This window comes from Ipomoea nil, unplaced genomic scaffold (genome assembly GCF_001879475.1).
Source record: "Ipomoea nil cultivar Tokyo-kokei standard unplaced genomic scaffold, Asagao_1.1 scaffold3084, whole genome shotgun sequence".
Classification (NCBI taxonomy): domain Eukaryota; kingdom Viridiplantae; phylum Streptophyta; class Magnoliopsida; order Solanales; family Convolvulaceae; genus Ipomoea; species Ipomoea nil.
In genome coordinates, this window is record NW_017619512.1 from 685,932 (window position 1) to 738,335 (window position 52,404).

A 52,404-nucleotide genomic window follows, 5' to 3' on the forward strand; every position below is an offset into this window, starting at 1 on the left:
CCATGCGGCTTGCGGGGGCAAGTCCGTGCATGTGGGTTGCAATAACCCACACGCCCCATCCGCTAAAACCATGCGGCTTACCGGGGGCAAGTCCGCGCATGTGGGTTGCGATAACCCACACGCCCTATCCGCCAAAAACCATGCGGCTTGCCGAGGGCAAGTCCACGCATGTGGGTTGAGATAACCCACACACCCCATCCCCCAAAAACCATGTGGCTTGCGGGGGGCAAGTCCGCGCATGTGGGTTCAATAACCCACACGCCCCATCAGCTAAAACCATGCGGCTTGCCGGGGGCAAGTCGGCGCATGTGGGTTGCGATGACCCACACGCCTCATCCGCCAAAAATCATGCGGCTTGCCGGGGGCAAGTCCGCGCATGTGGGTTGCGATAACCCACACGCCCCATTCGCTAAAAACCATGCGACTTGCCGGGGGCAAGTCCGCGCATGTGGTTTGTGATAACCCACACGCTCCATCCCCCAAAAACCATGCGTCTTGCGGGGGGCAAGTCCGTGCATGTGGGTTGCAGTAACCCACACGCCCCATCCGCTAAAACCATGCGGCTTGCCGGGGGCAAGTCCGCGCATGTGGGTTGCGATAAACCACACGCCCCATCCGCCAAAAACCATGCGGCTTGCCGAGGACACGTCCGTGCATGTGGGTTGAGATAACCCACACACCCCATCCGCCAAAAACCATGCGGCTTGCCGGGGGCAAGTCCGCGCATGTGGGTTGCGATAACCCACACGCCCCATCTGCCAAAAACCATGCGGCTTGCGGGGGACAAGTCCGCGCATGTGGTTGCGATAACCCACACGCCCCATTCGCTAAAAACCATGCGACTTGCCAGGGGCAAGTCCGCGCATGTGGTTTGTGTTAACCCACATGCCCCATCCGCCAAAAACCATGCGGCTTGCGGGGGGCAAGTCCGCGCATGTGGGTTGCAATAACCCACACGCCCCAACCGCTAAAACCATGCGGCTTGCCGGGGGCAAGTCCGCGCATGTGGGTTGCGATAACCCACACGCCCCATCTGCCAAAACCGTGCGGCTTGCCGGGGGCACGTCCGCGCATGTGGGTTGTGATAACCCACACGCCCTATCCGCCAAAACCGTGCGGCTTGTCGGGGTCAAGTCCGCGCATGTGGGTTGCGATAACCCACACGCCCCATCCGCCAAAACTATGTGGCTTGCCGAGGGCAAGTCCGCGCATATGGGTTGCGATGGCCCACACGCCCCCCCCCCCCCGCCCTGTGGTCTGTAACACTTAATGCAATATGTGAAAAGCATAGATTTTATTAACGGCATGTCTTAATGTCGTCTAATGAAGATATATAAGTCATTTACGCGACGCAACATACCCTGGTAATGCCATGGAAGTCACCTTATTCTTCCGTCTAAGCCTCCGGACGAGCGGTTGGCTCCTCTCTTAGGTTTTTGGCCGCCCTTCGAGTCGTGGCCTCTTACCACCCTCATCCTCCTCTAGATTCTTCAGGCGATTAGCCTCCTCCGCCTCGGCATACCGATCTGCTTTCATCATCAATGTCGAGTACGTCCTCGGGGTTTAATTTTGCGTCGCAGGCTCTTGAATAAGTCTCCGGCGCGGAGCAACACAATGAACATGGCTATCGCCGATCCATCATCCATATCTTCGACCTCGGCCTTTTCTTTCCTTTACCGCGAGAGGAATTCAATAAGAGTTTCATCTCTTCCCTACACTTTTTTCCCCTCATGAAATGGGTGATAAACTTAATGGCTAGGTCCTGGAATGAACTCAACGAGCCGCCTTTCAAGTTCGTAAACCATCGCTACGCCCCTCCCGATAGCGTGGAGAAAAATGCGCGATACATCAGGGCGTCCGATGACCCCATGAGCATCATAGCCGCCTGGTATGTCAAGACGTGCTCCTGGGGATCGCCTGTCCCGTCATACCTCCTAATGTTGGGGGCTTTAAAGTTGGGGGTGAAAGGCGGGTTGAGGGTAATCCTGGATACCACGGCATTAGCACCATACTCCTTCCACCGCACTAATTCATTTATCTTGGTGTTCATCGCGTCCAGCCACTCCGTCCGGGGGCGATATGTGCTTTCGCCTTCGGCTTCATCCAGACCTTCCTCGTGGGCGCCACCCCTTCGTGACTCCTGACCACGTGGCACCAGAAGCGGGCCCAACGGGGGATGCCCCGCGTGGATAACGTTGGCTCGCTCACCACTCTCCCGTCTCCCGTCTTCGGCACGAACTGAGGCGAGCGCCTCCGACACACCGCAGCCGGTGTTTCGTTCACCTCCACTGTGTGAGGGATCGGGTGGGTGCTCTCCTGACGAGCTGACCATTCCGACGTACCTCGGAATCTTGATAGGATGGTAGAGACTACAAACACGGGCTAATCGTAGCAATCCCCATAGATGGCGCCAATGATTGTTTTATTCGGACCAGGTCCACCATAAACCGGGTATAGAAATACAGAACAGTAGTAGGAAAGAGTAACTTTATTACCCGGGGCACTAGGCCCAAAATAATGCATACAAAGCCCGAGGTACATGCCGAGAATGACGGCCGAAATACAAAGAATAAGGCCAACGGGGTGCGCTATGGCTAACTATGTTACTAATATGAATCGAACCCAAGTGGCTTGGTTGAGAGTATAGACCAGACACCACTAGACCAGGGTGTTTGTCGTGTCTGAGTTACCCTTAGCCAAAGATCCAGGGCCCCTATTTATAGCAATCCCCCCTCCCCCTCTGCGTGTCCCACGTTGTTACTCCCCTGCTCCGCTTATTTGTCGCCATACACGTCACGCCGTCGCTATCCCCGCGACTGCCTCATCCACATCGCGCACCGCGTCCATCCCCCTGCCCACGGTGCACCCGCGTGCGAACTCCCACCCTCGCGTGCGGGTGCCGACCGCCGCCCCAGCGCACCAGGGCAACGCTCGGCTGCGCACCGGGCGTGCTGGGTGCGCCGTCGCCGATCAGCGGCGTTGGCCTCGCGCACGGGTGCCGACTGCGACCACCGACCCCATCGCCCCAGGGCGCTAGGGCCTTGCTCGGCCGCGCACCGGGCGCACTGGGTGTGCCGTCACCGGCCGGGGCCAGCGACCCCGTCCGCGGCCTCTCTAGCCATGGGCGCTGGCCGGCCACCGCCCTCGTGGCCTCGCATGGGGACGCTACGCTCACGCCCAGCCGCACATGGTGCGCTGGTCGCGCTAGCCGTGCCGGGCAAGGGCGCACCGCCGGTAACACCCCGAGTTACGGCCTTTAAACCCAAATTAATTATTTAATTAATCCCGTTAATAATAATTAAAAAGGATTTAATTTGGTTAGGATTCCCTTTGATTAATTAATATAGTCCACCATGGACCATGGACCCTTATCCCTAAAACAAGCCCTAAGTCCTATAAGGAATAGAATTAGTAAACCCTTACCATTCAAACCCTAATTAGGACTCCTAGATATATATATATATATATATATATATATATATATATATATATATATATATATATATATATATATATATATATATATATATATATATATATATATATATATATATATATATATGGACATAGGAGGCACCTAGAAGTCACACCACAATAGATATCACCACACAAGAATTCCCAAGGGATTCCCCACCACCAAGCCTATGGAGGTCAATCGGATGGAAATTTTAGGGAAGAACCTTAATAGCCAAGAGACGATTAATTAAGGCTAAGAGGTAACCCATGTCTCAACAAAACCTATTTTCTTTGCTATGATCTCCTTCTTTGGCTCCCTCTATATACTTGTGTCTTGATGAATTTCTTTATGATATTTGTGATATAATCTTGATTGATTGATGTGATGATTTTATGAGTGATCTTGATGATCTTGATGTTAAAAAGAGGTTCTTTATATTTATGTGATGATTCTTGATAAATCTTGATGGTTCTTGATGATGAAAATAAAAATTGATTTTGATGGCTTAGGTGGGATTAGAGCCCTAGGTTGGATTGGGAATTTGTATTGAGACGTTCTTGATTTATATTTGGGTGAGGATTCGCATGTTCGGGTATTGTTTATGTTTAGAAGTCATGTTAGGATGTGTTAAATATGATTCGTGCTTTTGATCCATTAATTGCCTACATGGTGTTGTTAATTGCGTTTTAAAGTGTCTAAGCATGATTCCGGGTTCCACGAAGAATCCCAGGACACATATTTGATAAAAGAGTGAGTGGGGGGTAGGTGGGGGTAGGGGTACCCGCCACCTACCCGCTGCCCAAAGAGAGACCGCCAGGCAGCGGGCACCCGCTGCCCGGAAGTTGTCGCCGGCGGGCAGCCGGCCGGTGGCCCTCCACCCACCAGCTACCCGCTGATTTGTCACCCACCCCGGGTCTTTGGCTTCCCTGTTGGATGTTCCCCATTCCCCGTGGTGTCCCAACGGACCCCGTTTGTCGTACTTGAGTCTAGTTTGATGTTTCGGGTACCGTTCGTAGGTTAAAAGGGTCTTAGGAATTGCATGCTAGTTGAATCGGTAACCCGTTGACCTAGGTGGAAGTCGTACGAACCCCTTAGGACTATTCTTAGTATGTGAATAATCACACGTAAGCTTATTTACGTGTCTCCCCCTCCCAATGTGCTATTGTGTGTTATGTGCTGCATGATTCCCCAATTTGGTTGCGATTAAATTGGCTATACGGGCAGTTGGATGGGTTGAGAACCATCCTAACTGTTAACCAGGCCGGTTGCGATCGGTCAGGTATATAAATATTATTTAGGGCTGCGGTCCACTGTTGGTTACTTATGAGCTGCGGTTCATCCTCCTGGCTGCAGTGAGTGATTCACTTCTTGGGCTGCGGTCCACATGGGCATCGAGTGCTATGACCTACCGACCTGGACGCGCCAGGTGGTGTGTAGGGCAAATAAGCCCGAGGAAAGTTGTAGTCCACCGACCTGAGTAATCAGGCGGTGTGTAAGGCTACGGCTGGCTGCGATCCGCCGAGTGATGGGCTAGCGGTGTGTAGGGTCGTAGTCTCCGAGGATCATCGCCCACTGACTGAGTCCCTCAGCGGTCTGTAGGGCTTGATCCGCTACGGTCCACCGACTGTGCCCGTCAACGGTGTGTAGGATCGTATGTCCCCCCTTGTAAAGTGGATCACAGTCCACCGACTGAGCGCGTCAGCTGTGTATAGGACTGTGATCCGCCGCTGAGTTCGTCAGCGGTTTATAGGGTTGGTTGCGATCAACTCCCTTCATGTTGCGGTATGAGGTAGGGTGCTACAGGGCCGTGTTAGTGCTATATGCGCTAACCCTCATGTTCGGGGCATGCGATTGGTCCCGTGGCGCCATCACAGTGTGATTGTGTGTCACGAATGATGAATGGATAATGATATGATTGATTAGAAAGTAATTCGTGACCTTAGATGCATGTTCTTTAGGATGGTTGTTTGTACTTAACTGTTATCATTGATTATTGTGCTTGCCCCTATTTGCTGAGTCTATTCCTGGTTGTAAAGCTAGAGTCTCCTAGGTATATATCTTCCTGCTTCAAAATGGTTTTCCTATATATATATATATATATATATATATATATATATATATATATATATATATATATATATATATATATATATATATACCTACACTGTATTTCAACGCGTTGGAGTGGGTTACCAGCATCATTCGCTGAACAGATATATTTGGCTTTCAGGCACAGATGAGTAGACACCGGAGCGCGCTAGAGATCCGGAGCGTAGATTAGTTAGTCTCCCTTTCGGCCTGCGTGCCATGATTATGTATTGACATTGCTTTGAAGTTGTTTAGTTTGTTTAGCCTGTGCATCTGAGTTTTCTAGCTCAGATGTGGCGTAGCACCCCGCACTCTTATGTTTGATTTTGGGATTTAATGAGAATTCACCTTTATTATATAAGCTTTAAAAGTTTCAAAATTTCGGGGTGTTACAGTTGGTATCTGAGGCTAAGTTGGACCCTAGGACAAGACTCTTAAGACAAGACTTTAGGACATTAAGCTTGAACTCTAGGTATTTAGGTACATAGGATTCAGGAAACTTAGGACGCGCGGTGAGATTGTGAGTTTATCACTTTTGACAGATCTCACATAGTTGTTCTTCATTCCACATACTTGCCCTAAAAGTTGTGACATCCTTGCATGCTTTCACCTGCTTTGTTGCTTATCACTCTTTTATTACCATACTTGTTTATTTGCTTAAACATATGATCCTAATTAATTTGTTTATAGATCGAGTCAGGAATTGCATATTGTTGCTTAAACTATTTGATCAAACATGCATTATTAGGATATTTGTTATTTGATAAAGTATTTTGGAACTTGTAATTGGTAAATAATAGCTCACTTTCCCTAAACATAATTGACCAATTACTTTGATAATGAACCTACTAATAGCTTGATAAGTACTTGCATAAGTTACATGGAGGAAAATTGTGGGGACGTAGCTTTAGTTAAGAAGGGGGAGGATGGGGTGTGTGATCCTTATGATATCTCATTGAATGTCTCCCGTGTCCCTTGTTAGTATCATTATAATGTGATTTCCTAATATTTTCCATGCATTTAAATCCCTTTTATTGTTCATATGAGCGTGAAATTGTTTGGACTTAAATATGTGCATTCTCGGGACTTTCCCGAAGTGATTCCTTCTTCACAGTCACGTTCCAGTGGGGCCTTGGCAGGAGGTCGACCACCCACCACGTGCCCACTGCCACGTTCCAGTGGGGACCTGACAGGCGGTTGACCGCCCACCTCGCGGCCACTGGTACGGTATGTTTTCTTGACTTCTCATTTTATTGATCCATTATGCGTTCGTGTGTCTTCCTTGATACTTCTTATGTGTTTAACATGTAAATAACAATCTAATGCTTGAACATAAAAGTCGAATTATCTTCCTAATTGATTTGTTTATAAGTTACATAGAAATTATAGGGACTAATTCTACTTCTAGAAATCTAAATCCTCAGGTACATTGCGTATTAAGTTTCGACCCGAAAGACAATATGAGTGAGACCGGGAGAAACCCGAGGAACCTAAACCAAGTGGTCATCTAGAAATTATCCTTGGAAAAATTATATTTCATCCCCAAACTATCTTAAAACTATCCCTCTAGACTTTGGTCCATATTGCATAAATAGACCACAAACCTCCAATGCCTTATTTAGAACTTTTGACCAATATGATAAGGACCACCTAAACAAACATTTACACATAAATAGGTATATCACTACTCGCCTAAAACCTCTATTATATATATATATATATATATATATATATATATATATATATATATATATATATATATATATATATATATATATATATATATATATATATATACCTCCTAAAGTATGAAGTAAACTCCAATTACATTTGTATGCTACACCTACACGCAAATTATTATTATTATTATTATTATTATTACTATTATTATTATTATTATTTTCATTATAATTACACTCTAACCCTAGTCACCTTGCCTAAACCTAAGTCTTCCATGATTGTGTCATATACGGTACATCCCTATATGCTTATATATTCTTTTATATATATATATATATATATATATATATATATATATATATATATATATATATATATATATATATATAGACTTGTGAACCTATAGAACATCCTCCCTTATTTTACTCACACAGATTCCTATAAATTGTTATAGTCATATTATATACAATAATATCCCTAGCCCCAAAACCATACACATGTACCCTAGCTATGATAATCTTATATGCATCTATGAGTTTGCACTTAGCATGTCCTAACCCTGAAATATCATTCCGTACAAATTACATCAGTCTTATATACACATCCTGAGATAGCCCTAATTCCACATTGCCCCTCGCATGACCTCCCTGTTACCACCCCTACCTTCCCTAAGTAATTAAAAACTTTAGCCTCAACATCAGGTCACCAATCGATTTAGGAATTAGCAATCAAGAGTCTTCAATTCTAAATTATTTAGATATTCGGGGCTTCTAAAGGTAAGATTTATGCCTACATAAAATTTATTTACCACTGAGATAAAATTAATTTTCCTAAGTAATTGTGTGATCAAATTCTGTCAAGATTTCTCAAAGATAACACCTTTAGTATCTGAGAACCTATGCTATTTTACTCATAATTATTAAAGAATATTTGTATGTTCCAATTATAGGTGGAAATTTATATTTTTGTATGTAATGCACTGTGCACATGGCTCGGACGTTTATGTCAAAACACACACTCACACGCATTCATATATATATATATATACAAAGCATGTTAAACAAAACTGTATGTTATAAGGCATCCCTCTATGCATATATGCAATATTATTAATTACAAACAATCTGCATATAATCGCCAATACTTGTTATGTGATTACCCACCATTACCCATGGTATGCAAAATAAAGATACTAATTCTATTATCTCCCCAGAATTTATTTACCACATAAGAAGCAAGAGCCTTCCTCCTAAACTACTTACAATCTTTTCCTTAAAATCTGAATTTCGCTATTTGGATAATTGTTATATGATTTATGACCTTCCTGAATTTATATGACAATTGTTTGGTTATGTCACGACGTTGAGTACATGAATTTAATTGTTAATCATGCATTAGTTTAACACGTTGAATAATACATACATGTGTTTTATGATTTCCATAGGACTAGTTATTATTTAAAGACTTGAAACATGTTCACATACCTTCATACTCCATGCCTATAGACTTAAGGAGTTGCATATTTAGCATAATTACGACCGTATACATATAGGCACGCCAACTTGCAGGTCCCACATATAACATAATAGTTGATTATCATACATGTTAGGCTTCTTACTCTGTATCTGTGGGTATTGGGTATAGCCTGTTTAGCACAATAATTAGGTAGGGATCTCTCTCTCTCTCTCTCTCTCTCTCTATATATATATATATATATATATATATATATATATATATATATATATATATATATATATGGAATTTTGGCTCACGACATGCTAGACTACATATTAAGTGTTTGCATCCATTCGTAAATGTGGTTCACCTTTGTGATATATGTGCATATGTGCTTTATAATAATTATGTGACTATCTGAAGCTGCACCCACGTGGTATTTGCCTCTTAATTAGGCACATAAATAATTATATGATCAGTGCAACTTGCGATCCTATGTGTTAAATCATTATAAATTAATTACACAAAGAACATGTCGTGTGTATGACTTCTATGTTATGTTATCAATCGTCCGTAAAATTAACATAATGTGAGTTGCATATTCATAATCTTATTATTTGATGCATTTTGCTAGAACAATAGTTAGGCTTAAACCCAAAAAATTTATATGTGTATATGTATATATATCTCCCATATAATATTTTCTTATGTACAACTATACTAATTCGAGCTCTTTACCCCAAAATGATTTCTAAGCTTCGGGGACGAAACTTCATGTAAGGGGGGTGAGAGTGTAACACACCGTGTTACGGCCTTTAATCCTGAATTAATTATTTAATTAATCCCGTTAATAATAATTAAAAAGGATTTAATTTGGTTAGGATTCCCTTTGATTAATTAATATGGTCCACCATGGACCCTTATCCCTAAAACAAGCCCTTAGTCCTATAAAGAATAGAATTAGTAAACCCATACCATTCGGACCCTAATTAGGACTCCTAGATATATATATATGGACATAGGAGGCACCTAGAAGTCACACCACAATAGATATCACCACACAAGAATTCCCAAGGGATTCCCCACCACCAAGCCTAAGGAGGTCAATCAGATGGAAATTTTAGGGAAGAACCTTAATAGCCAAGAGATGATTAATTAAGGCTAAGAGGTAACCCATGTCTCAACAAAACCTATTTTCTTTGCTATGATCTCCTTCTTTGGCTCCCTCTATATACTTGTGTCTTGATGAATTTCTTTATGATATTTGTGATATAATCTTGATTGATTGATGTGATGATTTTATGTGTGATCTTGATGATCTTGATGTTAAAAAGAGGTTCTTGATATTTATGTGATGATTTTTGATAAATCTTGATGGTTCTTGATGATGAAAATAAAAAATGATTTTGATGGCTTGGGTGGGATTAAAGCCCTAGGTTGGATTGGGAATTTGTATCGAGACGTTCTTGATTTATATTTGGGTGGGGATTCGCATGTTCGGGTATTGTTTATAATTAGAAGTCATGTTAGGATGTGTTCAATATGATTCGTGCTTTTGATCCATTAATTGCCTACGTGGTGTCGTTAATTGCGCTTTAAAGTGTCTAAGCATGATTCCGGGTTCCACGAGGAATCCCGGGACACATATTTGATAAAAGAGTCAGTGGGGGGTAGGTGGGGGTAGGGGTACCCGCCACCTACCTGCTGCCCAAAGAGAGACCGCCAGGCAGCGGGCAGCCGCCTGCCCGCCGGGCACCCGCTGCCCGGAAGTTGTCGCCGGCGGGCAGCCGGTGGGTGGCTCTCCACCCGCCGGCTACCCGCTGGTTTGTCACCCACCCAGGATCTTTGGCTTCCCTGTTGGATGTTCCCCATTCCCCGTGGTGTCCCAACAGACCCCGTTTGTCATACTTGAGTCTAGTTTGATGTTTCGGGTACCGTTCGTAGGATAAAAGAGTCTTAGGAATTGCATGCTAGTTGAATCGGTAACCCGTTGACCTAGGTGGAAGTCGTACGAACCCCTTAGGACTATTCTTAGTATGTGAATAATCACACGTAAGCTTATTTATGTGTCTCCCCCTCCCAATGTGCTATTATGTGCTATTGTGTGTTATGTGCTGCATGATTCCCCAATTTTGTTGCGATCAAATTGGCTATACGGGCAGTTGGATGGGTTGAGAACCATCCCAACTGTTAACCAGGCCGGTTGCGATCGTTCAGGTATATAAATATTATATAGGGCTGCGGTCCACTGTTGGTTACTTATGAGCTGCGGTTCATCCTCCTGGCTGCGATCAGTGATTCACTTCTTGGGCTGCGGTCTACATGGGCCTCAGGGGCTATGACCCACCAACCTGGACGCGCCAGGCGGTGTGTAGGGCCAATAAGCCCGAGGAAGGCTGTAGTCCACCGACCTAAGCAATCAGGCGGTGTGTAGGGCTACGGCTGGCTGCGATCCACCAAGTGATGGGCCAGCGGTGTGTAGGATCGTAGTCTCCGAGGATCATCGCCCACCGACTGAGTCCCTCAACGGTGTGTAGGGCCTGATCCGCTACGGTCCACTGACTGTGCCCGTCAACGGTGTGTAGGATCGTATGTCCCCCCTTGTAAAGTGGATCACAGTCCACCGACTGAGCGCGTCAGCGGTGTGTAGGGTTACGGCTGGCTGCAATCCACCGAGTGATGGGCCAGCGGTGTGTAGGGTCGTAGTCTCCGAGGATCATCACCCACCGACTGAGTCCCTCAGCGGTGTGTAGGGTCTGATCCGCTACGGTCCACCGACTATGCCCGTCAACGGTGTGTAAGATCGTATGTCCCCCTTGTAAAGTGGATCACAGTCCACCGACTGAGCGCGTCAGCGGTGTGTAGGACTGTGATCCGCCACTTAGTTCGTCAGCGGTCTATAGGGTTGGTTGCGATCAACTCCCTTCATGCTTTGGTATGAGGTAGGGTGCTGCGGGGCTGTGTTAGTGCTATATGCGCTAACCCTCATGTTCGGGGCATGCGATTGGTCCCGTGGTGCCATCATAGTGTGATTGTGTGTCACAAATGATGATTGGATAATGATATGATTGATCTGAAAGTAATCCGTGACCTTAGATGCATGTTCTTTATGATGGTTGTTTGTACTTAACTGTTATCATTGATTATTGTGCTTGCCCCTATTTGCTGAGTCTATTCCTGGTTTAAAAGCTAGAGTCTCCTAAGTATATATCTTCCTGCTTCAAAATGGTTTTCCTATATATATATATATATATATATATATATATATATATATATATACCTATACTGTATTTCAACGCGTTGGAGTGGGTTACCAGCATCATTCGCTGAACAGATATATTTGGCTTTCAGGCACAGATGAGTAGACACCGGAGCGCGCTAGAGATCCGGAGCGTAGATTAGTTAGTCTCCCTTTCGGCCTGCGTGCTATGATTATGTATTGACATTGCTTTGAGGTTGTTTAGTTAGTTTAGCCTGTGCATCTGAGTTTTCCAGCTCAGATGTGGCATAGCACCCCGCACTCTTATGTTTGATTTTGGGATTTAATGAGAATTCACCTTTATTATATAAGCTTTAAAAGTTTCAAAATTTCGGGGTGTTACACCGCCCGTCGCCGGCGACACCCCAAACCACCTCCCGTTCACCAGCTTCCCCTTCCAGTCCATGCTCTTCACCCTGGCCCACCATGCATGCTTGTCTTCCTAGCCCAACAAGACTTGGGCCAACCTCTTTCTTTCACCACCCCCACTTGGCCCTTAGTAGTATTAATTAAGAACAAATTGAAGGAAGCTAAAGATTACATGCACCGTAGTTCTCGTACCTCATCCTCACGCCAAAGTGCCAAATTACTTTAATTTCACGCCGACAATAACATACGCACGAATCTTCGCGGAGAAATTCGAACACAATATATGATAGTTTGGCAGAGAGTTCGTGGCAGTTGTTCAATGTCAAATGTTCAACGAGGTAGTCGTGACCTTCATATTCAATGTCAAATTTGTAGATATTTCGGTCACACGGGAGCCAATTGTTTATGGCGCTATGATGAACCGTGTCAAATTTCTAAAGGTTTCGGCCACACGGGAGCCAATTGTTTTTGGCGCTATGATGATCCGTGTCAAATTTGTAAACGTTTTGGTCACACGGGAGCCAATTGTTTTTGGCGCTATGATGATCCGTGTCAAATTTATAAACGTTTCAGTCACACGGGAGTCAATTGTTTTCAGCGTTATTCAGGGGCTCCGGGTTCTCAAGCTAATTTGGTGTTTCAAAATGGTTTAGGTGCTAAAACCTCGTCAAAGTCTCATACATGGGTTCCGGACACTGGAGCCACAAATCATGCAACTCCAAACATAGCTGCCCTTTTTACCTCGGAGAAGTACACTGGTAATGACACTTTACGTGTCGGTGACGGTATGGGTTTATCTATTAGTCATGTTGGTCATGCCTCTTTTAATACCCCTTCTAGATCATTTACATTGTCTGATATACTTCACGTTCCACGTTTGTCTAATTCTTTATTATCTGTTCAGAAGTTTGTATTCGATAATAAAGTCTTTTTTGAGTTTCACACCTCTTTTTTTGTTGTGAAGGATATCAATACCAAGGAAATACTTCTTCAGGGCAATAGTTCAGGGGGACTATATACACTTTCATTACCTAGTTCGTCTCCGTCAGCGTTTCTTTCCGCTCGTGCCTCGGCTTCCACTTGGCACAATCGTCTAGGTCATCCTCATAACCGTATTCTTAGCCATATACTTCGATCTTGTTTAGTTAGTGGGTCTCGTGATAATATTCGTTGCAATAACTCTTTATGCAATGCGTGTCAATTAGGCGAATTTGCCCGTTTTCCCCTCCCTTGTGTTGCTTCCACTAGTTCTCAAGTACTAGATCTTATTTACACAGACATTTGGGGTCCTGCGCCCACTTTATCTACTTCTGGCTTCCGTTACTTTGTGATCTTTGTGGATGACTATTCCCGTTATACATGGTTCTTCCCTATGAAATTAAAGTCTGACCATTATGTCATCTTTGATAAATTTCGTACTCTTGTTGAACGGTCCTTTAATTGCAAAATAAAACCATTCAGTCTGATTAGGTGCTGAGTACAAAAAGTTGCATTCTTCGTTTGTTCAATTAGGAATTCAACATAGACAATCCTGTGCCTATACACATGAACAGAATCGTCGTGTTGAACGAAAACATCGTCACATTCTTGAAACTGGTCTGGCTCTTCTAGCTCATGCCTCTGTTCCTTTGAAATTTTGGGATTTTGCCTTTGAGACTGCTGTCTATTTAATTAACAGAATGTCATCTTCTGTATTAAATAACTCCACTCCTCATCTCTTGCTACATAAATCCCCTCCTTCCTATCTTTTTCTTCGTGTCTTTGGGAGTTTATACTACCCTCATCTTCGACCATATAATCGTCATAAGATGTCATACAGGTCTTCTCCATGTGTCTTCCTAGGTTATCCTGAATCCTTTAGGGGGTACAGATGCATGGACTTACATACTAATAAGATTTACACATGCAGGCATGTCAGATTTGATGAAGAAGTTTTCCCCTTTGCTACTAAAACTTCTTTGCAAGATCTATCTACTCCGTTTTCTGGACCTTGGGTGGAATCTATTCTCAGTCACAGCACACCTATTCTTGCAGTGTCCAATGATGAGCCGCCAGAACCGCCGCTACCAGCTTCATTCGAACCAACCGTGGATCCCAAACAGGCTGCCTTGTCGGGTGATCCGGTGGAGCCCGTTGCTCGCCAACGAGGCCGTCCACGTGGGCGGTCCACCAGGCCCAATGTCCGTACTCACCCTATGGCCACTCGCAGCAACGCAGATGCTCCTCTTTTTGCTCTAGCAGCTCAGGTGCATCCCACGGAACCCACATGTCACTCTCAAGCTGTCAAATATCCTGAATGGCGTGAAGCCATGGACCAAGAATTCAATGCTCTCATGCATAACCACACATGGTCTCTAGTTTCACCCAATGCGGGTATGAATATTATTGGCTATAAATGGGTGTTTCGTACGAAGAGAAAGGCTGATGGTGCTATTGAAAGGCATAAAGCCAGGCTGGTTGCGAAAGGTTTTAATCAGGTTCCAGGCCAGGACTTCTTTGACACATTTAGTCCAGTGGTAAAGCCTACAACTGTAAGACTCCTTCTATCTCTAGCTTTATCATCTGGGTGGTCTATCAAACAGCTAGATGTTCATAATGCTTTTCTGAATGGTAATCTGGCTGAAACAGTTTATATGAAGCAACCCCCTGGTTATATTGATGCTAACTTCCTGAATCATGTTTGTTTGTTAAAAAGATCTTTGTATGGGTTAAAACAAGCTCCCAGAGCCTGGTTTAATCGACTACATATGTTCTTACTATCAGTTGGCTTTCAAGCATCCAAGACATATGTGTCTCTGTTCTATTACTCTAAAGACTCTGCTTTGGTTTATCTCTTGGTGTACGTGGATGACATTCCTGTAATGGGAAGTGATCAGGGTATTATGTCTCAGCTCTTGTCCAAACTGTCTACTACATTCAAAATCAGAGATCTTGGTGAACCAAATTTCTTTCTGGGTATTGAAACAGTTAAGAGTGACAATGAGATTATTTTATCTCAACAACGGTATATGAATGATATTTTAAAACGGGCTGAAATGTCTGAATGCAAACCCCTTTCTACACCTATCTCTGTCTCGAAAACTGTCCCCTTCAATTCAGATCTATATGATGATCCCACACAGTACAGGAGTCTAGCTGGAGCACTGCAATATCTCACTGTCACACGACCTGACCTATCCTTTGCATTTAATCAGTTATGCCAACATATGCATACTCCCACCATGTCACACTGGGAGCAGCTCAAACGGGTACTCAGGTATGTTAAGGGAACAGTTGATCATGGTTACACATACGACGGTGCTCATCTAGAGACATTTATGCCTTCTCTGATTTTGATTGGGCTGGTTGTCCTGATGATTGAAAGTCCACGAGTGGTTTTGCTGTTTTCTTGTGGAGTAATCTTATATCCTTGGTTTTCAAGAAACAGAGAAATGTTGCCAGGTCATCCACTAAGGCTGAATACAAAGCTCTTGCAGATGTTTGTGCTGAAGTTCTATGGATTATGTCATTACTGCGTGAGATACAGATTCCGGGTATTTCCATTCCAAAATTATAGTGTGATAATCCAGGAGCTACATATATGAGTGTCAACCCAATCTTTCATGCGCACACCAAGCATGTGGAGATTGATTAACATTTTGTTCGTGATCGAGTAGCTTCGGGCGATATCCAAGTCATTTTCATCTCCACAAAGGATCAACTTGCTGATATCTTCACCAAAGCTCTGCCTGGACCTAGATTTTCTTCCCTAAGGGACAAGCTACAGGTTACTAGTATACACTGTGCTTGAGGGGGAGTATTAGGACTCTATGTATCTGAGTCTATTTAGAACTTCTTATTCTTGTCACACTTTGACTCTCTACTTCTTATCCTTGTCACACTGTGACTCTCTATTGTATATTTTTACATCATCTAATCTCATTGTAATTAAGTTCAATTCATACAATTCTATCAGTTCTCATCATGTATACTTTGATTATACATTTGGTATTTAGATGGATTAAGTGTTTTGATTAGGAATTAAGTTCTTCAATGAATTACGTAATTTGACAAATTAAGTATTTGATCGATTAATTAAGTATATATATTGATTGATTATGACTTATATAATTTGATGAATTAGATTGAATTTGATGATCGTATAAAATTTTATGAATTAGGTATACTTTGATTATACATTAGGTATTTTGATTACGAATTAGGTAATTTGGTTTCAATTCAAATCACCTAATATCGTTTATAAATGCGTCTATCATGCATCCATCATTTGTATCCATTCTTCATAGTACTTAGAGTAGCATTTTATTGCGTACATCATTGTGATTGTAAAAATTTGAGAAGATATTGTAGAACTATTTTGGTATATTAATTTCGATCAGTACATAGAATTAATTTCTTAATTATAATAATATTATACCTTATTTAATAAGACAATTATATTGAGTAATTATGTTAATAAATAATTATTATTATGGTACATTAATTTCAACTAATTACTATATAGAATCAGGGATGCAAAACTCGGCCGCCTAGTCGCCTAGGCGCTAGGCGGCACAAAGCCTTGCAGTTTTGGCCTAAAGGCGGCCAAAACTCGACCGGCCGAGTAGGCGGCGGCCTGGGAGGCCTACTCGGCCAAGTTTGGCCCAATCGGCCGAGTTAATTCAATTTTTTTAATTGGGTTTTTCACTCAAAACGACGTCGTTTTGAGCGAAAAACCCAATTAAAAAAAATTAAATTTTAATTTTGATTTCAGTAACCCAATTAAAATCCTAACTTCTAATTTCTTCTCCCAACCGAGAGACTGCGAGACGGGAGACTGCCGACTGCGAGCCAAGAGCCCATCGAACTCATCGAAGCCGTCTGGTGGTGGACCTCCAACGAAGCCACGTCGCCATCGAGCTCCAGTCGTCCGTCGAAGCTCCAGCTCCAACCGTCCGCCCGTCCGTTGCCGTCACCTCTGTAAGTACTCTGCCTCTGTAATTTTCGTTTTCCATTACTGAAATTTCAAATACATAAAATTGTGTTTTACTTTGTTTTCATTCCAAATACATAAAATATTAGCATTTTAAATTCCATCCTCTTGTCATCTTGCTGTTCTTAATGCTCATCAAAATCACTATTTCTGCTTATTATGTTCTTAATCGCATATAATTAAAAAGGGATATATAACTTTGTTAAAATCCCTTTAAAAAAATATTTTTCTATCCTAAATTATTTGTAAGCACAAATTATAGTTGAAAAAACATCAGATAATTGTATAGCCGTATAGGCCATAATGGAAATTCTGTAAATGATACATGCTGCTATAGAAAAGGTGTGTACAGGTGTAATTTGTCTAATCCTGGGAAGCTCTTTAATGATGTTCCTATTTGGACATTATGTATTTGAGCCTCAAATTTTGTTCTACCAAAAATTGTTTTCATTTTACTTCAATACTCCAACTCTTTGTTACACAACCATGGAAGGTATTCCCTGAATAGCATTAATACTTGTTTATAGATTTAAAACAAAGAGAAAGAATGTCATACATTAAAAACTTTTTGAACATGGTGAATTTTAGATTATAAACTTGTTTATTGTATATGTGAAATGGTGAATTGAATTATACATTTATTGTGTATGATTTTTAGTTATAATGGCTTCATCAAGTGCTTCGGTTACACAAAGTGTTGGATATTCTGAAGCATCCACACTTAAAAGGAGATCAAATGATGTAGGGTGGGAATATGGTAATTTAGTTGATGGAAAAAATTTGGATAAAGTAAAATGCTTGTTGTGCGAGAAAATTTTATCCGGTGGAGTGCATCGAATAAAAGAGCATATTGCTCATATACAAGGAAATGTTGCTCCATGTTCTAAAGCTACTAAAGATGATCAACTTAAGTGTAGAACTGCACTCAATGAAGCCAAGATGAGAAGGAAAAATAAAAAAACTAATGAAGATAATTTAAGAGCCGAGGTGAATATTGATGGTAGAAGTGAGTCAATTGATGTTGAGGACTTGCAAGGGTCTCTTGAATCTATGAAGCCACCACGTTTACTTGGCCCAATAGAAAAGTTTGCAAGTGGCATCAATCCCGAACCTTTCATGAATTTAGGAAAGACAGTGCAACAACAAGATGGTGCAATATGGAAGGAAAGGTCAAATAAAGTGAAAGGATATATATGTAGATGGGCATATGAGGCCGCTATTCCTTTTCATGCATTTGAAAAAGATAGCTTTAAGATGATGTTAGAAGCAGCTGCACAATTTGGTCCCGGAGTTGAATCACCAAGTAGATATGAGATGAGTGAAACATTCTTGAAAAAAGAAGTTGATAAAGTGAAAGAGTCTTTGAAGATACACAAAGAGGAGTGGAAGCAAAATGGATGCTCAATCATGACGGATGCTTGGACCGATAGAAAGAGAAGAAGTGTAATGAATTTGTGTGTGAATTCAACTTTAGGCACCGTTTTCCTTTCTTTTAAAGAATGTTCACTTGATTCACACACAAGTGAATATATTTATGAGTTTGTTGAGCATGGCATTGAACAAGTTGGAGTTGAAAATGTTGTTCAAGTTGTCACAAATAATGCCTCAAACAACATGGGAGCTTCAAAGTTGTTGAAAGAGAAGAGGCCAACCATCTTTTGGACTTCTTGTGCCACCCACACGATAAATCTAATGCTTCAAAGCATTGGAAATCTCCCAAGGTACAAGAAAGTCCTTGATCAAGCAAAGGCTTTAACGATCTTTATTTATGCTCATCACAAGACTTTGGCAATGATGAGAACTTTCACAAACAAGAGAGATATAGTGAGGCCCGGTGTGACTAGATTTGCATCTTCATTCCTTACTTTGCAAAGTTTAGCCGAGAAGAAGATTGAATTAAGTGCAATGTTTTCTAGCAATGAATGGGAGGCATGTAAATTTTCCAAGATAGCTAAAGGGAAGGTAGCACACACAACCGTAACAAGTTTGGAATTTTGGCAAGGTGTAACGGCATGTTTGAAGGTTTTTGCACCATTGGTGAGAGTACTTCGACTTGTTGATTGTGATAGCAAGCCATCAATGGGGTTTGTATATGGTGAGCTTATGAGATCAAAAGAGGAAATCAAACATGCTTTGTCCGATGTCCCAATGAACTATAAATCGATTATTGACATTATTGAAGAAAAAATGAAAGATAGGCTTGACTCTCCTCTTCATTTGATGGCATATTTTTTGAATCCTTATTACCATTATAAGGATCCACAACTTCATTTGAACGAAGTTGTAGCTGTTGGAGTTGTTGATTTTTGTGATATTCTATTTGTCAATGATTTTGAAATGCAAAATAAGATTTTAAGTGAAGAATTGCCAAAATATAAGAAGAAGGAGGGGATGTTTGGAAGAAGTATCACAATCAAAGCATGTGAGGTGAATGATGACAACTTTAATCCCGGTAAGTCATTCTTTATTCTTTAATATTTTATTGTTTACTTAATTTATTATTTATTTATATTTATTAATTATTATGAACTTTGTTTTGTAGCAAATTGGTGGTCAAATTTTGGTACCTCAGCCCCTTTATTGAGAAGAATAGCCATGAAGATTCTTTCTTTAACATCTAGTTCTTCGGGGTGTGAAAGAAATTGGAGCACGTTTGAAGGGGTTAGTAACTTAATATGATATAAATATTAGTTTGTTATCAAATTGGTATGTTAATATAAATATGAATTATGATAGTTAATACTTTATTATTCATTATTTAAACTTTTGAATATTGTTATTACTTGAATTGTAGATACATACAAAGAAGAAAAATAGATTTGAATCAAATCGTGTCAACAATTTAGTTTTTGTCCAATTTAATGCTACTCTGATGAACAAGAGCAAGCAAGATAAAAATATTGAAAAGTTGGTTGGTAGTGATGCAAGTTTAGTACAAGATTGGATTGTGGAAAATCTTGAGAATGATGAGACTGAGCCGGGATTGGATTGCAACAATAATGCTATGGAAGTGGATGAAGTATTACAACCCCGTAGAAGTGCTAGATTGAGGGATCTTGATGAAGATAACTTTGAATCGGAAGGGGAAAGTGAGGAGGAAATAAATGAAGTGGAGTTTGAAGATGATGGGCAACGTGTTATTGAGCAATATGGACAAGATGAAGAAATTGACAATGATCCTATTCAATCATGATTCATGAATCACTTTGGATTTCAAAACTTTAAAATTTGGACTTGAATGTTGAATTTTTGTTGAATGTTAATTATGTTGTAACTCGTAAGTTTAAACTTTAAACAATGATACTTGGATGTTGTTTCACTTGTTTCATTAGTTGGATGATTAAATGTGGTATTGTTGTTAAATGTGGTAGTGTTGTTCGAGTAATTAAATGTTGGACTTGTTTAGTTGTTTGAAGGAAATCAATGAATGTATGATAGTTTTATTATTTGGACGTGCTATCTGATTGGATGTTGAAAACAGCTTCATTAAATTTGTCAAACTGCAAGTCTGCTATTGTTTTTTAATTATTTTTTTTTAGAGCTCGCCTAGATTTTTTAATTTTTTTTTAGAGCCCGCCTAGCGTCGCCTAGATTCCGCCTTTAGGCGCTGCCCGGTCGCCCGAGTAACGCCTACTGCAACCTTGTATAGAATTAATTTCTTAATAATAATAATAATAATAATAATAATAATAATAATAATAATAATAATTAATTATTATTTTAGTATATTAATTTTGGCTAATTAGAACCTAGAATTAATTCCTTAATTATAATAATATTATACCTTAGCAAAAATGTACTCCGTATCATTTAAAAATTAGAACACATTAATCTATTGTTGGACATGATACTTCGCACAAAACAACTCGTAATAATAACAACTTAACAAAGTCCAATATTTAATTTAACAAAACTAATTAATAATAAGAGAAAATATAAATTTGACAAAATACTGCCTCATAATTAAAGTTTATATAAAATAACAGCACAAATAATGCCACTCAGAATAAGACCCTTCATGGAAGCAAACATCTCCTCATCTCAGCTAGTATCATCAGAGCTGGAATCACTAAAACTATATTTCTTATTAACTTCTTAATGGATGCACTCTTTCCTTTAGGAGCAAAAACCCTTCTTGGCAGCAGGCATCTCCTCATCTGAGCTACTATCATCAGAGCTAGAATCACTAGAACTAGCTTCCATACTCTAAAAACACAACCCACAATATTAAAATAAATAAATAAATAAATAAAATTAAAAAAAATAAAGTTGAATGGAACAAATAATCCATAGTCTAAAAACAAAAAATATAAGAACACTGGTTTTTCTAAGAATCCATTACAAGAAATCAAATCTAGGTCAATAAAAGCATACAACATTAAATGGTACTAGTTCAAATTTCATAAACTTGCAAGCATGCACATACAGAGATATTTTTATCTACTGACCTTCAATTCTTCCTCAAAATCAGAAGAAGTAATCTTCATCACTGCTTTCCACCTTACTCAGAATCAGAAGAAGTATTTTCTCCATAGCTTGTTTTAAAGCTAAATCCTTTTTCTGCTTTTTTGCACTTGCCTTCTCAACCGCAGCTTCCGCTTCCCTCCTACCTACAAAGTCACCAAAAAAGAGTGAACTCGTTTTCAAATAACAAATTTTAAAAAGAAAACAAGAATTAAAAACTGTGGACGATCAATTAAAAAAAATAATAATAAAACTAACCTTTCTGCATCGGCTTAATCGGAGCAACTACAGTTGGATTGGCAACAACCTCGACAAATTCATAATAAATAATGTAAACCGAAAAAATAACAACTTTTGCATAAATATAGAAATCGCTAGACGAGAAATTTTACCTTTAGATTTGATTTGTTAGAAGATTTGCCGACTGTGATGGAAGATGAGAAGGTGGGGAGAGGAGCTGCAATATATATAATAAACCCAAAAGATTATTAGAACTGTATTCTAGACATAGTTGAATTCATTCTCCATCTTCCTTGTATTGTTGAGAATATATCATTTACCATTTCTATCGGACTATTTGTATCCTTATAGATACTACATATCTTCATGTACTTAAATACGATAGATTGATCAATAATAAGATCATTCTCATAAGTATTGCTAGAACAATAAATAGCATACTAATTTACAACTATATTCACAAGAGCAAAGAGAGATTCATTTTTTCCTGCAAGAAGATTTAAATGCTCATGCCTACTAATTTACAACTATATTCATCAAGAGTAAGCAATTGTCTTAAAGGGTATAAAGAAGGCAGCACTCAAGTTACAGATATGAAAATTTTCTTGATTGTTTGTTGGCAGAGTAAACTTAAAAGTTAAAATATCCAATGCATGACCTTCCCCTCCCACATAATTAATAATAACAATGACTGGCCCGCATGGGTAGCTCAACTGGTCATAGAGGTGAAACTTTGGAAGAATGATCAGGGATCAAGTCTCACCAGCGGCAGTGTGGGGGCAACTTCTCAAAGTGAGGGGGGTTCCTTGTGCGCAGTGAGCATCGGTTTAGCCTCTATAGTTCATGTTCAGTTAAGTCACCCTTGCTAGCCTCTATGGTTCATGTTCGACTCACCCTTAGGGTTGATTTTGTCCACTCTCATCCAACAATTTCTCACAAGCAGCATCATCATACTTTTTACAGCAAGCATTCATTACCTTTTAATAGTAGATTCAAGAACTTTCACTATCACGAACTCATAGAAACGAAGATCAACAAGTATGACTTTGTTCCTATCAGCAAGTGTTATGAAATCCTAGTTAATATCGTATCACAGTCCTATTGTGCCACGTGTTCTCATATAATTAGTTTCACAAGCAGCAACGGGAATCGCAGTGTAGAAAAGTAATTACACAGACAGTTAGAGTAAACAAAATAGTACAAAGACAATTATATTCAGGGGAAAGGACAAAAAGAAAAAAGTAACTGCAGACGAAATGCCATAATAACAGGCGGGGGGAACACACACACAGATGAACAAAGCATGGAGTCACAGGGCCGAGATGGGGAGGCAAGAATCATCTCCCTCTGTGAGACAAGAGGCATACCAACCATCTCTCCGTGTGGCACAAGGAGACCTACTTCTATACAACAAAAAAGAGGGGAAAATGCAAAACAAAGAATAAAAACAAACACATACTTGAACAAGCGTACCCTAAGTAAAATAAGTACATAACACAGAAATTAAATGAAAAATAAACCTTAGTTATACAGGGATGATATAGCAGCACAGCACTTGGAGAATACCCTTTTTCACTGTATACTTGGAATTGATTTCATTCACAACAGCCAAGCTAAATTGTACAACAGACAAGCTAAATTGTGCATATCTACTCCACCCATCATATGGCAGGGTAGCTGAATCTACCACGTCCAAGTACATAGACAATCAATACACATTGTTTCCTATAGGAAATATAAGCACCCGCCTGTCAGGACCAATGGTCAGCAAAACCAACCCAAAACTCTATAGCATAACAAAAAACCCAAAGAAAGTCATAGCCCCTTACCATTTGTAACCACCAACAACAAAAACCTCAGAATATAGCTTCTTCACATTCAACCTAGAGAAATTTCCATTGGTCCATGTAAAACGTGAAGCCTGTGGCTCATCCACGGCTTGATTTTCAGCTGCATTAGCATTCTCTGCTGGTATCACTATAAATAAAAGCAACCAATAGAAATATCCCAAAAAAAAAAAAAAATCAGTAAAATATGAACATATAAGTGACAGAGTGTATAGATGTGCTTTTCTGTTAAAAGCTAGAAAGGGTTCTTGTATTATGTCTAACTTCAAGTTACAAGTCTATATATAGGTCTACAAAAGTAAACAATAATAAATAAAGAAACTACTCATCTCCCCAAAGCTTTAATTACTGAGGCTTGTGAGCTGCCCATTTAATTACTAAGGCTAGTGAGCTGCCCAAGACTTTTAATATTCCAACACTCCCCCTCAAGCTGGAGCGTATAAATCAAAAGCTCCCAGCTTGCTACAAATGTATTCAATCCTAGGTCCACGGAGAGATTTGGTGAGAACATCAGCAAGTTGATCATTTGACCCAACAAATGTGGTAACAATGTCTCCGGATGCGACCTTCTCTTGTATAAAGTGACAATCAATCTCAATATGTTTAGTCCTTTCATGGTAGACAGGATTAGACGCAATGTGGAGCGATCCTAGGTCCACGGAGAGATTTGGTGAGAACATCAGCAAGTTGATCATTTGACCCAACAAATGTGGTAACAATGTCTCCGGATGCGACCTTTTCTTGTATAAAGTGGCAATCAATCTCAATATGTTTAGTCCTTTCATGGTAGACAGGATTAGACGCAATGTGGAGCGCTGCTTGATTATCACAAATTAATTTCGTAGGACCATGTTTATAGAAATTGAGTTCTGTAAGAAGTTGTTTAACCCAAATTAGCTCACATATTCCAAGTGCCATTGCTTAGTATTCAGCTTCTGCGCTTGAGCGTGCAACCACATCTTGTTTCTTACTTTTCCAAGAGACAAGATTACCTCCAAATAGAATACAATATCCTGATGTTGATCTCCTATCCCAAGGACATCCAGCCCAATCTACATCTGTATAGCCAACAATTTCTGTATGTCCATGATCTTTATAGAGCAACCCTGTACCTGGAGGCCTTTTCACATATCTCAATATTCTGACGGCTGCATCCCAATGACTTTGACATGGCTCTTGCAAAAATTGGCTAACTACACTTACAGCAAAGGAGGTGTCTGGTCGAGTGATAGTTAAGTACAATAGCTTGCCAACTATTCTCCGATACTTACTTGAATTGAATAGGAGATCCCCCTGTCTTGGAAGAAGTTTGACATTTGGATCCATGGGTGTGTTGGTTTGCAATTTGTCATTCCTGTTTCTTCAAGAATATCCAAAATATATTTTCGTTGAGACACTAGATACCTTGTTTGGATTGAGCAACTTCAATACCAAGAAAATATTTCAATTTTCCAAGATCCTTTGTCTCAAAATGTTGAAACAAATGTTTCTTAAGCTGATTTATTCCTTCACTATCATTCCCTGTAATGACAATATCATCAACATAAACCACAAAATATATACTTTTTCCAAGTAGGTGTTTATAGAAAACAGAATGGTCAGCCTTACTTTGAATCATGCCAAATTGTTGGATCACATCTCTAAATCTCTCAAACCAGGCACGTGGAGATTGCTTCAACCCATAGAGAGAGCGCTTAAGACGACAAACAAGATTAGCTCCTGTCTTAGCCACAAATCCAGGTGGCTGCTCCATATACACTTCCTCATTCAGATCCCCATGTAAGAAGACATTCTTTATATCCAACTGATACAATGGCCAGTGATGGTTGGCTGCCATTGAGAGTAAGAGGCGGATAGAAGTGATCTTGGCCACCGGTGAGAAGGTATCCGTGTAGTCAATGCCAAAAACCTGTGTGTATCCTTTAGCCACAAGTCGAGCTTTGAGTCTATCAACTTGTCCATCTGGACGAACCTTCACATTATACACCCATCTACAACCAACCACAGTTTTACCAGGAGGTAAAGGTACTAACTCCCAAGTCCCGGAAAAATGTAGTGCATTCATTTCGTCAACCATTGCTTGAGTCCACCCTGGATTAGTTAATGTCTCCTTGACATTGTTTGGAACAAAAGCAGTTGACAAACTAGCAATGAAGGCACAATATGATGGAGACAGACGTTTTTGTGAAAGGAAATTATAGATAGGGTAAGGATTTTGAGTGGATCTTTTACCTACCCGACTGGCAATGGGAGAGTCTGTCGTGGTGTTTTGGGTAGCATCATTGGGTAACAATGATGTAGAACATGACTCAACTGGATGTCTATCCTCTTGGGAATCTTGACGATTGCGTCGTTGGTAGGTGTACAACAACGGTGGAATATGTCCTTCCTCTTGAATGGTTGGAGTTGGAATAGTTCTTTCAGGAATAGGTATGGTCCTTTCAGGAACAGTGGGAGATATAGGTTCTGAGAAAGTAGGAACAGGGAGAATTTCTGTGATTTCAATGGGTTCCCCTAGGAAATTAGACTCAACGGAGGTGGAAGAGAAAAAAGGTGTTGTTTCAAAAAAGGTAACATCGGAAGAGGTATAAAACCCGTGTGTTCTAGGACAGTAACACTTAAAGCCTTTTTGGAGGTGAGAATACCCAAGGAAAACACATTTTATTGCCTTGGCATCAAGTTTATCACGCCCTGGAGAAGTATTATGAACAAAGCAAGTACACCCAAAGATTCGCAATGGAAGCTTGTGGAGAGGTTCCTGTGGACGTAAGATATGAAGAGGAATTTTTCCTTGCAAAACAGAGGAAGGCATACGATTTATGAGATAGCAAGAGTGAAGTATAGCATGACCCCAAAAATTCTTAGGTACCTTGTTATGAATAAGCAAAGTACGAGCTGTTTCAACAAGATGACAAATTTTTCGTTCAGCAACTCCATTCTGTTGAGGAGTTCTAGCACATGATGATTCATGAAGTATTCCATTTGAGGAAAAGAAAGAAGTGAAAGGGTCAGAAAAATATTCTCTTCCATTATCACTGCGTAAGATTTTGAGAGATGCCCCAAATTGATTCACAATTTCATTGTAGAATTTTTGAAACACATCAAATAATTCAAAACGGTTCTTCATTAGAAAAACCCAAGTGCATCGAGAGAAATCATCAATGAAGACAACAAAATATGAGAAACCCAAAGTGGATGAAACTCGACACGGTCCCCAAACATCAGAGTGAACTAAAGAAAATGGGGTATTGGCCCTCTTATTCACTCTACTAGGATATGAAGCCCATGAGTGCTTCCCAAGCTGACATGATTCACACTCTATGGTTTTTAAATTCGACAATCCAGGAACCAGTTGTTTTAATTTATTGAGGTTAGGATGTCCTAAACGACAATGGTTAAGAAGGGGTGAAATAGAAGCCGAGCAAGCTGTTTTGGTATTGGCAGAACATGAAAGATGGTATAGACCTCGTGATTCATATCCTACACCAATTGTCCCTTTTGTTTGACGGTTCTGAATAACCACCGAATCAGAAGAAAAGGTGACAAGGCAATTAAGTGAATGAGTAAGTTGATTAACTGAAATCAAATTGAAATGGCAACCAGGAATGTAAAGGACATTGGATAAAGACAAAGAATGAATGATAACTTTTCCAATTCCTATAGCTTTTCCTTTTGATCCATCACCAAATGTGACATCGGGAAGAGAATCTGAGAACTCAATATTAGAGAAAAATGAGAGATTACCAGAAATGTGATCAGTGGCTCCAGAATCAAGAATCCAAGATGAATCAGATTTTAATGCAAGAGCAGTATGAGACAAGTTGGTCCTTGCAACTTTCAGCATGCTGTTTAAACTCTCATGTTTTGCCATAGCTTTCAGAAAAATATGAGAAAATCACCATATAATCGCAGAAAAGGGACAAACTGAGTTGGAAAATTTTGTCGGAAAAGGGATGATGAACAATCACCACTGTTCATCGGCTGTAGGTGTTTGAGAGAAATTTCAGGCCCCAAAAAAGAGGCTCTGATACCATGTTAAAAGCTAGAAAGGGTTCTTGTATTATGTCTAACTTCAAGTTACAAGTCTATATATAGGTCTACAAAAGTAAACAATAATAAATAAAGAAACTACTCATCTCCCCAAGGCTTTAATTACTGAGGCTTGTGAGCTGCCCATTTAATTACTAAGGCTAGTGAGCTGCCCAAGACTTTTAATATTCCAACATCCAATCTCAAAGTGTAAATTATGGAATCTATACAGACCCATGTGTACAAGTGTCTGTCTAGGCACAAAATTTTCAAACACTAATAGAACAAACCTTCCATAGGCTGAGGACCTTTTATACTAGAGTTGGGGGCCCTTCCACTAAATCAGAGTGAGGCACAAGCATCTCCTCTCCCTCCTGCTGTTGAAATTTTCAAAATAAGCAAAATTTAGTAAAGATAAAAACTTCAAGCAGACGCAAAGAGTGTGATCCATTAAACCCTAGACCTAACCCCCTATATCAAAACCCCACCTGCGGCACTGAAATCTAGACAACACTAAATCCACATCAGGAACCGAACAACCAGCTCCCTCTCCCTAACCCTAGTCGACATGATCAACGCCCCCATTTCACTCACTGTGGATACACCCCACGAGTAAGAATGTATACGTATCTTCCCCAAATGAGGCTAATTATCAATCTATGAAAAAATACAGAGTAAATAAATACGCAGAACGCAAATGAACGAAAATTGAAGTATTGGCGTGTAGAGGAGCGACTCACATCTAATGGTTGAGGATTCAACATGGTCATGGTTAGAGATATATTGACGGTCCGATCAACAACTGAACGGGAAAGATAGGGAAAAGCTCTCCGGCAGTACGGCCAGGAGATGGAGAGAGGGGAGGAGTGAGAAGAAGGGCAAATTATGTTATAGAAATGTGCAAGAGCATCTCCAAGGGGCACTAAATCTGCAAATTCTAACACCATATCGCCATTTTTACAAAAGTTTGGATCTCCAATGCGAGTCTCCAAATCACCAATCCATTTACAGTGATGCGCCAAATTTGGCGCGGCACTGTTCATTCACGAAAAATGGAAAAAGAGAGAAAAAATTAACTCTTTTGTTCTTTTTTTTTTTTTTAATTACAAATGTATCTTTTATTTGTTTTATATGTAATTTTTTATTTTGTTAAATACTTATATTTAAATTTTATATAATTAAATAAAATTTATACCATTTTAAAGATCTCATTAACACGATCGAAACAAAACTAATATTGAATATATATTAATTAAAATTTTAAATACATCAAACATAGCTATATTATATTTCAAGAATTTCCTTTCAAAAAAAAATATTTCAAGAATTATTTCTAATTTTTTAAAAAAATTATTTTCGCTTGTCGTTAACTGTGTTTTTCTCTTCGCAATCGCATTATTTCGTCTTTATTATAAATCTATAGTGTAGTAATTATGAATCTACAGTATTACGTTTGTGAACATGTGATAGAACTATATGTTCATAATTTTATAAATATATGTTCATAATTATAAAGTTATATGTTCATAACTTTCGATATTCCCAATTGTTGAACTCTGTATTTACAAATTACAGAACTATATGTCCATAATTTGATAACTATATAGTTTAGAAATTATGAATTTACAGTACAGATATTATGAATCTATAGTATAGAAATTATGAATATACTGTATAGAAATTATAAATCTATTGTATTTAAATTATGAATCTACGGTATAGAAATTATGAATCTACAATTTAAAAATGATAAATCTACAGTATAAAAATTATGAATATGAAATCGTGCACACCTTGTAAGGTGTACACGATTCCATAGCATAACATTCTTATACACGATTCCATAGCATAACATTCCAAGAAGAAGAGAATTGGTCAATTGGGAAGAGAGAAAGAGTGAGCTTATGTTTTTTATTTTTTAATTATTCAATTTTAATTCTCTGTTTTACTTTTTTTTTTCTATTTAGAAAACATGTTTACTAATATTTATTTTTAAAATTTATTTTTAGATTAATATTATAAAATTAATATAATATAATTTTAATTGTGAGTGAATTTTATGGTAATTTATATCGTGGATTAGAGTCCACAGTGCACTGCAATATACAACATTTGACTTTATAAGGTACAGAATTCATGTTCATAATACACGTACACTTAAACACGATAAAATGAACATAAATTCGGTGCATTATGTTAAGTGTTTATGTGTCATCAGCTATATAATACACAGAATTCATGTTTATAATGCATAGAATTAATTTTCATAATACAAAGAATTCATGTTCATTATATCGTGTTTATGTGTATGTATATTATGAACATGAATTCTGTGTATTGAACTAGGGCTCACGATATAATGATTAGATTTTTATACCTTATATTTTGAGAACAAAATATAAGGTATAAAAATCCAATCGTTATACCTTATATTTAAAACTAGTTTTTCATGCGCACTGCGCAAATAGATAATGTCCAACGTTTATTTTTAAATAAGTAATTCAAAGTATATCAATGCAATATTATATAGGAGATGTTCATACATAGGTAATTGAATGTTGAATTTGTTTATTTAAATCGGTAATTCAAAGTATTTAAATGCAAGATAATATAGGAGAGATTGATTATAATTGTCATTAAAATAAATGTTTGCAAGTTTGTAAAAATGTTAGTCTAAATACTTAGTCTGAAAACGATATGGTAGTCTAGATAAATATTACTTTTGGTTTGAATTTCTCTAAGTCTTCGTAATTCTCTTTTGGATAGCATTGTCATTGTCTTCATCTTCAATACATGTCCTTTTCGTTTTTATTGGTAGTGTGTCATGTGCAATTAGGTTACCAGTGGTAGCATGGAGGGCAACGCCATGCAGTGAGATTATGGTGCAGAAAGATGTGGATTTGTCTTGTTGTGTATATGAATGTGATCTTAGTTGTACTATGAACTCTTGATGTTGCAAGAGTCTGTTGATATTACAGTGATAGTTTTTTCCCCTACATTCTTCACGTGTTGTGGGATATGTGTCGTAGATTCTCATGGGAAAGTATTGAACCAATATTAATATTTATTATATTTGTATAAGGTTAATGAGTAATTGAGTACGTAGTACCTCTTGTTCTAGTTCCATAACTTGTATACTTGATAGTAATAGCAATGACTCTATAAGTAGCTAGTCCGAATACTGATGCCGCAATGTGTCCAGTTTCATCAATAATTTTCACATCTATTTTGCACATGTTTACTTTGAAGTTCATATTTTTGAAATTAGTATGAATGAGTGTAGTACTTGAATTTTTGTGTGTGTTTTTTTAATTTATTTTTTTTTTTTGGTTGAATTGATACTAACCTTGGAGTATATACTGCTACCTTTTCACCACAATGCATGCAGTTAAATAGTTTGTCACTTTGTGCATAAACCATTTTAAAACAATGGTTACATCTTATATACTAAGTGTTTTTGCTGTCAAAGTTGATGCTTCTTTTGCCTTTAATCCAAGCATGTTGAGTCTGGAAAATAAAATGAATTGTAAATTTATATTAGTTTTAATATATTTAAAGGATGCACAATAAGTATTTTACATACATGATCAATGAATGCTGCAATGGTAATTATTTTTTTAATTTCTTCATTTTCTAGATTTGCAAGATTGATTGCAACATTGTTGTAGTTTCGACATCTTTTTAATGTGTCAAGTGTATCACGATGTTCTATTGCCCTACATTGACATTTTAATAATGAGTTTTTAATATAGTTACATAAGATACCATTTACATATTATTATCAGCATAAAAGCATATCAATTCTTTAGGTATTATGCTCGTGGTACTTTTGATTCAACCATTATTGTTTAATGAGTTCATGTGGATAGGGAAGTTTCTAGTTTATTTAAGGAATTAGATTAGATAAGGTAGTAAAATTATATATATTTTAAATTATCTTAATAAAAAATATGATTTAACTTTAAAGTGAACAAATGTGATGTAGTCCAGATATATTACGGGGAAGTTTCTCACTTCAATTGATTGGGCTATTTGAATATTCTCTTTGTCAACAAATCATCCCCAAGTATTTCATATTATTGACATGAAATTATTTTTATTTTTTTATGATATTAATAAAATACTTGGTAAATAAATATATAGCATTATTTTGTATTATAATTTTGATATTTAATTACAAGATAGTGTAAAAAGAAAACAATGACAATCTAGTTAATTCTAAATTTATATTATTACATAATTTGTACCTTATGCTATAAATGTTGTACTACATAATTATTTGGACAAAAATATCCCTGCCGTTATAACTTCTGTTATCTTTCACATTATAATTATTATGCACATGCATACACAATATCTCTTTCTTACATTCTTCAATTGATAAGTTTGATTTTATTTAGATTTTAATTAAATGTTACCATAATTATATTTAGTAATATATCATTTTTATAATTCTTACTTCATTAATATTAATATGAATTCTATATATATATATATATATATATATATATATATATATATATATATATATATATATATATATATATATTTTTTTTTTTTTGAAACCAAAAACCGAACAGAACTTCATTGAAAAAGTAAACCCGCAATATAAGTAGGTGGGATAACAGCCCACGACCCGGAGACAGGCGAAGAACTAGTTGCCCGAGCAAGAGCATGAGCTATATGGTTCGCTGATCTCTTGACGTGGTGGATTTTAACGTCCCCTATGTCTCTAGCAAGCGATAAACATTGCTTTACAACCAAACCTACATAGGAAAGATCTAAAGTGCGAGAATTAAACGAATTACAAAAAGTTAAGCAATCAGATTCTAAAATAAAATGACTATGTTGCATCCCGGTTAACCATTTGAGAGCTTCGAACGCAGCTAGAGCTTCGGCCAAAAGCGGCTCCCTGTTACAAGTAAGACGACCGCTACGAGCCGCAACGAAATTGCCCAAGTGATCACGAACCACCGCTCCGAAGCCCGCTCCATCATCGAACATGGCCGCGTCCACATTACACTTGAGGACGTTAGACAGAGGCGGTAATCAATGACCTTCTATGATTTGTTCGTGTGACCGAGTCATCGAACTGCCGAGAGCATTCTTCCACAGTACGAGTTGCCGATCAACCTGCATTTTGAGACTCTCTATCACAAGCGTAGAACCTCTCCATACCACATCATTACGTGCCTGCCACAGTGTCCATATGATAGCTGCTAGGAAGATCGCTTTCTCCACTGCCGAACTCCCCAGAACCGTGTCCATGAAAGTTGGCAGGCTCTGACCTTGAAGAACGTCATCAACACCCCATAACCCTCTTGCCCAGTGGCATTCGCAGAAGATATGCTCAGCTGATTCGGATGGGTGCCCACAGAACGGACAACCTCCCCCCTAGCCATACCCTCTTTGCTTTCAAGTTTTCGCGGACCGGCAACACTCCACAGGCGCACCTCCAAAGAAGATTCTTCACTTTGGGTGGCACTGGGATAGACCACAAACGATTCCACGAACGAAACGAATTATCCGAAGATACAATTGCTTGAAAATTGTTAAGTAACCGATATCCATGTTTCACCGTATAGCAACCGCGTATATCACCAACCCATCTCCAGGAATCCTTCATATCCATGTTGATTGGAGTTGCTAGGATTCTTCGTACATCCTCCTCCCGAAACATATCCGAACCACATCTTCATCCCATTCCCCTTGTTCGGTCAACAACCTACACACTCTCGCTTCCTTATGCTCCTCAATGCATGGCGTGACTAGAGCTGCATCCATGGTAGTAGAAAGCCAACCCCAACCCCAACCCCAGATTTTAGTGTCCATACCATTGCCAATTCTTCGCGCAAGTCCCCGACTTAAGACATCCTGCGCTGCCAAGACACTACGCCAAAAATAACTCGGGTTGCCACCCAAACGTGCTTCCATGAAATCGCACTTGGGAAAATATTTGGCTTTCAGAAGCCTACACACCAGTGACTCCGGATGAATTAACAGTCGCCAGCCTTGCTTTGCCAACAACGCCAGATTGAATTTGTGCAAACGTTTGAATCCCAAACCCCCTCTACACTTTGGTTCGAACAAACGCCCCCAACTCAGCCAATGGATTCCCCTCCCTGTACCACCACTGCCCCACCAAAAACGATTAAACATTTTTTCCAAAGTGTCGCAGCTCCGGATTGGCAGCAAAAAAATTGACATAGTAAAGATAGGTAGAGCTTGAGCTATACTTTTAAGTAAAACCTCCTTACCAGCCCTAGATAACAATCTGTGTTGCCATGCTCCAATACGATCAAGAATTCTCTCCTCAATGTATCTAAAAGTAGCGACCTTGCTTATCCCGATGACCGACGGAAAACCCAAGTAACGCTCCAGATTTTGAGCTTCCCGAACCCCGAAATACTCCGAAATCATTTGCTTAACCGCCACAGTAGTATTAGCGCTAAACACAGCACTGGACTTGAAGAAATTGATTAACTGACCCGACGCCTTACAGTACCTGTCAAGACACTCTTTGATTTTAGAAGCTTCCTGATATGTCGCCCTGAAAAATAGTAGGCTGTCGTCAGCGAAGAACAGATGGGTGATAGAAGGTGCACCCCGGGCCACTCTCACCCCGTGTATGTCGCCTCTCGCTTCCGCCTGTTGGAAAAGAACAGACAGCGCCTCGGCGCACATGATAAATAAATAAGGGGACAATGGGTCCCCTTGACGGATACCCCGAGTGGGACAGACTGTACCCACTGGTTCTCTATTCACGAAAACTGAATAGGCGACCGAAGACACACATAACATCAAAACATTCACCCAGCGCTGATTAAAACCCAGTGCTAACATAACTCCCTCCAGAAAACCCCACTCCATTCTTTCATATGCTTTAGCCATGTCTAGCTTCAGCGCTACCCAACCCATTACCCCGCACACCTTCCTACGGAGGAAATGACCCACCTCCCCAGCAATGATAATATTATCGGTGAGCAATCTCTCGGGGACAAAGGCGCTTTGAGATTGCGACACGACATGACATAACAAATATTTAAGTCTATTGGCCAACATTTTAGCCAGGACTTTGTATACAACATTACAAAGAGCGATCGGTCGCAAATCGGCCACCAATTCCGGGACTTTTTTCTTAGGCAATAAAACAATATTAGACATATTCAGGCCCTGCGGGAAACTGCAGGTGTCAATAAGCTTATGACAAACATTGACAAATCATGGCTGAGGACCGGCCAGAAATGTTGATAGAAAGCTAGAGATATGCCGTCTGGGCCCGGAGCTTTCTCCGGGGCCATGGAGAACAAGGCCGATTTCACATCCGTAATTGTGAGCGGCTGCAACAGTGCAGCGTTTATCTCATCGGATACACACCAGCTCATCTGCGAGAACACATCCGACACACCCCCCTCAGAGCAAAAAATAAGATTATAATACCTCATCACTTCTGCATGCATTGCCGACCCCTCCCTCCACATCCCAGTTTGATCCTTGACTCGTAGGAGGTGATTTCGTCTCCTGCGTGCCGAGGAGGCCTTGTGGAAGAACTTTGTGTTTGAATCCCCATACTTCAACCAAAGTTCTTTTGAACGTTGTCGCCAAAACAGTTCTTCCTGCTTCAACAAGATCTCGAGCTCGGCTTCTGCCTTCATAAAATCATGAATTGCCTGTGCCATTCTATCTTCTTCCAAAGATGTCAGTCTCCGCTGCAACTTATTAATACGTTTGTCGAATTGTCTAGCATGATCCCCACCCCACTTTTGCAATTGATGACTGCAAATTTCTATACGCTATTGGAAGCCCATACCTGCCGATTGTCTCCATGCCATTTCTACCACTTTCGCGCAACCCGAGTCGAGAAGCCAGGCGGATTCAAATTTGAAAGCGTACCTTGCTGCACGAACCGGGCGTGTCTCTAAGTCAATAAGAATTGCGCTATGATCAGATTCAACAGTAAAAAATTTTCGCACTACTGCGTCCTCATGTAGTTCCACCCAACCAATCGTCGCCACCGCCCTATCTAGCCTCTCCTCCACCCAATCCTCTGTACCATGCCCTTTTTCCCACGTGAACCGGCCCCCTATCATACCCAAATCAAGTAACTCGCAATCTTCTAAAGTATCATTGAAACCTTCAATGAGGCCTTCCGGATGTGAATGAGTACCCCGTTTCTCAGATAAATAGGAGATATCGTTAAAATCCCCTGCGACAACCCAAGGAAGCGATGATTGCACCTTGAGTTGCCAAAGGAGATCCCACGTGGATTGCCTTTGTGAACGGTCAGGATTACCGTAAAACCCCGTCAGTCTCCATTTCGGCCTGTCTGGAAGAGTGATTTCCATATCAATATGATTGCCTGACATACTTAGAAGCGATGCCGCCTCCGCATCCCTCCACAGTAACGCTAGTCCACCTCCCATACCCTCACGGTCCACACACAATGCCCCTTCAAACCCCAATTTCACTCTCACTTGCTCCACTTTCTCACAAAACGCTTTCGTCTCCGATAAGAAGACAAAAAAGGGTCGCTCTTTGGACACTATGTCCAATAACTCTCGAACTGTCCGGGCGCCACCCAAACCCCGGCAGTTCCAACTGAGAACACTTATTGGGCTGGGCGAGTCTGGCCCTCCAGACCCGCCGACAATAAAATTTTTGAACTCTCGGACATCAACACATCCTCCCCAGCCACACCAGTGACCTGTTTAGTTGATTCTCTCCTTCTCTTCAATTCCCCCTAAACTCCAGTGCTCTCCTGTATCGTCACCAGCTCCAGAGGCGAAGGCCCAGGCAGAGATGATGGCAGAATTGACGTAGCATCCTTCGGTAATAGCCATTTTGCACCGACTGGTTTGGCTTGCCTGCTTGGTCCAGCACGCATCCAACTACCGAATGGAAACGATTCAGGTGAGATACCATTTTCATAAGCCTTCCTACAGAATTTCTCGATGTGACCCAAAATTCCACAGCAGAAGCAAAATGCGTTGAGTCTTTCGTATCGGAAATTAATCCACTACGTGGAACCATCCTTGCGCATGAGCCTCATACGCCTTTTTAACGGTATCCCCACCTGCATCCTTGCCCTAACGTGATAGAAACCTTTCCACGATCCCCCGAAATTATTGGGGTCGATCGCGACAAAGGAGCCTAAGTAATCACCGATTCGGGTCAGGAAATCTGGTGATGCATACATCGCCGGTAGCCCGTGGATCTGTACCCAAAATGTCACTGTGTCGAGATCGACATCTTCGGGTCTCGATTCTGGAGGTACACGCTCGCACACCAGAGTGTGATTTTCAAACGACCAAGGCCCATCGTCGATGACTCTCTGCAGATCCTTAGGGTGCGGGAATCGAAACAGGAACAGCTCCTCCGTTAACGCCTCCACCTGCATGCCCATCACCGGCCGCCATACGGACGCCAGGACTTGTTGCATATGGTCGAAATTGATCGGACGATCGGTGAGAAACCGCCCAACCAATCTATGATGGATCGGCGCATCGCTCGAGGGTGGTGGATCAGGCGCCTCTAGACCAGACACCTCCTCCTCCGTAATTGACAGACTAGCACAATGATCCTCGATTTGGCGGATATCCATGATGATCAAGAAAATCCACACCACGAGAGAAGAGTATAAATATGACTTCATTGTAACGAAAAAATGTAGCAAATATAAGCCCTAGAACACTAGGGAGAAACCTCTCTTGCGCACGAACAAGAGAGAGGGCCACTCAATCGGCGGGCACGATCGGAAAAAGCACGATCGACGTTCACGATCTGGATTTGCGAAAGTTACGGAGCATTTGCATCTATGAACTTTATAATTCCTATATATATATATATATATATATATATATATATATATATATATATATATATATATATATATATATATATATATATATATATATATATAACTAAATTTTAATATTAAGTATTAATATTGGGCATATATTTTTGCGCATCACGCATATGAAATACTAGTTACTTAATAAATTTGAATATAAGGAATCTTTGCCTTGTAGAAAATAAGAACAATATAACTAATAAAATTATATATTTTTTTAAAAAAAAATTGATAATGAATAATTTTTTTTTTTTTGAATAAAGGCATTGTAGACATTTAATTCTAAATTAAATAAATGAATATGTATTATTTTTTGTTATAGCTACTAATTTATTTAATTTAATAAGAGTAATATAATAAAGTGAGATATATACTTTTTATCCACAACAATGAAGTCATTGATTTTTTTTTTTAATTTCTCTTCGTTGTTGAGACAAATTATTTTGGGGTTTATCAATGACAATTGTTACAATTACTTGTCAATAGAGGATAAAGATAAATAATTCGAAATATATTGTTATAATAGATATTGTTATAATGATATATTAAATTAAAAAAACGTAACCTAAATTTTTAAAAAAAAATACAAGAAAATGATTTTCGGGGTTCCTTATTTGTAATTTTGATGTCCAACTTTGAATGCTTTGTATTTAGTCGAGCTAATTATTTGACCAAATTTCATGTTAAATTTTATATTAAAATTTTTAATACACTCTAACATATTCATAGTATGTGGTCAACAATTATGCAAACTCTGATTGGGATGATGTTCGAACCTATGACCTTTAATTTCTTATAGAAATCAATGAGAAAAGTTAAGATTAATAAATAGTTAACGAAATATTCCATTACAAAATTTTATACTAATGGAATGCAGGAGTATTTAAGAAAAGAAAATTATATAATAGAGGGTAAAGTATGAAAATTAAAGAAAAAAACTAAAATCTTGAACCATTAATTTCATCAAACAATTACACCAACATTGTTTACACAAACATTTTTGTAGTTCCCATTAGGGACCTAACTTTATTGGCTCTTATTAAGTTTGTAGATATTTACTATATCATCTATCTACTACACTAATCTACTATAGTATAATAATACTAATAAGAGCCAATAAAGTTAGGCCTATAATGGGTAATAAAAACTGTCCGTCAAATTATTAAATGAAATGAATAGTTCAGATTGTTCAGATTTTAATTTTTCTTTGAGATTTCCAAATTCATTCATTATAAGATTTTCTTCCCTTAAATACCCACACCTTAACTTTTCCGTTAAAAATTATAGAGTAAATTTCAATTTTGGTCCACTAACTATTGAAATTGTGTTAATTGCAACACTTGACTTTCAAAAATGTTAATTTAGTACCTTGACTATGCAATTTTTATCAATTTTGGTCACGCCGGCCAAATTACCAGCCAATTGTCACCGAAAAATCTTAAGTCAACATTTGACCTGAATTAGAATGGGCAAACTCGTCTTTTCTTGTTTATTCCAATTTGGGAAAGCGATTTGTTGACCAAAATAAAACCCAGCCTTTCTCTAATCTGCCCTAAATGGTGGATGAACCCAGCGAAGAATGAAGCCAAGCAAAAAAACAAAAAAAAAAAATTAAGAAGAGAAAACACAGCGTAGAATAGAAGAACGAAGACGAAGCTTTCAACGCCATTCTTCTTACATGGGTATGAGTAGTGTCTATTCTTCTTCTTCCAATAATGGTAACGGGTACGTACTATGAATTTGGGGATAGGTTCCCAATTGTCCATTGTAGATGTGGTCACCAACTGAAGATTCGAACTTCATGGACTAATGAGAATCCAGGTCAGAGATTTTGGCATTACTCCGGTGGTATCGTCGGCGGTATTGTAAGTAATTTTTTTTTTATTTTTTTGTTGTATAAGATTAAAGTTGCTAGAGATTTTATTTTTTTTTCACATTAATTTTGTTTTTGTTTGGTTTATGAAATTTGTTTAAAATAGAGTCTAAGGCAGGTTGGGTGTGGATTTGTTTGGTATGATCCTCCAATGTGCTATCGTTCGAAGCGAATAATTTCGGAATTGCTTAAACGCATTAATAGACAAGAAGAGATAAGAACACTCAATATGAAGATTCAAGGTGATAAGAAGGAGGCTGGAAAAGTGTTGAACAAGATTGTAGGAATAATGATTTTAATTTTTGTAGGTTTTGTTGGCAATAAGTATTGTGCCAGTCATCTTTGAATTGTGTAAAGTATGAAATGGCCTTTGAATTGTGTAATGTATGAAATGGCAATCTCTTAGTAGGTTTTGTAATGTATGAATTTATCCTTTTGGTAATGAATTGGTCCTTTTGCTAATGAATTGATCCTTTTGGTAATGAATTTGGTACAATTTCTCAAAGTGTTGATCCTTTTCACTATAATGCACAGAATGTGGTAATAACAATTTGCAATGTTATCATTTTCATTCATTAAGTGACCAAACTGTCAAGTTATCATCATTTGCAAAGTCATCATTTTGCATTCAACTATCAAGACAATATTACAATCAAAAACTGAGTTGTGTTAAGTAATGCACAATCACCAAAACCTACTGTCAAGACAACTTTGTCAAAGCATGCCAATAACCAAAAAGTGACTCCATTACAACACAACTATTGAGATTCAAAAACCAAAAAGTCTAAGCTTCATTCAGTCAATATTGATAGGGTCATCATTGTTTTTAAGAATTTGGACTTCAAGGTGGTCTTGCTCCTTGTATAGTAGGCTTCTTACGATTGGATTGCCTTGTCTTCGCCTCCCTGATCACTTGCCTCCTCCTGATGCTGCCTAGGAACTGGAACTTGCCTCCTGCTGATGCTGCTGCCTAGGAACATTTGTAGTGATGTTGATGGGGATTTGATTAGTGGAATAAATTACCCTTTTCTTTGGCTTCAAGTGAAACAATAAAATTATGTAAGTTAAAGTTTAAAAACAAAACTATAAATTATGCCATAAATGATTTATTACCTTTGTTTTGGTTTTGGATTAGATGAACACTTCCTTGAATTATGTCCAGTTTTCTTGCAAAGGATGCAATGCAATTGGATATGCTTTCTAGACACAGAAAATCCATCTTCACTCAACTTTGGCTCAACCTCACCAACAAATCTTAGTCTAAGCTTTTTAGGCCTGCCAACCTTGGTAGAATAGATAGGTGGCAGTGGGGGATCTTTGGTAGTCAGAGGCTATTCATCAGGTCCTGCCATGGGGTTAATTGAGCAACTATATATCTTCAAATATGTTTCCTTTGAATAACAGGATGGACAAAATCATAGAGTGCTCCTTTCCGATATTTTTTTCCTAATTGAACATACTGCATGCTTACAAGGAATCCCAGACAAATCCCATTTCCTACAGGAACAAGTTTTCCTTTCCAGATCCACCCGTTGTTGGTCCCCATATAACTATCTTTGATCAAATAATTTACTCATAAGCATTTTCCTTATAGTCTCTAGGCAGTCTATGATTGATTTGTCCCTAACCCCAAGTAATGTTGCATTGAATGACTCACATATGTTGTTTACCAACATATCATAGTGACTGTGTGTTGAGAAGTGAGACCTACACCACTCTGTTGGAGACTTATCACTTAACCATTGATAAGCTTCTTCATCTAATGCCTTAAGTTGGTGTAGAGCACTAGTGTAGGAATTCACAGTTGTTGCCCTAGCACAAGCCCAAAGAGCATCCTTCAGTGCATTCCCTTGAAACCCTGCCACTTTCATGTTTGAGTGAAGGTGCCTCACACAAAACCTATGCTCTACACCAGGTATGACTTCCACAAATGCTGGGATAAAACCTGTCTGCTTATCACTTATAAAACAGAATTCTTGCTCAACATTTTCTGTTATCTCCAAGTCTTCCACCAGTAATTGTAGAAACCAAGACGAAGGCTCCTTTTTCTCCCCTTCAACAATAGCATATGCATGTGGGAAAATACTATCATTAGCATCAACAACCACTGTAGTCAGCATCATCCCACCCGATCCACTTCTCAAGTGACATCCATCCACACCTATTAGGGGTCTGCAATGTTTGAAACCTTGTTTGCAAGCATCCTAATAAATGTACATTCTTAAAAATCTAGGTTACCCACTTTCATCTTACAAGTCACTAAGCTTCACAACACAAGAACTCCTAGGGTTTGTCCTAGAAATTTCAGCACAGTAGCTCCATATCTTCTTGAAGTTGTCTTCAGCATCACCAATTCTTTGTTTCTTGGCCTTCCAAATAGCCCTATAGGCTTGTTAATCTCTTAAATAGAACTCATCTTCACTACACACTGTATCCCTGAAATTTTTTCATCATCCATTCTGGGTTGTTTTTTAATTCCTTGGCCCACCTCTTTGCAACCACACTAGCTTTTTCAAAACCCAAGAACAACCTTCATGCACATCAACCATGCTTTGAATCCTCCAAGAATGTGAGTGAAGCACTTTCCTCAATCCTATTCTCCAAGGACAACCATCCTGTGAACACTCAACTATAACCCTTAAAGCATCATTTCTAATAGTTCGAATATCTTTCCCATTTTTGAAACCATAGTTCTGCACTGTTTCTCTAAACTGTTTCTTAGAGGCAAAGGTCATGCCTAATGTAAACTTGGGATCATTCATGTCAGTAGCAACTCTAAAAACAGACCATTTACTATCCCCATCACTATCAGAATCAACTACAGAAGCATCACTAGAAATGTTTATCTCATCCCAATCATATGAGAGTATTTCACATTGTTCTTTCTTTAAGTTCATGTCTGCCTTTCATTCAGTTTTGACCACAGCACCACTTTCCCATTCACCCTCACATTCAACTACATTAACTTTTGCTTCAATAAAATCATTTGCATCCATAATTTCTACCCATATCTCCAACATTTTACCGTCATCCTGCGCAGTTCTAAGACACTTTGCAACATCATTTATCTGTTTGAAGTAACTTACACCTACCATTTCCACCCTGATAAATGTATGTTCCTACTGAAGAATACCCTAGATCTTCTAGCTTATCCTTGAAGAATTGTAGACACAGTTCCTTAGCTTGCACACTGTCATATATTTCTATATCATCCCCCATGTATTTAATTCCACCTCGCCTATTAATTACACCATTATGGAAAATAAACACATGAAAAAGGCCAATATCATCTCTTGTAAATCACCCAAATAGTAAAATAACAATATAAAAGAACATGTCAGTACTCCTAAGTCCAATATATGCACAAGACACATCAACCAAAAGATAAACATAGTGGTCCCACATAGCTCAGCATATACACAGAACACAACACTATTATAAACAAATTGGTCACCACAAAGGTTAATGTCTTGCTTTAGTCTAACATATCAACAAAAACATACAAATATTGGCCCCCACAAGATTCCACAAATAATCCTATCAGCATATATCTTTGCTCTAAAATTGGTCCCCACATGTCATTTTCTGAGCATATATAAAGCACACTATAACACATTCTCATAACACTGCTATTTTACTTCATAATGTACAAAAACATGACATTCTCTCTAACACGAAACAATGCCAGTATGACTATCAAAGATGCAAATTTCACACAATTTTAACCACACAAATTAAGTAATCTCAGAGTATTACCACTAAGAGAAGACAAAATAGTCATTCAAATGGCTACTTCAGCGCGAGTAAATGGAGACTGGTTCACTTCAGTGCTTTCTTCCTTCATTGATTTTCTCTTCCTTCGCGGATTCGCATCTCCTGCCCTGTCGCGATTTTCTCTTCCCCTTGTTCTTCGTCAATTTGGAGTCAATTAGGTTTCAAGGAGTTAAGGGCAGATTAGAGAAAGGCTTGGTTTTATTTTGGTCAACAAATCACTTTCCCAAATTAGAATGAATAAGAAAAGACGATTTTGCCCCTTTCAATTCAGGTCAAATGTTGACTTAAGATTTTCCGGTGACAATTGGCTGGTAATTTGGCCGGCGTGACCAAAATTGATAAAAATTGCATAGTCAAGGTACTAAATTAACATTTTTGAAAGTCAAGTGTTGCAATTAACACAACTCCAATAGTCAGTGGACTAAAATTGAAATTTACTCAAAATATATTCTGCGTTAGTAGTTCTAATTCTATTGTCAGTGACAATCAAATAACTAATAAGGAATTAATTCGAAATAGAATTGTGTAAAGGCTATTGATTAATAAAAATGATGAAATTTCTTTTCACTTGCTAGGTAATTAGGGCTCACTTAAATTAGATAAAATTTCTTAGTTGACTAAATAACAATCTCTTTGTTCCATGTCAAGAGAAAAAATTATACTATAGAAAGTACTAGATTTGTGAGTTTATTTTCCGTGGTAACTAGTGAGGCTATATATATATACATACACAAGACTTATGGTGGATATTTCATATTTGGAAAATTTATCATGGACTTTAATTAATTTAATTTGTTATGTTTCGTTGCTGAGTTTTTTATTTTCTTTCACAGTGTGGAATTGAAAAGTACTCCTTAATTGTTTTGGTGGCAAATCACAAGTTAAGGGATGATTGTAATGTTGGGTAATAAAGTGGAAAAATCTCAAAATAATAATCCTAAGGAAAGATTATTATTATATGGGAAAACAGAAAAAATCTTGAAAGGAAAAGGTGGAAAATTTGGGTAGAGGTTAGCACGAGTTTGAACACAAAGTTCTTTTCCTTAAAACCTTATTTGCTACCTCCCACAAATGCTAGGAGCGTTGTAGCCTAGGTTTCCAAGGATAAAACGTGCTACGATTCTTTGTTTAAGCACCCAAACAAAGAACCCGGCAAACAAAGCAAAGCAAGAACACTTGTTGGCTAAAGAAGAGAGTCGAAGCATAGTTTTGAGAAGCTAAACGTACTGGAATTCCTTTGTTTCTTGTTCTGTGTAAAATGTTACTGCTCTACCTCTTTTTATATAGGGTTGTTGGAGCGATAGCATTCAACATGGCCATTAAATTGGTATTAAAACCAATTGTGTAACACTCGTAACAGCCACCCACTAACTAGGATTAAACTCAGATTTAAAATTGGAATTAAAACAATATTAATTCTGTAACAGATGAGTTTAATCTTCACAACAGGCTGAACTTTCGGGTTTCAGACCGTTGGGGTGCAGGTTCGCTGTTCAGGACACGAGGACCTGCAACACGAGAGTGCACCTCACCGTTGCATGAGAGTTGTGCTCTCCGTGCACCACCGCCTCTGGTGCTCTCGGTTTCGGCCACTTAGCCCGCAAGGCCAGCCAATTTCCAGACGGCATTCGGTCATTCGTGCTCGCAGGTGCCGCAGGCTGAACTTTCGAGTTTCAGACCGTTGGGTGCAGGTTCGCTGCTCACGAAAGTGCACCTCACCGTTGCACGAGAGTTGTGGGCTCCTCTGGTGCTCTCGGTTTCGGCCACTTAGCCCGCAAGGTGCCGGCGAGCTCGGGCTTTTCGATCTCGTTTCTAGTTGGAATTTGATTTGCACTCCCCCCCCCCCCCCCCCCCCGCGCGAGTGAGCCTCTATGCTATACAATTCTACAAGCTCCAAAAGAGCTCTTGTATAAAAGGGGGGCAAATCTTCTTTCCAAATCAATGTGGGACAAAGATCACTTTTCCCTTCATTTTCCAACTAAAATGGGTTTACTTTGAGAATCAATATCTCATTCACCCATTATCCGTTTTGAGCGTACAATATATCAATCTCTTGGTCTCATTACGAAGAACCCGAATCAACTTTGACCTGACCCAAATTGAAAGTGGACCCCACTGATAATTGTACCACAAAATAGTCCCTTAATATGCCATTTTATGCCGTTATAAGCTATTTTTTTCAACATGTAATCCTAGTGAGTCAGTCACCTTACTTTTATATTTTAAAAAGAAATAAGGGTAAAATATGTCTTCGAACTACATACGAAAATGTAATTAGGTCATTAAATTAAAAATATATATATAATTAAGTCCCTAAATAACGAAAAATGATGTAATTAAACTAAAAATGACCAATTTATCTATTAGTTTATTAACGTGAAGGTTACCATATTAAAAATAATAATTATTTTATTTATTTTAATAATTTACACAAGCGTACACCTACTATGAGATATGTGCGTGAGTCACATGTTAAAAAGATGGGAATGGTTCAAGATGCTCCATATGAGATCTTGAATGTGCTCGAATTCAACCGGTTAGAAGAAATTGGATGAGGTGCACAACCAATGGTCACTGACATAAGAATAGATCACACTTGGTGGCTTTAAAGTTTAAACTGATCAGAATTATTTCCTATGCTACACTGATCACTGGGATAACACTCTCCTCTATGTTATCACCAGTAATCTAATTAGATATGACAAACTACTAATATAAAAGAAGAGTATAAGTACTAAAGATGAAGACATCTAATGACAATGCTACCCAAAAGAGAATTAAGAAGACTTTGAGAAAATTCAAACCAAAAGTAATATTTATTTAGACTATCGTTTTTAGACTAAGTATTTAGACTAACGTTTTTACAAAGTTGCAAACAATAATTTTAGTGACAATTATAATCAAGCTCGACTATATTATCTTGCATTCATATACTTAGAATTACCTATTTAAATAAACAAATTCAACATTCAATAATCCATGCATGAACATCTCCTATATAATCTTGCATTGATATACATTGAAGTACTTATTTAAAAATAAACATTTGACATTATCTCATTCGCGCAATACACGTGAAAAACTAGTTTTAAGATATGTTTAATTTTGGTTTAAATATGATGGGGTTATTGGAGTTTGGTACAGTTATTTATTTAATTTTAATAGGACTGGAGTGAGGCCCAAGAGAGAGAGGGGGTGTGGAGGCCCAAGAGGAAAGGGGTGCAGGATGGTGGCCGGCATTGCTTGCCGTGGGGGCGTCAGCGAGGGCACGGCGGCGCGCCCCGGTGGCATGGTGCCGCGCCCTGGCGGCTTCCAGCTCAGACAGGCGCTTGGGACGCTAGGCGTGCACGCCCTGTCTTGGGCGTGCTATTGCTAGGCGCGCCTGTCCTTCGCGGACGGCCTGTCGCGAGGGACTCGGGCATGGTGCCTCATGGCATCTGGCGATTGGAGGAGGTAGTTGATGGGGTTGACGACATGGCATGCCTCCCAAATTCTACTCCCTATGACATGACATGTCTTGACTGCTTAATTTAGTAGGGGGTTATGCTGTTTATCTATTCATTTTTTTCTTCTTCCAATTAAATTTGAATACAAATAGGAATAAAAGTTGAGAGCATGTTTTTAGAAGTACACCGAAGTATTTTTGTTTTAATTAACTCGAAAGGGGCGTAGTAATATGTGGGGGAAGCCGTACAACATTAATAACACTCGTTATATCGTAGATCGCGGTTCACATGCACTGTGGTAAAAAACGGCGTCGTTTCTTTAAGTAAAGAAACGGCCCGCAGTTATCATTAACGGAGTCCGCATATTTGGTGTATTAAACACCAATTGACACTACAGTATATATAAACCGACACTGCCTCACGATAAATGAAACTGCAGTTATATCAAAATGATACTGTAGTTGTTGTGAAGTGAAACTGCATTGTATATAAAATGAAATTGAATAACATTTCACATATTTGAATGTATATTGTACAATGAAGCTGTAATTATATCAAAATGATCATGTAGTTGTATTTTAATAAAACTATAGTGTATATAAAATAAAGTTAAATAACATTTTCACATATTTGAGTCTATACATATCGAATGAAACTGTAGTCATATCGACGTGAAACTGTAGTTGTATTGAACTAACAGTGTAATGTATACAAAATGAAACTGAATAACAGAGTTACTTTTTGCGGAAGTGTGCGGATCAGAACGACGGGAAACGGTTTCATTAAACAAAACAACATCGTTTTGATGCACGGTGTATGATCAATCATGCACCGTGGTACACGATATAATTTGCGCATTAATAATTGTTGTCGTTATGGATGTATACGATGAGACGATTAGTTATGACCGTTTATGCGACGCGTATAATAACATGATGATGTTGTTGATTGTAAATAAACAAACAATTAAATAAAATGTCAGCATTTTAAGGTTTAGATAATAAAATATAATGCTGACTTGACTTTATGCTAATTATATATTTGTTTTGTGGAAAGGATTAAATAGTATAGTAATTTTTATGGCGAATAGGATTAAGGATTAAATAATACATTTTTTTATGATGTGAATAGTAGTATTAGATATAACTAAGTATGAAATATTTGATTGTATATGATAATATATTGATATTGTTTTGAATGTCACAACTAAATATTAGCAATACGTACTTAATAATGGCGATGATTTTAAATTTTTTTAAAAAAAAAGGAAAAAAAAAATAAATCTCTTTGTTTAGGAGTAAACGTATAGAGATGCACTCTGGTGAGAGCGGGAGTTCATGAGAGAACTAAGAGTCAATCGCAGTCGTTCACGTGACCAGATTCAACAAATCAAATGTAATTTTGAAAAAATAATGCGGTGCAAGTGAAATGTGTTAAAAATACAAGTAACTGGTACAAGTTGGCAAGTAAAAAGTGCAAGTAAATCACTTACAAGTGCAACTATTTTTACTAAATAGTGCAAGTAATTTACCCTATTAACCTTCGTGCACCTAATGATAAAGTCTTTCACATAAGTGCACTTAATGATAATATTTGGTGCAATTAATGATAACGTTTGGTGCACTTAATATTGATGCTCAGTGTATATTATTTTTTGCACTTGTAATACATTTTACTTGCACTTAGGCGCACTATATAAAATTGTTACCTGCACTTATAACACAATTTACTTGCACTTTGATGTTCAATTATTTATCAAAATGCCACTGCATTTTTATAAAAATCAGTGTTTTTGATCCGTTAGATCTGGACATGTGGACGTCTGTGAGTGGTTCTTAGTTCTCTCCTGGCAACCCGTTCTCACCTGAATGGCTTCTTTTGTGTGTGTGTGTGTGTGTGTGTGTGTGTATTTTTGTGTGTGATTATATTCAAATACAAACAGACCTTAAAATACAAACGTGTGGATTGATTAGGATCGTTAGATTTTGGAATTGAATGGATATGATTTATTTAATTAGTTTTGCATATTTTAATTGACCAAGCGCCTGTTTTTAGGTTAGGGAAGATAATTTTGAGGTTTGACTATTGTTTTAATTGCATTAAATTATAGGAATTCAATCAGGATTAGAAACTTTATCTCACCCAATCTCCCTCCCTCCCCCTCCCCCCCCCCCCCCCCTCTCTCTCTCTCTCTCTCTCTCTCTCTCTCTCTCTCTCTCTTCACCGTGGTTGTCTAAGAAGTGCCTCCCACACCATTAGACTCAGATTCTTCATCAACGGTGGAAGATGGTCGTCGGTGGGGGCCAAAGTAGAGCCAAGCGATGGGGACCACCAAATCGGAGTGTAGGTCGAGGTATTTTTTTTGTACGCTTTTGTCGTTTTCGATTGTTTTGGCTGTTTGTATCCAATTTTTTTCATTCGTTTGTTGTTGTCTGTTGGAGGCGATTTTTGTGTCTGCGTGTGTGTGTGGAGGGAGGGGGGCTGGGGACGGTGGTGCATTGCTCGACAGCGGGATTTAGTTGATTTAGGGTGTTTTATTTATTTATTTTTACTTTTTTTGATCAATTTTGGGTTTGAGTAGGTGTGTGTGGCCTGGGTGCAAGGGTGGCTCGCTGGTAGGGGTGGTGTGATGTCTGGGTCTGGTAGGGGGGTTGGGATGGCGTGGATTGGCAGTTTCTTGCTGTGCAAAGCTGGGGAGGGGTTTGGGGGTAGGGGCTGTTGGCCGGTTTCTTTATTTTTTTTTTCTTATTAATTTTTTTCAATGGTAATATGTTTTATAATTACTAACGAGACATTTGGTTGACTGGTTCAAAGAATACAAATAAATGAATAAAATTCCAATAAGAATGGAATAAGAAACGGATAGAATATGAATACTATTCTATTGTTTAGTTCATAATAAGGGAAATAAACATAGGATTATATGAGTAAATCATATTCTTGCGTTGAGTCAAATTTGTGTGACACTGGTACATGAATCTTAATCCGTGAGACATGTCAAATTTAGGATGGTTGCTTGGTACTTATGATAACACTCATAATTCTTATTACAAAAAATATAATAAACATTACTTAGAAATAAATGTTACTTATAATAAATATTGTAATATTTATATTTGAAATTATGATACTATTTAGGGTAAAATGGTCGTTACTAATGATAAATATTGTAATGTTTATAATTGAAATTGTGATACTTACAAAGTGTAATTCTAATATAAATATTGCACTACCTCTGTTATATTTTATCTGTCATATTTAATATTCATTAATCAAACAAACTATTTTTTCTTATTTTCTTTAGTATTTTTTTTTTAATTTTTAAATCTAATATTTTGTGTGTTTAATAGTACTTTTAATATTGTTTCTAATTATATAAATTTTATATACTAATACTAAATTTAATATCTCACAAAATTGAATAAAAAATTTTTAGTTCAATTTTTGATAATGCTAAATTTTGTATTTGTGTGTGTGTATATATATATATATATATAAATAATTTATATATTTAAAAACTATATTAAAATACTATTAAACACCCACAAATATTAAATTTAAAAATAATTAAGAAATGCTAAAGAAAATAAATAAGGAATATAGTTGATTTGACTAATAAATATTAAAAGAATAAGGTTTAAATTAGCCATTGAATAACACCAAAGTGCAATCAAGCCATTCAACCGAAAAAACATGCAATTGACCCCCTAAACTTATAAGATATGTGTAATTAGATCAAAATTGACCTGCTATCCAAGTTAAATGCTGACATGGCGGTTAAAATTTAATAAATTATTTTATTTATTTATTTATTTTAAATATGAAAACAAAACCAACCACTAGTCCACCACTCCTCCGTCGTCGCCGCCACAAAGTGCAAACTGGATTCAATGGTCAAACAAATAACGGAAGCCTGTAGCGAATATGGATTTTTCCAACTTAATTTACTAATTTGCAGCAGGCCATTTCATTTTGGGCTGACAATTTCACTTTTAAGGTGATAAATCCTGGGTAGCAAAGAAAATCAATCGTTATTGTATGGACCATGGTCCACACAAGTTGTGTGGATCATATTTTGTCTATTGTAAAATAATGTACATTTAATACAAAAATAATGTACATTCAGTACAAAAATAATATACATTATATTCAAGGGATGTACATTATTTTTGTTCTGAGTGTACATTATATTTTATAATGTATATTCAGTACAAAAATAATGTACATTTAGTATATTAAAAATGTACATTTTATTATGGTTCACAAAACATTGTGTGGACCATGTTCCATACAATAATTTGCCAAAGAAAATGACAGAAGACATGTTAACAGTAGCCCAATAATTTTTTCAGTTGCCCAATCAACGACCCTGAGGCTATCCACCAGCTTCAATGTGAAAAAAGAGACTGTTCATAACGGGAGAGACTACCACAGACTTCTTTCAGGTCAGTCTTGCGTACTTTGTCTCCTGCGGCGGCGTCATCGACGGCGTGCAGAGAGTCGCTCTGGAGATCGGCGTTGGTCTAAAGGTCGTCCTCACCACGGGTTCGTTGTTTATATTTACCGATTCATTGCATAGCTAGAGATTTTTTTCCTATTATCAATCTGATTTCTGATGTATTTGTAATCTTTATTTTATGGTTATTATATGTTAACCAAGGGGTGGTAGTTGGGGTTTTTTTTTTTTTTTTAAATATTTAGAATCAATAAAATGAAAAATAAAATGATTTATTAAAGATTAACTGTCACGTTAGCGGTTAACCTAGAGGACAGGTCAATTTTAACCTAATTACACATTTTTTACAAGTTTAGGGGGTTAATTGTATTTTTTTTAGTTGAATGACACAATTGCACTTTTAGGTGTGGTTTGGTGGCTAATTTGAATTTTATTTTAATATTAAATATGACAGGTAAAATGTTATAGAGAGGGTAAAAATTAAGTGGAATAGTGGGAGAGTATTATTTTGTAATAATTCAATTAATTTAAACTCTTCATTGGATTTCTTATGTATCAAAATACTGAAGACTTTTCCTCCCTTCCTTGTAGTTACCCAGATAATATTTTCTGACCCGATCTTATTTTCTTCAACTACCATACCAACACTCCAAGACCATATTTTCTGACCAGTTCTTATTTACTTCCTATATGTCCTTTACTTTACCCCTATAAATACCCATAATACTTCATTCTCTCATTCATAACTTCAATTTCCGATCCACTCCGCCATTAATTATAATATGTATCCATCAGTTTCAAGCGATTATAATAAATCTCCGCCGCCTTCTGCTCCGCCGCTCCCCAAAGAGCCTCCGGTTGGCATCCCGGTAGGTGGTCCACCGCCGATTCAAGCTCCCGCCGTTTGGTCTTCCGGTCTCTGTGACTGCTGTGATGATGTCTCAAATTGTACGTATATATGCTTCACTGTTTACTTTATTCGATATATGTATGGTATAATCTTTGTTTCTCTCTTTCTTTCTCTATATATACTGTATCTGCGCGCATGCACCCCGTTCTTTTTTTGTTTTTTTTTTTTGTTTTTTTTGTTTTTTTTAAAACATTTCATTTAGTATTAGATTTTTGCAGGTTGCATAACATGCTGG

At 38.4% G+C, this 52,404-nt stretch overlaps 5 protein-coding genes and 1 long non-coding RNA gene across 6 annotated transcripts in view; 2 read left to right on the forward strand and 4 right to left on the reverse strand.

The window, feature by feature from the left end:
* Nucleotides 1-17,156: 17,156 nt before the first annotated feature.
* Nucleotides 17,157-20,599, forward strand: LOC109166000. The gene is made up of 5 exons (XM_019314886.1): nt 17,157-17,267; nt 17,939-18,329; nt 18,456-19,732; nt 19,823-19,941; nt 20,075-20,599. The coding sequence occupies exons 2-5, from the start codon at nt 17,944-17,946 to the stop codon at nt 20,471-20,473; spliced, it is 2,181 nt and encodes a 726-aa protein (XP_019170431.1). The 5' UTR covers nt 17,157-17,267; nt 17,939-17,943; the 3' UTR covers nt 20,474-20,599.
* Nucleotides 20,600-21,581: 982 nt separating this feature from the next.
* Nucleotides 21,582-22,216, reverse strand: LOC109166001. Its single transcript, XR_002051602.1, has 3 exons — nt 22,137-22,216; nt 22,003-22,051; nt 21,582-21,890 (listed from the first exon to the last, which is right to left on the reverse strand). It is a non-coding gene; the product is annotated as an uncharacterized LOC109166001 (long non-coding RNA).
* Nucleotides 22,217-24,752: 2,536 nt separating this feature from the next.
* On the reverse strand, nt 24,753-25,157 carry LOC109166018 (uncharacterized mitochondrial protein AtMg00810-like). The gene has a single exon (XM_019314902.1). The coding sequence runs from the start codon at nt 25,155-25,157 to the stop codon at nt 24,753-24,755; it is 405 nt and encodes a 134-aa protein (XP_019170447.1).
* Nucleotides 25,158-36,600: 11,443 nt separating this feature from the next.
* Nucleotides 36,601-37,461, reverse strand: LOC109166019. The gene is made up of 2 exons (XM_019314903.1): nt 36,881-37,461; nt 36,601-36,796 (listed from the first exon to the last, which is right to left on the reverse strand). The coding sequence occupies exons 1-2, from the start codon at nt 37,459-37,461 to the stop codon at nt 36,601-36,603; spliced, it is 777 nt and encodes a 258-aa protein (XP_019170448.1).
* Nucleotides 37,462-41,133: 3,672 nt separating this feature from the next.
* LOC109166020 lies at nt 41,134-42,480 on the reverse strand. The gene is made up of 3 exons (XM_019314904.1): nt 42,083-42,480; nt 41,837-41,965; nt 41,134-41,755 (listed from the first exon to the last, which is right to left on the reverse strand). Exons 1-3 carry the CDS (start codon nt 42,478-42,480, stop codon nt 41,134-41,136), a joined length of 1,149 nt encoding a protein of 382 aa, XP_019170449.1.
* A 9,482-nt stretch (nt 42,481-51,962) lies between these two features.
* Nucleotides 51,963-52,404, forward strand: part of LOC109166055 (protein PLANT CADMIUM RESISTANCE 2-like) — a 3,600-nt gene continuing 3,158 nt past the window's right edge. The window contains exons 1-2 of the mRNA XM_019314944.1: nt 51,963-52,207; nt 52,388-52,404. The exon at nt 52,388-52,404 is cut by the window's right edge and continues 55 nt beyond it. Of these exons, the coding sequence (XP_019170489.1) occupies nt 52,042-52,207; nt 52,388-52,404 (183 nt within the window). The 5' untranslated portion in view covers nt 51,963-52,041. The remainder of the gene's footprint in view (nt 52,208-52,387) is intronic.

What these genes read in the sequence shown, in the direction of transcription:
- LOC109166018 (XM_019314902.1), bottom strand. Translation starts at nt 25,157, where the DNA reads ATGGATCCAAATGTCAAACTTCTTCCAAGACAGGGGGATCTCCTATTC.
- LOC109166019 (XM_019314903.1), bottom strand. Translation starts at nt 37,461, where the DNA reads ATGGATATCCGCCAAATCGAGGATCATTGTGCTAGTCTGTCAATTACG. An exon ending in ATGCGCAAGGATGGTTCCAC is followed by an intron (nt 36,797 to 36,880) that starts GTAGTGGATTAA and finishes GAAATTCTGTAG; the next exon opens with GAAGGCTTATGAAAATGGTA.
- LOC109166000 (XM_019314886.1), top strand. Translation starts at nt 17,944, where the DNA reads ATGGCTTCATCAAGTGCTTCGGTTACACAAAGTGTTGGATATTCTGAA. An exon ending in TGATGACAACTTTAATCCCG is followed by an intron (nt 19,733 to 19,822) that starts GTAAGTCATTCT and finishes TTTGTTTTGTAG; the next exon opens with CAAATTGGTGGTCAAATTTT. An exon ending in ATTGGAGCACGTTTGAAGGG is followed by an intron (nt 19,942 to 20,074) that starts GTTAGTAACTTA and finishes CTTGAATTGTAG; the next exon opens with ATACATACAAAGAAGAAAAA.
- LOC109166020 (XM_019314904.1), bottom strand. Translation starts at nt 42,480, where the DNA reads ATGAACTTAAAGAAAGAACAATGTGAAATACTCTCATATGATTGGGAT. An exon ending in GTTTTGAAAAAGCTAGTGTG is followed by an intron (nt 41,966 to 42,082) that starts GTTGCAAAGAGG and finishes ACAAGCCTATAG; the next exon opens with GGCTATTTGGAAGGCCAAGA. An exon ending in GTTGTGAAGCTTAGTGACTT is followed by an intron (nt 41,756 to 41,836) that starts GTAAGATGAAAG and finishes CAAACATTGCAG; the next exon opens with ACCCCTAATAGGTGTGGATG.